At 41.0% G+C, this 60,948-nt stretch overlaps 4 protein-coding genes across 6 annotated transcripts; 2 read left to right on the forward strand and 2 right to left on the reverse strand.

Annotated features, from left to right (window-relative positions):
• Positions 1-8,927: 8,927 nt before the first annotated feature.
• Positions 8,928-12,310, reverse strand: LOC141009597 (histone H3.3A). Its single transcript, XM_073482272.1, has 4 exons — positions 12,195-12,310; positions 11,051-11,194; positions 10,633-10,786; positions 8,928-10,477 (listed from the first exon to the last, which is right to left on the reverse strand). Exons 2-4 carry the CDS (start codon positions 11,176-11,178, stop codon positions 10,349-10,351), a joined length of 411 nt encoding a protein of 136 aa, XP_073338373.1. The 5' UTR covers positions 11,179-11,194; positions 12,195-12,310; the 3' UTR covers positions 8,928-10,348.
• An 860-nt stretch (positions 12,311-13,170) lies between these two features.
• LOC141009604 (histone H3.3A) lies at positions 13,171-16,081 on the reverse strand. Of its 2 annotated transcripts, none has more exons than XM_073482290.1 (4): positions 16,007-16,081; positions 14,927-15,070; positions 14,247-14,400; positions 13,171-14,091 (listed from the first exon to the last, which is right to left on the reverse strand). In XM_073482290.1, the coding sequence occupies exons 2-4, from the start codon at positions 15,052-15,054 to the stop codon at positions 13,963-13,965; spliced, it is 411 nt and encodes a 136-aa protein (XP_073338391.1). In that variant the 5' UTR covers positions 15,055-15,070; positions 16,007-16,081; the 3' UTR covers positions 13,171-13,962. The 2 variants fall into 2 exon arrangements, with proteins under 2 accessions (XP_073338391.1, XP_073338383.1); XM_073482282.1 differs by having other exon boundaries at positions 15,993-16,079.
• Positions 16,082-16,680: 599 nt separating this feature from the next.
• Positions 16,681-24,025, forward strand: nop53 (NOP53 ribosome biogenesis factor). 2 transcript variants are annotated; one of them, XM_073488968.1, is made up of 12 exons: positions 16,681-16,902; positions 17,580-17,656; positions 17,885-17,990; positions 18,690-18,892; positions 19,457-19,512; positions 19,670-19,765; positions 19,959-20,060; positions 20,157-20,324; positions 21,619-21,794; positions 23,089-23,155; positions 23,570-23,646; positions 23,779-24,025. In XM_073488968.1, the coding sequence occupies exons 1-12, from the start codon at positions 16,697-16,699 to the stop codon at positions 23,837-23,839; spliced, it is 1,395 nt and encodes a 464-aa protein (XP_073345069.1). In that variant the 5' UTR covers positions 16,681-16,696; the 3' UTR covers positions 23,840-24,025. The 2 variants fall into 2 exon arrangements, with proteins under 2 accessions (XP_073345069.1, XP_073345078.1); XM_073488977.1 differs by having other exon boundaries at positions 17,888-17,990.
• Positions 24,026-30,407: 6,382 nt separating this feature from the next.
• On the forward strand, positions 30,408-55,297 carry gjd1b (gap junction protein delta 1b). Its single transcript, XM_073492433.1, has 2 exons — positions 30,408-30,478; positions 54,448-55,297. Exons 1-2 carry the CDS (start codon positions 30,408-30,410, stop codon positions 55,295-55,297), a joined length of 921 nt encoding a protein of 306 aa, XP_073348534.1.
• Positions 55,298-60,948: the final 5,651 nt, after the last annotated feature.

The raw sequence follows: 60,948 nt of genomic DNA on the forward strand, positions 1-60,948 counted from the left end.
GAAAAACATGCGCTGAATTGGTATTGTTTCAAATGTCATAAATTAGCTTCCATAAAATTTAAGTTAAAGAAAAATAAACAAAGAAAAAAAGTATGAATTCTCACTTGTTTCTAGTTTGGCTTACAACGCACAAAATGTCTTCCTTTCAGCTGGAACACACTCTGAGTTCTTGTATTAAGACCTCTGTCAGACATGAAAATATAATCACTGTAATATTTTAGTTTTTTAGTTTCACATGCCTCATCTTCTTCCATTACAGTACATTTATACAAATATTTGTCGTCAAGTAAACAATCTGGGGGAAATGGGAAAAGTACAAGCAGAACTGCAGAGCATGTGGAAATGTGTTTGTTGTTTTTGCTTGTACTGTGTCTCTTATGTAATGCTGTAACTGGTCATCAGGAGGAGCTGTAGAGAGACAACACAGCATAGTGACAGAGAGAGAGGGAGGGAGAGGGAGCATGTTTCCACAGGGACTGCTGTATGTTCTCCTCTCCCTCCCCTCTTGTTTCTGGTAGCAGTGTGACCAGAGGAGCACATGGCCTGCCAGACACAGGCCAGCACACACACACACACACACACACACATACACGCATAAAAGGATGCAAACACAGCAACACACTTCGCAGTCATGAACAGCAAGAGAAAAGCAACTTGGGAGCAACATGAAATTGATGAAATAGGTCTTAGAGCCACATTTAAAGTCCCTCTTTTCACATGTATCTGCTGGATAGAACTACATGGGTGTAAGGGATGATTTTGTGACATCAATAGGACTAGACTGGAAGCCAATCATGGTCCAATATGCAGCTTACACAATTGTGATGGTGATAGGACTGGGTATCTGCACACAATAACTTTAAGGTAAAAAAATAAATTAATAACCCAGGGCCGAGTAGTATCAAAACTACAAGTCACAACCAGTCAAACGATACACACATTCAATCCTTTTTGAAAAGAATGACTATTTGTATGGTTTTGCCTACAGCCAGTCACCTTCACTTCAAGTATCCTTCAATTCAGTGCGATGTGAAGAAGCTGCAGTGTGAGGTGGTGAAGTGAAATGCCAAGATGCCATGAAAATGTTCAAAGGTAAGTGTACACTGTATACCTGTGGTGTCTGATAAAAATGAAATTTATTTCAGGGAAAATGGGGAATAAAGTAACATGATAAAGAAACATGGAGAACATTTCAGGGTGGACTGCTGCAACGTGTTCGCAAGGTCAACTGCTTCTTTGACAACCTTGCTTTGGACAGGCTAGTAGGTAAAAAAGTACTCTATCTGTATCTGTCTCACCATATGGAATTAGGAAGCATCTTATGTCCAGCAGTTAAACTTTTTGAATCAACAATAATAAGTTTAGTTTTAGCAGGGTTATTAAACATATCACACACAAATTATTATTCCAGGCAGAGTTTTATATGTCTTAAAACATGTCTGGATGGGTTCTTCATTTTTTTTTATTTAAGAGAGGAAAAATAACTCATGTTCTGCCCCTATTTCATAACAGTTTGACAGTTTATTTAAATGATATTTGTAGAAGCATCTGTTGAGATTTTAAGACTTGTTCCCTTCAAGGTCCAGTGTGTAGGATTGAGTGGCATCTATCAAGGAAATACTCTCCCCTACGGTGGCTGCTAAAAATGCTAAAGGCCTTCTGTAGAGTCAGTGTTTGGTTTGTTCATTCTGGGCTGCTGTAGAAACATGGCGGTGCAACATGGCGTACTCAGAGGAAGAGGAGCCAAAGGTAACAAAAACACAACAATACTTATCTTCAGCTGATTATAGACTAATGAAACAATAGCTATGAATATTATGTTCCATTTCTGCCCATAGATCCTCTTAAATCCCCACAAATCTAACCTTTATGGTCCTGACACTGTTGAAATTCAGGAACACAGACCATGAGGGGGTCATACTTGCATTTTGGTGGTCAACTGGCCGTTAGCTGTAGTATTTGTGGTGTGTTCAGGTGGAACGGAAGGCTTGAGGAGACAGAATCTGATCAGCCAGCCTTTTGTTTCCATGGTTGGGTTTGGTGTTTCGGATTGACGAATGGGAGGCATGTCTCTATTTCTGTTCTGCCATTAATGTCTGAATAACAGAATAGTAGACATAGCACACTATAAAAGATCAACCAGTTATTTTAGTATGGCTAACATGTGTGTCAAGCTCAGTATTTGATGCAGCCACCAGTGCCAATTAACTAAAAATCCTCTTCTACTGAATGCAATGTCAATGTTTCCTGTTATCTGGTGTGGCTCCACTGACCCCTGCGGCATTGCTAGTTGACTAGCAGGTTGTGCTAATGGCTAAGCATGGTTAATCCCTGGGAGCAATTCCCGACTCCCTCCACACCCCCACCCACGGGTTCCCCAGCCCCCCCACTCACCATGCCTCTTTGTACACTAGTACACTACATTAATCTCAGTGGTGCACTCATCTAGTCTGAACCCACTCACCCCCTGCTCCTCCCACACTGACTACAACCCCGACCACACATACAATAAAAAAATACACCCATAGCTTTCCAATTTGCTACCAATCATCCCTCCTGGACTCCTCACTCCAGAGAAACAGGTGAGGGTAAACCCATCCTAATCTCAGTTTACTCAGTGCTGATGTTAACTACTGTTGTTAACTTACTTCCACACGTATTACCTTCATGATGTCCATGCTGACTCTTCCAGGTTTTACCTGTTGTGAACTCTGCCCATTAGATTCATTTGGCAGAACTTTGCAATACATTCATGACTGCAATGTTGAAGCCCACTCTCAAGTCTTGGATTTTCCCAACAGCACAATAACTCTCTGATTCTCTTTTAACTGCTTTCTTAATGTCATACTTAATATTACTACACTCATACTGCATTCAGTATATACTGCATGTCAGCAAAAGGCAGCCCAGAACCTTAAAGTGGCACTATGTAGTTTTGGAGAAGAAATTCAAACTCAGAAATATTTATTTTTTTCTATAAATGAATAAACAAGCTGTTCTCAGAGGAAAATAAGGTCCCCAGAACACTGTTTGAAGCTAGAAAGGTGGCAGGGTCCGCCACATATAAACAAAGGAAAAAACAATATGAAATTGTGTCGTCGATTGTGTTGTAGATCTTCAAGCACCGCCTCACACCACGTACATGTGTAGAACTGAGGGTGGCAATGGGGACAACTTTCTGGAAACCAAGAATCCAACAAACACACCTACTTTGTACAGTGACTGGCCAGGTGTGTGGAGGTGTGCCCGTCAGAGAGTTTGACCTTCTCTCTCGGCCTCAACAACACCATGAATGACTGAAAGGAGAGACTGTCTCTGTGCATGATTAATTGCCTCTATTACATCCAAACAAATCGCAAGTTTTAACCGAATTTTGAGAAAATCAGCAGAATAAAATGCAAATGAATGCTTGTTTCCATCCACTACAGTTATTATTAGAAGTTGATTCATGTAGATCTGGTTCTCCAGTTGGAGAACTGTCATTGCAGAAGAAGAGGCGCAACAAGATGATATAATTAAAGGAGTGCCAGCCGATCCTTGAAATGAACAATGAAAAACAATGCGGAAGCCACAATAGATATGTGACATTTCATGAGGAAGTGAGGTAGATTACATCAGCTCAGTGATGAGTGATGAGACTGTTTTCATCTGCAGAAACAGCTTCTTCTTTTTCCTTCTCTTCTTCTCTCAGAGCGTAAACAGCTGATCAGTCATGAGAGTTAAATCTTCTCTACATCAAAACTCATTTGGAAAAGGTGTTTCCATTTATAGCATTAATCACATTTGCAAAGGCCAAAACCACCTCAGGTGTAATTTTATTTTTATTTAAATTTTGCTGCCCAATCAACCTTCATAATGTGATCCTTCAAAAATCCTACACTGATGGAAACGTGGTTATGATGGCAGGCTTTTTGCACCACTTTTGAGTGTGGCTGCTTTTGACAAGTATGAAATCTTTTGCCTTCAGTTTGACACAAACTAGTTTCTTTCAAGCATACCACAGCCTTGAGATGAAGTCAATCATTTTTGTAACTTCAGAAACTGACAATCTGATACTCATGACCACTTAATGCTATAATCACCAAGTATGTGAAAGTGGTCGAATAATCAGGGTATTATTTTTACAGTCTTTACATAACTACTTCCCTCACTTGTTCGCAACACCATCAACACCTTCGAGGAGAGGCTGTCTGAAACTGTGTGCACCGTTATCCTAATTTGTGTGATTCAGCCTCCAACTCATCCCGTCTCTATGTACAACACCTTCGAGGGACCATCTGTTAGATGTGGTTGGATGACGTGCAGTAAGAAGTCCTTGTGCGTTAAAGGCACACTGAGGCCTTCATAACACAGTTGCCTGCTCCTGGAGAATATTCATGTTCACACTAAAGCTGTAGTGGAAGACTTCCAGAAAACTTACCAAGGGCTGAACAACTATGGAGTCAGTTTAAGGCCAATAGGATTTTGAACCTGTAAAATGATTTTCACCTTTTTTGTGCAAGTATAACAAATTTTCATGCACGTTTCTGAATGTGTGCATGTGTAAAAAGATTTTGTCACTGAAGAAATATTTTGTATATGTTTAAAATGTATGCAGAAATATTTGCAACAGTGAGGTTTCACCAAATCTGAGGTCTGAGTTACAAGCACGAATTTTGAATCACATGACTGCAAACAACGTGACAACTTTTTCACAGATGCACAAATATTTCTACAGCTACAAAACTTTTTTACACATGCACACATTAAGATTTGTGCAGTAGTTTTTTTTTATATGCACAAAAAAGGTGATATGCAACCTGCAGCTGTGAAATTATTTGTGAACGTCATTTCACAAGCTCAAAATGATATTAGCCTCCATGTTGACTCCAATTGACTCCACAAACAATAGTCAGTTGCAAGAGTGTGTGACAGGAGATATGGTCTTTAGGTCCTGGTCCCTCATGGCATTTACATGTTAAGGTCCATGTGGCCTTCAACTCTTTGAAACAGGCTTCATGGTCTACCTGCGTCTCTATCTATCTCTGTATCTCCAACCCAGCTGCACTCGTATATTGTTGTCTAGTTCCGAGTTTTGTGTTAACTATGACCCCCATCCATCCATCCACCATTTACTGTACATCTGTCCCTGTCCCTTCTAGACCTTCTGTCCCTCTACTCTATGTCTATAAAACCCCCTCCCTACCCATACACACACACACACACACACACACACACACACACACACACACACACACACACTCTGTACCAGTTGTGTACTAATCTGGGGTCGACCTCTCAACCTGCCCCTACCCACTCACCCCTCCACCCACCTTCCTCCAACATACACACACATACATACACACACCCCTGTATCTGTCTCTCTCTCTCTCCCTGTCTCGCTCTTCCTCAACATCCATCCACCTCTCTCTGCCACACACCCCATCTCTCCTCACCCATGCACCACCCGCTGCACCCCCGCCCCCCCTCTACCAATCCCAGCACTGTGTTAATCTGGTGCTGCTCTGACGGTCAGCACTTTGAGCGGCAGACAGACAGATTGGCTTTAATCCCCTGAGTGCCACAGATGGAGCGCCACTACGCAGACCTTGGGGAAGGCGAACACACAGTTGTGCACACACACACACACACACACACACACACACACACACACACACACACACACACACACACACACACACACACACACACACACACACGGACAAAGACATACAATCAGAAAAAAATAACTATGCACATACTGTCTTTAGATGTATGGACATGTAAAGTCCATTATATGCTCAGCAATTAGAGCAGGACACTGTTAATGATAGTCTTACATGATGTTTGTCCATTGTAAAAGCTCTCTGTGCTCAGATGAAGAAAGCAGCAATGTACATAAAAAAATCAAGAGGTGCTCGTGGTGCAATCACAAATGTAGTGACAAATAAAAAACGATGATTTGATCTCCGACAATTTACAATTTTCCACAGAGAAACCGTAGGCCTGTTTTGCTCTCTTTTAAGAACTCAGCAAAATGAAAACTATTTGAAAAAGATATTTACAGATTGTCCACAATAAGAAAATGACATTATCTTGATTTATAATTATTAAGGATTATTTAGAACAATAAAAGCCTCTCCTATTTCCACACAGCAGCTTTTCTCACACTGTTTCGGTCCAAATCGTGAAAGAAACGGTTCTTTGATATGCTGCCATGTAATCCTGCAGTTAGATTAGCTAAAAGTTAGCTTTGTAATCAAAAGAATGAAATTATTTCATGCATAATCATCTGGCGAACTGTGTGAACTTAGTTTTCACTTTAATCTGGGAAAATGTACGTCTCTGAATACAAATGGTTATATTCAGATATCGGTGTCCTGATGATGGTCTTTCTTGTTTGATTATGTTCTACTCTGTGCTGCAAAACCAATTGCCCTGCGGGGACAAAAACGTGGAACTTGAACTTAACTTAAATGAGAAAAAATGATAAGAAAAGTCATTAAAGATAAGACACAAAAAAAGGAGAGACAAGAAAAGGAAAGACAAAGAGAGAAGAGTGAAAACAAAAAAGAAAAGAAGAGAAGTGATCAGGCTCCCACCAGCACTGACTTAAAACAAGACAAATAAATAAAAATGATTAAGAATCAGTCAGAAGATCTATATGTACAACACTTTAAAAAAGATCCCAAGAATGAGAGATTTGTATGGTTTTAAGTAACTGTATTAAGTTGTATAAAATTACAGTGTGCTGTATTGTACTGTATAGGAATGGACTGCATGAATACTTCTGTGGCAACATGTTTTGTTCATGCCATAAAGCTAATTGAATTTAACTGAAGATTGAGAAGAGAAAAGACAGAAAGAGATGAGAAGAGGAGAGATGAGATTATATGAATTACAAAACCTTCTCTCATTGGTTTATAACATTTTCATAGCAGAGGTGAGGGTGTTAGCTGTGTTGAAAAGTGTTGAGGACATAAGGCCGTGGATTCAAAAAACATTCTTAAATGGTCTTCAGCAAATGCGAGTTTAGGCAGTGTATTGGGGTGATGGTATGAGGTCGGAGTAGATATTTTTGGTGGAAAACAAAATGAATGGTGTGAGGCTGATCTTTTATTGTAATATGTACAGTGACAGAAAAACAATAAATAGCCACAAACTGGCTGACTGCACAGACTGCCCTGATTCCTAAAACACTTACACAGCTTACCCTGAAGAAGTGATTGCTTGGTTGTGTGTTTGTACGTGTGTGTATGTGTGTCCATACCAGTATAGCTGTGGTGCCCATTCAAAACAATAGGATTAAAGACTGGTGTTTGATTAGATGTTTGTTTGTCTACGTGCGTTTCATTGTAATGAGTACAGCTGAGGCCACAGTGACAAGGGTGAATGTGTGTGTGTGTCTGTGTGTGTATTTGATTGTAATGAATATGGCTGAGGGCATGGCTTTATCCCTTTTAATCAAGGAAGTAGAAGGATGAAATGAAACACTGATGAGGGGAATGATGTCAACCCAGAAAAGGATATTAATTGTGATGCTTGAGTGTCACATCTGTGTGTATGTTTGTTTTTATGTGTGTCTGTGCCTGCGTCAGTGTGTGAAAGAGGGGCACATGACAAATTATCCAAAAAGAATGTAAACCGGGGTAAGGAAGTCACTTGAAGGAAGTATTGTGTCATCAAACAAAAATGTGTAAAGAGTGGAATTCCTGTTAGAATTTGACTTAAATTTAGTTTAAAGGTTAGACATGTTCCATTAGTAGGATAACAAAGGCAGGATGTGAAAAATACATGCAAGTTTGTGCATGTTTCAGAAGGAGGAAAGCGATGCCACACACATGAACATTCAAGGACAAACAGATTAATAGGACTAACTACAAAACTGCTTACATTAAATAACTCAAATTATTTTTAATGAATATGAATGTGCAGCTTTATCGTCTTCGTTCACGCCGAGCTACAGCACAATGTAACATCAGCAGGTCCGCTCCTCAGTATGAAGCAGTTTTGAGGGGCTGATATTAACACAAACATGGTGTTTTACTGCCATCTAGTGGTGCAACTGTCATCATTTGATCAGGACTCAGGAGTTTGATGTACAGTATGAAGGCTACAGGAGATGCATTGAGTATTAATGGAGGATTTATTGATCTAGGATTATAAGACACGTTAAGTAATAGCTAAGGACTACAAAAGCAATAATGTGTTTTCATTACATTGTATTTTCACAATCTGGGAGAGGTTATTCATGGAGTCTGTGAACAAGTACTGGCTTGTAACATTTTTTCCAAACCTCAAAGTATTCAAGACATGCTTAAATGTGCAGTCAGGATATCAAAATAATCCTCAAGCTGCTCTCATAAGAGCAAACAGGAGTTTTGTTGATTTGTCTACATTAATTTTGCAATTATGGCTCAATGTCAGGAATGCTTCACCTTTATTTTGTCATGGAACCATTCTCCATGTTCAACACAAGTCCAAATGTGACCTATTACTGATCATTTACCTCATCTTTAACACTGTCAGTGCCACCAAAACTGTTTTATGAGGATACAGGTAAATGAACAGTTATAAAATACCTCATATTTTCTGATAAAGATTAACTTTATTTAACAAGGAAGTCGCTTGAAATTAAAATATTTCTTTCTGAGGGAGACCTGGTCAAGCTCAACACCATTCAAGAGTTACAGATTTTATACAACAGAGCAAGTCAAAAAGATAAAATCCTTTAGCTGTAGTGTGTTCTAAAGGTTATTCCATGACCAGGGCGCAGAGTAAAAGAAGCTGCCCTACCAAGTTCTTGGGTATCCGATAAACAGCCATCAACCTATTGTAATTTTCCTTTTAACTGTAAATAAACATTATCATTGTAACAGTAAATTATTGGATGATTATAAGAGGGCACAATAAAAGCAGATAAAAGTGTGGATACACAGACACAGGGGTGTGTGTAACATCCATTTATTACCACCTTATATGACAAATCTGGAAATTACAAAGATTGTTTAATTGAAACATTATCCTCAACATTTCAAAAGAAAAAGAAAATCAAACTGAGCAAAAAAAAAAAAAAAAAAAAAAATTAAAATTAAGTTAAAAGGGTGACGAGTCAACCTGAGAAACGGTATACAGACGATCAACTGATCCGGAGAAAATAACAGAAGCAAAGGGGGGACGTATACAGAAAACATGACCAGTACTATTTGTCATGTAACACTGATTTACAATACATTTTCACATTTTAATCAGTTATTAGTTTTTAAAAAAATCATTTCACCCTTGGAGAGCTTTTGGTTTTGGAGAACATTACAAACCTAGATGAACCTTTGTTATTAAAAAGGTCCTTTGTTAAAAAATGAGCCACTGCTAAAAAAGTATCTCTGACACCATACTTGAGCTCTCAAGCTTTGGCTTTAAAGAATTAGATGAAACCAATTTGAACACCACAAAAACAGGTGAGGTTAAACTCTTCTGTCAGTTAGGAAAAGAGTGTCTACAAGAGGATCCAACTTTGGTGCCAAAACGAGTCAGTAGCTTCACATTTCAGTAGAAAAAATCAGTTCAAATCTGTTCTTTTTTTTGTTTTTGTTCACTGCAGGTTTTTAATCTGATTTATCCCCCCATCTCCATGTCTACCACAAATAGTTTGAAGTGAAAAAAATAAATCCTGTGCATGAGACTTATTAGGAAGGAAAAAAAAAACTAAAATGATGACTGACAGCGATGATCAATATGGTAAATCAACTTCTCCAAATATGCTGATGGATTGTATACAATTTGCTATGGTGATCAGAGCCAACACTCATGCAGACACATCCAGGGACAGAAAATCCAGCCTCGGCCTTCATGACAGGAGACAAACACCTTTGTCCCTGCACACTTTGGAGCGAGGCTGGCAGAGGATAGAAAGCAGGAGAAGAGGACCGGGTAAGTTCTTCTAGCACCCTGCTGCAGTAAAGAGACCAGAGTCCCCCAGCAGACAAATACCCATCCTCTCCTCCTGTCTGTCCCTCCCAAATTTACATTGTTCCAATCTTTTTTTTTTCTTACTCGATCCAAAAATCATCCTCATCCCCACAGAGTCAGATTAGAAGCAGTGCAAACAAGGAGACGTGTGCTTGAGGAGATCTCATCACCAAAGAGTCGGTACATGCACAAAAAGAGAGTACCCTAGAAGTCTGCTGCCGAGAGCACTAAGAAAAACACGACTATACACTTTATCCATAATATAATCAGTTTTCCTCTACATACTACTAACACCGGAAGGGAGAGAGGAAGGGAGCAGGTGAGGGGCAGAGGGACGGAGAGACAGACTGGTGAAGGAAGGGCAGGAAGAGGTGAAGAGGAGAAAGACCGAGGGGAGCGTTTAAGCACGCTCCCCACGGATACGACGTGCCAGCTGGATGTCTTTGGGCATGATGGTGACACGCTTGGCGTGGATGGCGCACAGGTTGGTGTCCTCAAACAGACCCACCAGGTAGGCCTCGCTGGCCTCCTGCAGAGAAGGAAAACAGGAAATGCAGCTGTCAGTGGAGCTAAATTCATGGATTGGTCCAGTAAAAAAATATATTTATGTACACTTGGGCTTCACTTATCAACACTAACTGGCTAACTTTGAGTTGATAGTGTGGATTTGATTGTAACACAGACCTGCAGAGCTCCGATGGCTGCACTCTGGAAACGCAGATCGGTCTTGAAGTCCTGGGCGATTTCTCTCACCAGGCGCTGGAAGGGCAGCTTGCGGATGAGCAGCTCAGTGGACTTCTGATAACGACGGATCTCACGCAGAGCCACAGTACCAGGCCTTCACATTGTGTGGAGGGCATGGAAGGAATATATATATTTTAATATTAACCACATTCAACTTAATCTAGACGAAGCCACATACCTACAGCTGGTTTAGGAGAGTTTACAATCTACAGTTTGAGAATATTTTGTTCTGCTTTTTTCAGGTTTTTTTCCACATAATTTTATCCCTAAATCTGGAAAGACATCAGGAACCAATGTTTAGGATTTCTGTATGTCCTAAAACAGAGTGAAAACACTTGTCTGGCTGTGTAGCTCTCACCTGTAACGATGGGGCTTCTTGACACCACCAGTAGAAGGGGCGCTCTTGCGAGCAGCCTTTGTGGCCAGCTGTTTACGTGGGGCTTTGCCTCCAGTGGACTTACGTGCAGTCTGCTTGGTACGGGCCATGGCTACTAAAGATCACCTGAGAAAGATGGGGGGAAAAAAGAGGCTTTGGTTTGGTACGCACAACACTCTCTGTGGTCAGGAGTTCTGCTTTAACTGCTTTTAAGATAACTTCTGGTTTCTTGTTCTGGCGCTACCATGTGTACTTAAAAAACTGCTTTGATGACACCAATAATGCAAACAAGGGAACAGACAGAAAGTAAAATATCGTATTTATTACTGTATTTTGTTGGTTTGATACTTTTACACTTGAGGTGATAGCACAGCTGTGGAAGGCACTTCTTACAAATTGATTATTAACCCTCTAAAAGGCAATTATGTTGTTCAATATAAAGATGCATATTATATGATGATTTTTAAAAACTGGGAACAGGAAACTTGAATTAAGTTAACTTTTTGGGTAAGTAAACATACAAGACATTCCCTATCACGATCAGCCCACCGAACATCAATCAAAGATAAACGAGGATACTATTGGCTGGTAGACCAATACGTAACTAAAAATACAACGTATAAACCAATCAGCATGCAGAGTCTTTAAAGTAGGCGGGCTCTACAACTGCCTTCCACTGTTGCTAGGTCCGCCCACCGCGCTCTGATGATGGCGGCGGTTTGATGCGCAAACGGGATAAAGACCCAGGGCAGAAGAGCAAAGGAGTAGCACATAAACAACTTCAATTTGACTAAAAATCGTTGTTCCAGCGTATCGACAAATAAGAGAACAACACAGGAGACATTTCAAAGAACTCATAGATAGGCACAGGAAAGCCGAACGGTCCCTAACGGGCGCGTAGAACCGAGCTGAACCGGCGCATAATTTGAAACAGAATTTCAGCTCATCTGAACGGCTGCAGTAAAGACTGCATTTCACTGTCGTTTCGAGCGCCGTGTTTGTTATTTTCCCACTCGACAAAAATAGAGGTTTTACACTGTTAAATGTGCCTACAAAATAAATAAAATACAACTTAAAAAATACAAAGTTAATTCACAGCGACAGTGACACATTTCGGGAGGCTTACCTGGGGGAAAAGTGAGTAGAAGTCGTGAGAAATGTTTCGCTTGTCTGTATTTTCTTCTTCGTATCCACAATGGGAAGCAGCGTCCAGCGGGAAAATGGCCGCCGCGTCAATCATCTGTCCCACAATGCAACAGTGTTCACACCATAGCTGTGGTTACTTTTATCAGTTTGACACATTCTGGACGACAAGAGGTGATCAGTGTGGCTGCGTGCTTTTGATATTTATCGAAGAAGTCGGCGCTTTAAATTTTGGCCCGTAGATGAGGAAATACAGATGTGGTGCTGCTGTTTGGACTGTTTCGTCTTTTCTACGTAGATTCACAACGAGTGTGACCACTCGAGTCAAACCGAAAGTTTGACATTTAGCACTGAAGTCGTACTGTTCAGTGGTTGTTTGAAAACGTATAATGGACAACAATTATGTGACAACTGCTGAAAGTATGTGTGGGGTCTATTTTTGCTCCTAAAAATAAATCAGAAAAACGCAGGGGAGCTTTTAACGTACCTATTTTTGTCAACAGAAAGGGTTTATTAAGAGAAAGTATGCTCCAAGATGTTATTTTTAATTTCAGGATCAGCCTTAATACTCAGTATTATTGTTATTGAAACTTTAAGTATGCAGAATTTATTCTTGAAAGTTGGTGTGAGAATAGAAATGTACTAATGTATGCATGAGATGGTGAATTAGGGCTATAACTTTCCATAATTCATTGTATTGATTAATCTACCAATTACTTTCTTGGTTGTCTGTTAAAATGTTGAAATATGTGAATTTGTTTGTTTTTTTGTTGTTTTTTCACAGCCGACAACCCCAACATTCAGTTCACAATCACAACAGACAAGGAAATCCTCACAGTTTAGCAGCTGGGATCAATAAATGATTTACACATTTGCTTGAAAATATTACTTTAGATGATCAAATTAATTTTCTCTCCCTATTTATCCTTTTAACATTTAAATTCACTCACACAGCTTACTTAACCACAAGAATCTGTTTATTATGTTTGTATGTGAATTCCGGAGTACAAATATTTTGCTTTTAAAAATGACTGAAAACATAAATCAAAAACACAGTAGAAAAAAAATTAGGTTATCATACCAACCTGAGAGAGGAACAAAAAGTCCAAACATTACCTGGACAAAATAATGTGGCTAAAAATCAAAATATGATCAACATAGGTCTGCTACATATATGCCGCTTGTCATCTGCCGAAAATGCAGTGTCATCATAGGACAATGACGTTTCTAATTGACAACCAGAATCAAACTTAGGAATTGTGATACATTAAACAGTAACAGTAGAAATACACCATTATTGTAAAAAAAAAGAAAGGAAAAATCACTACTTATACGACAAATTTCTATTTAAAAAAAAAGAAAATCAGAAGACCCATTATATCAATGTATATGTCCGTCTGAAGATGAAAATGTCTCAACCTTAATGCTATTTCCTATGCTCAGTTCAAATCGCACGCTATTCTTGGCTTGCAACAACACCTTATTCATAACAAGGCATTCCACTGAGCTAGCTAGTTAGAAGTGAGGAGTGTAACTGTGATTTAACATTTCAAACATACATGAAGATATCTCTAAGGAAACTCTGCTACTAGTAGCACCAAAGAAGACATGATCACACATTGTACGGTTATCACAATCATATGATATATATAGAACCTCAAACCAAACTACTAACTAAGTATAGAGGAAGGAAATGGATAGAAAGAGTGGTGGAGAGAGAGAGGACAGCATATAACAAAACAGAAAACATTTTAAGCACGCTCCCCGCGGATACGACGTGCCAGCTGGATGTCTTTGGGCATGATGGTGACACGCTTGGCGTGGATGGCGCACAGGTTGGTGTCCTCAAACAGACCCACCAGGTAGGCCTCGCTGGCCTCCTGCAGAGAAGGGAAACAGGAAATGCAGCTGTCAGTGGAGCTAAATTCATGGATTGGTCCAGTAAAAAAATATATTTATGTACACTTGGGATTCATTAATCAACACTAACTGGCTAACTTTGAGTTGATAATGTGGATTTGATTGTAACACAGACCTGCAGAGCTCCGATGGCTGCACTCTGGAAACGCAGATCGGTCTTGAAGTCCTGGGCGATTTCTCTCACCAGGCGCTGGAAGGGCAGCTTGCGGATGAGCAGCTCAGTGGACTTCTGATAACGACGGATCTCACGCAGAGCCACAGTACCAGGCCTAGAGAGGAGACACAAAATATTAACTTTACAAAATTTAAGGTGGGAGTACTGATAATGCCAGCTTTTACACAAATTTATGTTATGCTTCTTGGATTATTTTTGGATATTCTTCATCTTCTGCACCTATTTTCATCTTGACCTCACAGCCCTGCATACTGGGAAACTGAATGTCTGAGCACCAGTCTCAGTCTTTTTCTACTCCTAGGAGCCTGAGAGACAGAATATCAGCTCCACGCACACGTTTTCCATAATGTTCTCCACGTAACAGTGCAAAGGAACAAAATACAGTTCCTACTCTGTTTTGTGACAAAGTTTGCCAATAGAGTAAACTGCATTAATAAGATAACTAAGATACCTACATGAGGTCCCTGAGATGTTTTGGTTTCTGGAGGAAAGTACTGAGTAAATCTGCAGTCAGATGAGTTTTAATTAACATCCAAATATGCATTAAAGATTACAAAACTATAGCGTCTCCTTTGTTGTTAATTTCTCAACACAAACAGATGATCCATGTGACCTCTCACCTGTAACGATGGGGCTTCTTGACACCACCAGTAGAAGGGGCGCTCTTGCGAGCAGCCTTTGTGGCCAGCTGTTTTCGTGGGGCTTTGCCTCCAGTGGACTTACGGGCAGTCTGCTTGGTACGGGCCATGGCTACTAAAGATCACCTGAGGGCACATGACAAAGTTAGCTTTGGTAAATTAATTACAAAAGAGGCATGTCTAACAGAATGGCATGACGGTACATAATATTAAGGATAACATTTTCCCTTCTGACTTTTATTATATGTTTGTCTTAACATCATCATGACAGACTCTACTTTCCAGTCGGAGAGGGTTATGAAAAAAATCTTTTCATTTTTTTTTAACTTATATCCAAGGCAGCTTATGCAACGACTGTTTTAAAAACGACAGCAAAGGCATCGAATCATAGCAAAGCTCTTTATCATGTTAACCAATCATATTCTGTGTGAGAGCATTAGGGGCGGGATGTTGTGAACCTTTAGACCAATCATATCACGATGATAGCCAGCCAGACACCGCCTCTTGCGCATTGAACGTGGGTTCGTTCGATTCTTCACAGCGTGCTGCCCGGTTGCGCACAAGCCTTGATTTTTTATTCAGAATAAGCTATTTTGATGTAAACCAGGCGACCCCGCCCGCGCCAGCTGTCCGGTGTACGCAAACTAGCACACTTAAAGATGATGGCTGGCTGCTGGCTAGAAGAATGTAAACGGGAAGGAAAAATCGTTGTAGCAAACGATGAGGGTTGACGATAAAAACGACGGAAGAATATAAAAACTGCGGCACGAAAGTGGAATATGCTTTTTGTAAACGACACTAGACATGTCAGGGATCAATTGATGAACAATATTTTGTCAGATGACCCCTCACTTTAGGCGCATTTCCGAGTCAAATTCGACCAGATCACAAATGCCTTTTAGGTCCCCGACTCCCCGAGCAGGCAGATAATAGCTCGACTGCTCTGCGTTTTCTTTTTCAACGAAAATAAACGAAAAAACACGTCAATCCAAGAACTAACGTAACATTAAATGATAGATTGGAGTTTTATTGAAATGGTGATACTTACCTCTGAAAACTTACTGAGAGATTGCAGCTCAAAAATGGGAATTTATTCTTGAGTCTCTTAAGCGTTGTTCTCGCAATAAAACGAAGGGAGGAAAAAAAGGAAAAAGAACATAGGAAAGCAACAGGAGACACGTTTCCCATGATGCATTTGGGACATGTTACATACATGCAGCAACATGATAAACAAACAATCACAAGATCACACTCACTTGTAATGTCGTGCAACAAGTTTTTCTCAATCCTGATTATTGACAGTTTTATTAGTTTAGTTTATTATTAGTTTTTTTTTCAATTAAATGTATTTTACATAGAAAGAAAAAAGACAACTAAAGCAGTGTACGTATCTGAGAGAGAATATAAAGAGTGACAACCAGTCTTTCTGACTTTTTAAATAATTATCATAATATTAATTTGATTTATTATGTTTTATTTATAGAAATGATCATTTTAAACCCCCAAAATACTTTTAGTTCTGTGTATCACACAAAACTATGTAAATATACGCACTCTATTTTAAATAAAACTAACTATCATACCCTTATAAAATATAATAGTGTAAAAAAAACAAAAAAAAAACAAGTTTGAACTTTTATTCACATGTAGCCAGCTTTTATAGCATTTACACTGTCAGCCCTGCAGGTGGCGCCACCACCGTCACCTCAACACAAAAGAAGAAGAAACGTGTTTTCTCTTCAGTCCTCCAACATGGCGTCGGCCAGGAGGTTGAAACGCGTGGCGGCTTCACAACCAGGTTTTCTCAATTTAAAGTCCACTTCCAATCCAGCAGACTTGGCCAGTGGTCGGAGAAAACGTGTGAACAAGAACAAGAAGAAGAGCTGGAACAAACACAGCGACATTAATGATGTAGAGGACTTTTTACAAGACGTCAGACACCAGGAGAGGACCACAGGGTACGTTTAGTTAACCGTATGTGGGGAGGACTGAATGTGTGATACCAATGTTGTTCACATTTAACTAAAAACATGTTCCTCCGACGCAGGGCACTCGGTTGATGTTTTATTGTTCATGTTTTGTTGTCTGTCGTCGCCACTTCCACGCGGACTTCTCTTCGAGGGGGTTTAAAACCCGTTATCTGTTACCCTGTAACAGTTATGTCCGTCCTGTTTGTTAAGACATATTGCTATTATTCTCAAAACACATCTTTCTCGTTCATTAGCACAGTGTCACAGTTAACTAGCGTTAAAGCTGAGGGACAGCAGTGTCTCGTGGGCGTTTTGCTTGCCTGTTAAAGACTGACTAGGCTGTACACTTCTTGTGATGTTTTACATGAACTAAAAAAAAAATGGTGTCATCCTTCTCTCAGGTATTTTTTTTTAAGGAAATGAAGAGGGTATCAGTGCTCTAATGATTATTCAACGATATATCAAATTTAAAGGACAACAATTTTTTAAAATCTTTTATCAAGCAAAAATGAAATAATTTGCTGGTTCCAGCCCGAAATATGAGGATTTCTTTGAGGAGTACTTGAAAATAGTCATTCAATTAATTATGTAAAATATGGGGGGAAAGCTGTTTCTTCAACTGCAGAGTCTAAAATGTGACATAATGGCATCTTTTTGTATTTCAGGGGTCTGCTGTCTGAGAAGTCAGATGACAGCTTGTTCTTTTTGGATGTTGGACAACCAAAGAAACCTGAACAGAAGGGTAAATATGTAACTTCACAACTGAGTTCAAATTTCTTCACGTTGGAAAAGAATAGTTGGCTGTGAAAACATTCGTAGTCCTGCACTTCCCAGAGTTTCCTTTCATGTAAATTAGAAACATGTGAAAAACTGTCCAGTTTGCTTGTTGTTTTCTATCCTTATATAAATACATACTTATAAAAATGTGTGCATGATACTGGATCAAACTAATTTGTATTCCTCTGTGAAGAAGTAGAAGTACCTATCGTGGGGAAGAACAGGAAAGGGAAAGCGTCGCGTCCTCTGCGGATAGACCTGATCCTGCAGCACGACTCCCTCGTTCCACCACCTAAAGAGTCAGTATCCATCACAGCCCTTTGTGCTTTACTCTTAAATGTTATTTTTAGGGTTGGATTCAGTTCTTAAAGTAGGCTACAATATTTGAATCAGGTAACTCTGAGGTTAAGTATGATGGAATCATGGTATTACGTAAGTAATCTAACTCTTCATCTGCATTGGACAAGCTGTATAGAAGTGATTGATAACTGTGAAATCCTTACTTACAAAAACAGTGGGCGTTATGCTTGCCATGATTTGTGCAAATATGTTTGACTGCTTATGGTATTTGTGGTGTTGTCATTAAACACATTTTATCATGGTAAACAATCATTTGATTCCAACACAACCCTACATTATGTAAGTATTCTGTTTCATTTGAAGATAAAGGTATGCTGAATACTTAGAAATAGCAATTTATTAAAAATAAGTTGAAAGATCAGCCTCGCTTTTGTTTGTATTTATGTTTGAGTGTGTCCAGTGATGATCTCATCCTTGCGCTCCCAGTATTTCCTTCACGGGAATGTGAAGACAACACATAGGAGCTCAGGAGACTGTTGTGTAAATGGTGTCCTGGGATCTGAGGATATGCAAACATTTATCATGAAGCAGACAGTGTCAAGTCAAATCAAATAGGCCTAAACATCTAATATGCTAGATGCTGGTTTTGCTTCAACTCCTCTCCATCTTATCTCACCTCTTCTGCCTTTCCCCCCCAGTGTGCTGGCCTATCAGCAACCTAATGCCAAGAAGCTCCGTCGCAGTGCCCAGAGGGCCGAGCAGCTGGCAGCCAAAGGCGTCGTGCCACGGAGGCGGAAACAGCTGCTGAACAGACGGCCGGTCGACAGGACAGCCAAGAAGGCAGTGGCAGAGGCCAACAACAACCCAGACAGAGACTACTACGACATATGGGGACAAGAGTGTGAGTGCCATGTGTCTGTATGTGTCTGTCCAGTGATGATCCCATCCTTGCGCTCCCAGTATTTCCTTCATGGGAATGTGAAGACAACACAGAGGAGTTCAGACGACTGCTGTGTGAACAGTCATCTGGGAACTGAGGATACTCAGAACTGAAAGTACAGATTCAAAATGTCAAAATAGGAATGTTAGCTATAAATGGTTAATGATCCATAACAGTTTGATAAGAATACATTAACCTACAATGTTCATTTCCCTTAGCTAAACCTTAGCTGCATTTGGGATCCAGTATATTTCATGAGCAAACATGGTCAGAGCCTTTCATGTGGGCATGGTGCACGTGGATGCATTTTTAAAGATTTCTTCAGCTAAACTAAACCTGTTGTGTCTGCCAACTGCTGGTGATCAGGGGAATCTAAATGAGGAAACCATCAGGGCTTTATTTTCTAAATTGCTAAATGCTGGCCTATTTGTCCGTAGTAGTAGCTCTAGTGTTTGCTGTCAGGTTCTGATCAGCTGTCTAGCATATATGAATGCTCATGTATTTCAAACCTTTTTTTTAATATAGCTAAAAGTACAGCTGACCCCTGGTACCTTCAACAGACACGCAAGAAGCTCGTCAAGGTGAGAATAATTGTCTGTTTTTGTGTGAGGTTAAAAAGTCTAGTTAAACACTTCTACAGTTTGTATTGAATCTAATGAGCTGTCAGCAGCAGACTTTGATTTTTTTATGTATGTGTGGGGGTTTGAGTGTAATATGGCCGTGTCACTGTTTTGTCAGCGACCAGAGAGGCTGAATGAGAAGCCGTCTGTGCTTCCTGCTGTGGAAGTGATCGCTCCTGGAGGATCCTACAACCCAGACTTCTTTTCCCATCAAGTAAGTCCCAACTTAACAGACTTACATTATGAGCCAGTGCTGCTAAAGCTTGTCTAGTACACATGCAGTTAATTTATGATAAGTGATTTGTGTTTTGAAGATTTCGAAAGAATAACATGAGGTTAGTATGGAATCTTGTTGTAATGACATGGGCCAACTGACTCTCTTCTCCTCCCTCTCTCTATGAACCAAGGCCTTGTTGCAAGAGGCCCACGAGGTGGAGGTCAAGAAGCAAAAGGAGGAAGACAAAATAGAGAGACAGCTGGCTGTCAACAGAGAAGACACAGCAACAGAGGTGCAGTTGCTATCTTAGCTCATCCATCATGTTCGGTGTGTTCTTAACGTTGTGGAAGTTTGAAACTGTTATTTTATCGAACGCATGTTTCTGCAGGAGACGACCTTACGAGAGCAGGTGGAAGGCCTGGTAGAGGAAGAAGAAAATGAAGAAGAAGCTGCGGCTCCAAAGGGTGACGAGGAGGATGCGGTAGTGGGAGCCATCACACTGGCAGCGAAGAAGACTGAGAGGCAGAGGAAGAGAGAGAGAGCAATCAAAATTAAGGTACAAACACACTTCATACACAACTCACTTTGAAGACTTTTACTAAATAAACGTTTTAGTTCAGTGTTATTTACAACATAAGTAATTACACACATTCACGGGAAGGTTGGACTGTTTCAATGCTAATGTTAGATCAAACCAAACAACATCTTCTTCTATTCATAGAAGTCGATCCACTCATCTAGAAAGTCTAATATTTCTAAGAATGTAATGAAGCATTGTGATAGTCACCCTTTAAACTGAACATTGCAAGATTTATCGATCAGGTTAATTAACACATTGTGTAATTGCTCCTGTGTGAAAAAAGTCAAACGACAGCTATCCAGCTATTTACACCCGGCCCGACACTCCCGCCACCTGGATACACAAAACCCCATGTTGCATGCATGGTTGTATGTCAGCTATATTCCCCTGCTGGGAGAAAGAACATTCATACAGGAGACTAGGGTTCTTCTCCCACCTTAAGCCAACGCAATGTTGACTTATTATTTTTAGATTTGGTGTACCTTCATTAATTTCGGATTTTATGTCAGGGGTGCAAGATGTTGTGTTAAGGGTTCCTTAAGCTGAAATTTGGAACTTGAAAAGTAGCCCTGAATGGATTGGATGATTAGTTGACCAAAAGAAAATATATCCATAACTATTTCACTAATGTGGCAGGATAGAAAAATATCCTTGTGGTTTTGGGCTGTTGTATGGACAAACCAAGACATTTAAAATCAAAGTCAAAGTGTTTACTGTCATATGCACAGTTAAAAAAAGAATTCCTGAATTATACAATTCTTCCTTTGCTTTCCACTCTGAATGCTGTTTAACAATGAAACAAGAGGTGCAAAGTTAAAAATAGATGTATAGAAAATTATAAGAATATAAGAGACGGTAATAATCATAATAATAAAGAATATCCAGAAGATGTACAATGTATAATAATCAAATATACACTTATCAATACTAATGTACAGTATGTACAGTATAATACCGTAGAAAAATATAAATATAGAGTATCTTTAGAGTCATCATGACAGTAAATCAAGAAACTAATCAATAGATTCATAATGAAGTTCATTCATAAAATATCATTCTAAAACAGTAAATGTTCTATAAACTCTCAACAGGGAGCTTTTTATTTTCAGATTGATTCCACAGCGAGTAAACTGTTCAAAATGAAACAATGCTGCAGCTTGTGAAAGTCAATTGTACTGGCATGAGCTCTCAGATAGTTGTCATATTGTTGTTGCTCCACTTACCATCTGACAATCCCACCTCACTGTTTCGCTTCCTCTTCCCATCCCAGGAGCAGCGACGGCTGGCTAACAGACAACAGACTGACCGGCAGCAGCAGCTCTTCCAGCTTCGCTCCATAAAGGCCTCCATCAAACAGCAGGACCAGAAAACCAAGACCAGACAGCAACAACGCAAGGACAACCAGGAGGCCCAGAAAGCTCAACCCAGACGCCTCGGCAAACTCAAGTACATGCCAACATCCTCCTCCTACGTGCTTCCACATGTTAAAGGGCTACTCCAGTAGTTTAGAGTTGCACTTTCATAAAGTTGGGGGACTAGAGACAGTCCAAAAATGATCATAATTGATAAGGCAGTGGCTGGGACCTGACTCAAATGATTAGTCAAGCTCCTAAAACCCCAGATCCTACACTCATTTAATGCAACTCAGTAGCCTGCTTTGTAAAGATTCTCCATGCCTGATGAATGCTCACTTCTTTTAGACTCCACATCTTCAGTTTGTAACGCAGGATTTCTTTTTTAACATTTTGAAGTTTTAAGACTAATCAGAGATAAGCCTGATGAACATTTCTCAGAAACAGGTGGATATCCCCATTAGTGCTGCAAACAGTGCATGCGACATGCAAGGTTTTTATTCCCAAGATTATTTTTGATCAAAAGCTTAGCTGCAGTTTAAGGTTTAGGACAGGTTTAAACCTGTGTTGTCTGGAATAAAAATCCCTTTTTAAACCTGTTGCAGTATCTACAGAAGCTGATGTTTAAACTGCTCCTGCGGTTAAGTTTAAATCTAGTTGCAGTGTCTTGTAGAAATCTCTGAATCACCACTAGATGTCACTGAGGCTTAACCTAAACATACTGAGGAAGTGGTTTAAGAGGGGAAGGTCAACATTACTCTGTTGTTCTCAAAGTCCAACATTAACTGCATCCAAAATGTGTCTAGCCTGCAAAAAGTGAAGCAATTTTGACTACAATTTTGGCTATTTTAGGCTAGCATTTGTTGTCAGTCCTGAGATCAGAAAGTATAACAGAGTCAAACCATGGAAGTAATGTAAAAAAATGAAATGAGGCCTAATAGAGTCCTGACCTTTACAAAAACCAGGTCCAGTTTAGCACACAGACGTGTTTTGGACAGCAAAGCTGCTGAGCTGCTCAGTGAGAAAGCAACAGCCCCCATAAGTTCTAAAATTATGGTCATTGGCAGTCGTGATATTCTTAATGAGTCCAAAAATGATGAGACAGTTTACAAGTTTTACAGGTTTTCGTTTGGCTTTTGTCATCTTTTTGTTTCTATGGCCGAAACTTGACTCATTGAAATAGCCACAGATGTTCCTCAATTTATTATGGACGTTGACATACATGCTTATTGCAGATAAGCCCCTCATTTTCTGTTTTGTTACCTTTTGTCACCTTAAGTAATGGAGACAAATGTGTTAATGTTTATCTTCAGCTGGGGTCACTGCAGCAGCTGGCAGTGTATATTCTCTCTGGAAATGGTTGTAAACATGTTGATCCTTGTTTGCAGGTTTCAGGCTCAGGACATGGAGGTCCAGTTGAGCGACGAGCTGGCCGGCTCCCTGCGACGACTCAAGGTACTTCACTGTTATGTTTACTTGCTCATCCATTTTGACCTTTGCCAGTGAGGACACATAGTCTTTATCTGTAATGAGTTTTGGTTCATTAAGTCGCTGTATTGTCTTGAGCACTCTGTATTGTCTTATTCTAAGCCTTATCCTATTCTCTAATACTGCTGCGACCCACTTTACCCCACAGGGATCATTTCCGTTTCATATGATCTAATTGCCAGAGTAAAATTCCAGCTCTTCTCTCTTATCTCCTGCCATTATGTCTTGGAATAATACTTAAATCAGCCTTTGTGGTGTGAATGGGGATGTTTTAATATGGGTGGGAATTGCACAGTCAGTCGTAGCAGAGTGACAATGGTCTCACATGTATTTGTCTGGGCTTGTCTCCCTCTCACCTCCTGTAATGCCGCGCCTCTGCAGCCAGAGGGCAGCGTCCTCAAGGACCGCTTCAAGAGTCTGCAGAAGAGGAACCTGATTGAGCCAAGAGAAAGAGCCAAGTAAGGACCTCTGCCTTGCTCTTATGTAACATCTCCTCAAAGGCTCACAGTGATAGACACATTCATATGGTGTATATTGATTTTAAAATGTGCTTCTCTTCCTCTCTGTTACCACCCTCTCCTGTCTCTCAGGTTCAAGAGGAGACACAAGCTGAAGTATGTGGAGAAGAGGGCTTTTAGAGAGATCACTTAGTGATGACCCACAGACCACAGAAGCTGAACACAAGAAGCTGGGCAGCATTTAAAGCCACAAACGCAACATAATGGAACCGTGTATATACAACTAAATGACTGTTGAAGGCCTCTTTGACCCTTTCAGACGATAACAACTGCTAACAAATTCATGTCGTATCAATTATATAAACTGAAATGAAAAGTGTGGTGTATTTTCTGTACTGGTATGTGTGTGCCTTACATGTTTAATATCACTTTTCACACTTAAGAGTCAGATGATGACACGTTGGTCTGTGTTATGTAATATGATGCCTATCAGGAAATTTCTAAGGCTTTATTGTATACCGCTGGGTCTGCTGAGGCCAAGTGTCAGTGTGTCACTACTCTGCTTATACATAAGTAAAGACCTACAGCTTAGGTTAATAACAGGGTCAGCTGCAATAAGTGTTGGTATCTGCTGTAGGGATATCTGCCAGGTTTATGTCAGCTATCAGTACATCTGATATTTCTCAAGGCTTTCTCGTGGCTCAACGTCAAACGTGTAATGTATCCTTCATTTCTTGCATTTGCATCAAAATATCACATCAGTAGGTAATGTTTCATAAAACAGTCCGACATTCATCAGTATGATGAGAATTATCCTTGAGATTGCTTCAGGTGAAGAACTACAAGAGCTTAAACCTTCACTCATTCAGCTTTCCTCATATCTGTTGAGCTTCTGTGTATCTGCTTTAGATGTCATGACACGCAGATTAACGCAGAACAAAAAGTATTGTATGTTAATTAAAAAGTTGAGCAGAAACTTAAAAGTATATGCATTTATTAATCCCCATAATTAGATAACTTAAGTGGAGTTAATTGAAGTAGATTCATCACTTCTTTTGTCTTAGGTGGGGAAAAAAAAGCCGCAGCCAGATGGGTTTGAGGAAGTTGGCATGTGATAATTGATTCCAACCCGCTGGCTTAAAACCGTAATTGCCTTCGGTGTCCTGCTGGTGTGAACAAGGACACACATACACACTCTGCCCCATGGTCCCTTGAGCTACGCCAAAGCTCCTTATCCGTTAATCAGTGTGAAAATGTAATCTTTTACTGTCAGAGTCCTCAGAAGCCCCCCACCCACCTAGCTGCCTAAATCAGTTGCTCCCTCTCTCCTTTTAAGGCAAAGTGTGTAGTGGACCTTGGACCTGCTCCCATCTCAGCGGCTTATCAACGTTTTCATGCCAACTACCTGCTGATGAATTAACCCACAGACTCATAAAGCCACAGTCTGTCCCCAGGGAACCTTATCCATTAATTTTCTACTTATAGGATTTTATACGAACCACACTATAATACACGGCTGTCTATGCTGAAGGTAAAGCTAATTTGAGTCCTTTACAAAGGCCACTGTGCTTTTCTAGATGTTGATGAAGGTTCTCAGTCATCCAGGTCATGGTAATTCTAAGTGCTTTATCGTAGGCAAACTATTTGTAATGCTGATTCAAAGGCAAGTCCCCCAGCCCTAGCAATATACCCTGTTACACTACCAATATGCAATGCCTTTAATTTGTGTTTTTCTGATAAAACTGACTTGGGGATCTGCCTTTCTACTTTCTAATCCGTGCACACAGTCTTGAGCTTTGTATAAAAAAAAAATAAGCTTAAGATTTTAAAGTGCGATAAGATAAAAATAAAGCCACAGCCATGCAGGCAGTTCCCTGTGGCGGTACTTGCTAATGTCAGCATGGTCACATACAATGACAACGCTAATGCACTGATGTTTAGCAGGTATAATGTTCAGCATTTTAGGTTAGCCTGTTAGCTTGCAAACGTTTGTTGATTAACACTAAAAGCACCAAAGCTGAAGGCAGATATTTGATCCTAAACCCAGTTTTGATGGACAAATTGACCTGCTAGTGGCACCAAATCAAGTGAGGGGATCACAAAAGTATTTTTGAAGGTCAACCGGGAAGTTAAATAAACTACACAAGTCACATGATTTCAGCTTCACCACTAAGCTTCCAGCTACACTATACACACTATTAGAAATTGATAAAAATCTACAAATTGGAAAGTTTGAGTTAGAATAGTTTGCGAGTGAGAAGTCGAGTTCTGTGTTCAGTGAGATGACGTTTAATGTCCCTTATAATTTCTGTTGTCCCATTTAGCCACTTGGTAACAACCTTTTTCCAAAGATGTAAAATTGTTGAGTGAGGTATTTACTCACATATTTTATGTCATAGAACAAAAACGTAAAAATCTCTTAAGCTTGTGTTAACCACAGCCCATATTTTAGGCATCTAACCAAAAACCCATTAAAAAAACCCTAATGTATTTGAAATGAGGGAACTAGAAGTGCAAAAATACAAACTTTTTCATTCACATTCCATCAAATAGCTGCAAAAACATTACCCATTACCATAAATAACAACATGAAAGGCGCACGAGAGGACATGGTAGGGGATAACCAAAGTCAGAAGGATTCATCCTCTGGGGACCATGAATGTCTGTTCAAAATTTCCTTATAATACATCCAATCATCGTTGACCAAAGTAACCCTAACTACCATCCCTATGGACCAATAGCATGACTAAAAATGTAAAGTCTGTAAGAACATTTAGGAATAATACAGACATGATATGTTGAGGGTGCTCAATAGATGCAAATCGGGTTTTTTAGCCAAATAGCAGAGCTAAAAGTCACCTTACAAGAATAGTAGGAGCTTAGAGAAATATATTTGTGTTATCTTGTTTGGTCAATCATGCCAGACGGAGGCAGATTGCATCTGAGTCGTTTGTGTTTTCTTTTTCCTTTTTTTCCCTCCCTTTTGCCTTACTCCGTTCACGTGTGAGACACGGTGCTGCCAGATTGTCTTGGCATGGGGTAGGGCGGATTACGTGTGTGTGCAGTCACTCATTACCTCTTTTAGAATAGATTACTACTCCGCTGGTCTGGGGAGCCAGAGAGTGACAGAGGAAGCCACTGAAACACCCAGCTGCACTGCATGGAGATGCTGCTGAGTGTATATCAGTGTGTGAGTTTGTATTGTCATGTGATCCCAAGCTTGTTTGCTGCAAAGTGACAGGCGTTTTTGCTTCAGCTCAGTGTCCCCCTGCCTGTCTCACCTCTTTAACGAGAAGATACTGTAATTGGGCACACGTGGACACACAAACATCCCTGCAAGCTCCACCGTAAAGGAATGTATACATGAAATTAGTGCTGAAATGATTAGCACTGATTTCATATTCTGATTTTTAGCCACTCAAACCACACTTATTTTGTGTAGAGCGTCACATTGGATTTACAAACACACCCATATGCACATTCAGCAGTTTCCATTAATTAGGAGCATTATTTAATATAATGCTACGTTCAATTCATTGTTGAAGTGGAAGAAGTTTGTTACACGCACATCATGAAGGTGCCTGCACACCTCCTCAATGCCACAAAAGTTTAATAACGATGTCTCCGTCCCGCTTGAGTCTTCATCACAGTTTGACCTGATGAAGATCCAAGTGGGATCGAAACATTGTCTTTATTAAACATGGAGTCAGTGTGCGGGCGATTCCTTCTGTGCATTCATACGATTCATCGTTTAAACCCTTATTATGAGCAGCTGAGTGGGAAACATCCGTTCATGTGTACCACCAACTTATAATTCTGAGTTGAGCTAACTTTGTAGAGTGCTAAGCAGGTATAGTGTGCAGTCATTTTATCACTGAAAACAGCTGCCGGCTGTGGCCAGAAACAATGTTATGAGAGCAGTGAGAGTGAACCAGAGAAGAACTTCAGAGGTCGACTGATTATAATCCATTGATGATAATCAAAAACTGATTATAGCTGCTTCATGTTAGTTATCAAGCAAACATGTCAAACATTTTATTTGTAAGATCATTGTAAACATTATATCATTAGCATTTAAACTGTTGTTCGTCAAAACATCCTAACTGAAGACAACGTTGTCCCCGTGTACTCTTCTCCAGGTTGTTTTAAACCCCCAAATTTCTTTAAAAAATACTGACATATGACTTCAGTGGTAGCTTACGACCCTGCCAACATGGGCTCTGAGGGGCATTTTTTCACTATTGTGTTACATATTATACACCTTTAATTAAAGCTGCTGTAAGCAGTCATGTCAGTCACTCCGCTCCTTCCTCTCTACATCAGCTACACTTGCGACCCTGTTCCGTGACAGAAATCACCCTCGTCTCAAAGTCAGCAGGCTTTTTGAATGGGTTTTCAGTTAAATGCCTGAAATAAGGTCTGTGGTTACCACGTTACACGTTTTGTTCTACGACATAAAATACATCACTAAATGTGCCACAATTTAATAATTAAGCGTTTACTTAAAAACAGCTAGTTAGTTACACACTATTCTAACTCTAAACTTAGATTGATCAATTATGGAAAACGCATATAGTAATTGTGCAGTAAGGCTATTAGTGGTGGTGACGTTATGCGACAGCAGTGTAGTCTGTTTATAGCCTAACATTAGCTTTTTACTTATAGCGATTTAATTTACGCTTCAAAAAAATCACAAAAGCGGAGTTCATCTGTGGAGATTATCTTGCCGAACAAAACACAAGTATTATGAACTTGAGTTTATTTTCGGCGATTATTCAAAATCCAATTCAAAAACTGGCCCACAAAAAAACGTCATCCCTACACCGCTCTATAGCCGGTGAAGGCACCAGTCCAGAACAGGAGGATCCTGCTATCTGTGTGTTCCTTGAGCAGACAGGACCGCCTCTTCATGGAGTTCTCCGTCCTGATCGGATAAAGTGTGCAGGGATACCAGAAAATGTATTTTCTCTTTGTACTGCATAAGCAGGGGGAAGACAGACATGGGTTACTGACCAAAGACGACTCTATAACAGTGATGTTAGTGGGAATATAGAGATATTTGACATTTATCTTAATAAGAAAATAATGCTTACAGCAGCTTTAATTAGATAACTGAAAAACAGATTGATTGATGATGAGATAATTGTGCCATCAGTGATACCGTGTAAAGTCTTTTTCTTAAAAAAAACAAAAACTTTCATGACTACACACTGTGTGTCTGTGTGTGTGTGAGAGAGAGAGAGAGAGCGCATCCTCTGAACAAATTACTCTAAATCTTGATGACTGTCGCTAATTCCATTTCCATCTCTCTCTCTAACACAAACACACACACAAACACACAGCCTCTCATGTCTGTCTATGTGTGTGTGTGTAAACAGCAAAGATCATGGTTGTTACAGTTGGTTTCAGTGCACACACATGAAGGGACAGAAGATGAAGAAAAACACTGACGGAGAACAAAATCATGAGCAATGTGCTGTGAGAAAGAGGAGTGGAGAAGGGTTTGTGTGGTGTTGGTGGTGCAGCAGTAGGAGATGAAGAGGAGGAGGAGGGGGGGGATAAACACAGTGATGGAGAGTGAGTGAGAGGGAGCGAGAGGGGGGAGGAGCAGAGAGATGATTCCTCTCTCTAATCCTCTAGACACACGCTCGGTCTGGCTGCCTACTGGCTCAGAGAGAGAGACGGAGGCAGGTGGAGGGTGCAAGCAGAGAGAGAGAGAAACCAAGTAGGGAGGAAAAAACAAGATGAAGGGAAGAGAAGAAAGGAGAGCTGCCTCTCGTAAACCACGCTGACAGAAACGCAGAGAGAGAGAGAGGCAGTGAGGACAAGGAGGACTGAAGAAACCAGCGACTCTCGCACGGTTTTCGAGCAGAGGGGAGGAGGAGGAGGAGAGCGATGCTTCAGTCCAGCGCTGCTTAAACCAAACCAGGAGAGAAGGAGAGGAGCAACAGAGAGGAGGAGGAGAAGGAATCCATCGAAAAATAGCAGGAAAGAGAGGGCAGAGGAAGAGGAGACAGAAGGAAGGAAAGAGGAAGACACAAAGAGGATGGAGGAGCGGAGAACGAGCAGAGACACAGATCCCTGGTTACTCAGGCTCACATGAGTGTATGGACCTGAGCCTGCTCAGAGTTACTACAGGATGCTGTCAAAGAACCAGTGTGTGAGGGCGCAGTGTTAGTGTGCGAGTGATGGATGTCTGTTTGCACAAACTACGGCTGCTCCTCGAAGCTCAGTAGAAGTAGATGAGCGCTGGTGGCACTGTGTGCTGGACCAGGTGTGAGTGTGTGTGTGTCAGTGAGAGAACATATGAGAGACCAGCTGTTTAGGAGGTAAACAGGGTCAGGTGCACCCAGAGAGAGAGAAGTGGCAAGACAAGCTCACCTGAGCAGGTGCATGGACAGAGAATCACACACACAGACACACGAGAGGGTGGGCGTGTGCGCGGCTAGCACATAAACAAGCTTCAGTTCAACCAACTCAGGTGCAGATAAGGCCGTGTGTGTGTTTGTGTTTTCGGACGGCACCTTAAAAAAGATCACAGCGGCAACAATGAGGCGCCACTGAGCTTTATTAGGGTTGCTTTTTACTCCTCTTATACACAGGACGAGCCACCCAAAGCCACTCCCTACCTCATCGACACCCAACAAGTGGACTTGAAGTTTCAGAAAAAAGGGACTTAAACACTAGCATTGGGTCCCTGCTGACTGAGAAGCCCTGCCACCTGATTTCCTGTGCCCAGTGGATGCCTCCTAACTCCAGCCATGGGAGAATGGACCATCCTAGAGCGCCTCCTGGAGGCTGCCGTGCAGCAGCACTCTACTATGATTGGGAGGTGAGTTCGTGTCGGAGTGCAGCATGTGACTGTGGTGAAGTTTGAATTGAATTGGAGACTAAAGAAGAACCTGTTCTTGCTTCTCTCATGTGTGCATTTCTTTATCAATGCATGTCTCCACTGTATGTCTGTGTGTACACACTGTGTGGTATTGAAATGACCAATTGAAACATGCAGTATATGAATCCTTCCCTGTCAGAGATTCCGGGTCTAACGTGGCTGATGGCAGGGAAAGAGAGGCTTTAGCTTCTTTAATCCCTCAGAGTGACATGATGGGCTGGGGTGGGGGGGTTTAGGCAACCAGGAGGGACACTATTAGCCCGCACAGAGGATTTGGACATCAGAGGATCCAGAGCAGTGTCAGGACATCACACCTATATCGCCACAATGCCTTCATTCACAGTTCTCTACTGTACCTCTCAGTGCTGATGCCCTCGCTTTCCCTCCCACTTTTATGTCAAGTTTGCTTCAGAGGCCATCATGTTACACAAGCGTGCCTCTTTTTAGCTTTTCTACAATTTCCTCTCCCCTCTCCTCTTCCTCTTTCTGTCAAGTATGAAGTCATTTCACAACCTAAAAAAACTAGTCACTAGTGCAAGGTCACGGCAGTTATGATTTATGCATCGTTTTACATGCTGCCATGTCTTGTATTTTAGTTTGAATAACTCATCCTCTCCGGCCGCAGAATGAGCAATTATTAATGAGTGTTTTAGCCACAGAGGCACACCAGCTCTGTAGATGGTATTAAACATGATTTCACATCTAGTAAAGGACATATTCCTGAGTTTGGGGTTTTCTCGGGACCTCTTTGAAAACCACAGGTTCAGCATAGGTTCATTTGAGACTGTCCGAATGATCAGTTTAAACCAATCCCCAGAAGCTACTGACTCACCAGGGCTTGTAATACTCTTGAATTATAGAGTGAATAAATGTCAGCCAGTTTATGAAGTAAATGATGTGGAGAAATATATATATATTTTTTTTGGCAGAACATGAATCGTCTTCTGCTGAGTGTGAATTTTGTCGTGTCGAGTTTTGAAACCAAAGCGTTTTCCAGTCTTGTCCTGAGAGCAGTCTGCTGGTTGAATGGTTAGTTAGAGTTGTTCCCTTTGGTGGAAGGATGAATGATTGGTCAGCATTTGCGTCCCCTCATTCATGAGACACTGGGAGTGCAGAGTCGCTTATCAACCGGACTAGTCATCCTGACTGCAGGGTCTCAGCGAGAGCGAGAAAGAAAAGACACAGAGAGAGGGTTGTTAAGGAGGATAAGCACGAAAGAGAAAATGAAATCCATAAAGGCAATCAAAAACAGCTAAAGAGTTTGGTTGCAAAGTACAGAGGAGACGAGTGGAATCGACAGAGTGCGAGATGTGAGAGACAGGAAGCAGCTGACGGAGAAAGAGTAAAAAGACCGAGTGAAGGCGAAGGCAGCGAGGAGCAGTTATTCACAGACAAGCGAGCAGACACATGGCCTCAGTCTGCGGGGCGTTGGTAGGAAGCCAAGAGGACTGTCTCGTCACGAGATGGTGCTGCATGTCACGACCTAAGCAGGGCAACCAGGACACCCGGCAGCAAAAAGCCTCAGATCATCTTTACGCAGATTATATCTGTTGTCCAGACAGCTGAAATGTTCAGATGACGAGAGGATCTAGCTAAAAAACTTTTTCAAAAATATCAAAATGTATATGCAGGACTTCCAGCAACCATATAGAGCTTCACTTGCACTTGTTTAGCCTCAATATGTTGGTTTCCATTTCCAGAACCACTTGCAATGCAGCCATACATCAGATTTTATAATGTACATGCCGTTTCTGTAAACCAGAATTACAGAATCACAGGTTTGGAAATACTTCTAAAGGTCTTTCAAAATTGTATGCATGTTTTTACATGTTTTTATGTGTGCAGGACGTTCAGAGATTTGAAGTACACCAATGTGTCTCTTCAGCTAATAGGAAGCTATTCAGTGCTTTGCTCAATGATACTTCAGCATGGATACTCACTGTTGAGCGGCTTGGGCTCTACTTGACGTGTTGAAGAGTGAAGCTATTGCATGAGCCGCATGAGCGGCTGATGCAGGGTATATGCAGGAATCCTGAAGTTAAATTTAATACCTTTTAAGACCCTGTATACACACTGTGATGTTCCATTTTAATGGTATTTCCAGCCTCGCCAGTGTCACGGCTCTACCTCGGCATGGCAGTGTTGGTTGGTTGGTATTTTGGCACAGACAGTCATGATCCCAGGAGGATGAAGCCTGCTGACTTTAGTCATCCCGACCTTTCCTCCAGTATCACCATGAGGTTGTCAGATGTGGTTTTACGTGAAATATCTCAAAAACTATTGGATGGATTGTCATGAAATGTGAAGCAGACATTCCTGTCCCCCTCAGGATGAATTGTAATAACTTACCATCTGATTCTTTCAATACTTTGGTTTTATGACCAAATACCTGCACAAATAATGGCCCCAAGTCTTAACTATTTTGTGATTAGTGCTAATTAGCAAATGTTAACAAGCTTAACTACAATTGTGATCCATTAGCATTCAGCTTACACCAGCACTTGCTTATCAAATGCACAACAATAATATAACAATGGTTTAAAAAGTGTTATCACAGTTAGTAGATAACCTGCAAGTGGAACTCTTTTGGTGTTCAATCTCAATTCCACAGCTGTAAATGAGTAGGCTGACTTATTGACTAAGAGTCCAGTCGGCCAACTAATTGACTATAGACTGTCTTTCCCCTGTGAATGTCTCACTTACTCTACTAAGAGAATTGTTTTGTGGTGTTATTAGTGATTTACTGGATGTTTGTTAGCTTCACAACACATCCCCTGGTATACACTGGTGTGTTAATTAATTAAAATTAAATTAAATGTACAGATCACTCTAGGCAGACTGATGCTTTTCAGGGTAAACAAACAAAATGACCTCAATCCCATAATATTATTATTATGCTCATGAATTTAGTTAGATATATACAGTATTTAAACTAATCTACGTATACATGTATTTCAGTATTCATACACAATTGGTTAGTCGTGTAAAAAAAAAGTATAGCTAACATTGTGTTTATTTAAAAATGTATAAATAAATGTATAAACGTTCAAGGTCCAATTTGTAAGAATGTTGATTTTTGAGTCTCATTCCCAACTTGTCAAACACTGATGCTGTGGGATTGTAGGTCGGGTCCGCCACCATCCCACAGCGTCAGTATCTGACGAGTTTAAGTTTTACAGCAGAGATTCTTTTAGATTTTTCATATTTTTCAAAACATTTTAAAATGTATGATACACATTATTTAATGTAGGCAGTTCATTTCTTCTCTTTCTGGGCCCCGTGTGGCAATAAGGCCCGAGGCATGTGTCTAAAATGCCTATGCCTAGATGCTGCCCAGCCTACATATGACATTTTACAAACTGTTCCAGTTCGAAAAAATGGATCAATGAAAATGTCATTCATGGTATTTATTTATCTCTTAAGTTTTGTTGATCAGTAGCACTCTGAATCACCACTTAGTGCTATTGCTGCTAATATGAACAGAGCCAGTCAACCGTTTCTAGCTCTCATTTCTGTGACAGCCTCTGTGTTCCCATAGTAAAGTGCCTTCCCTGTATCTGGCTTTTCTACAGCTCAAAACCATCTAATCTGGGACATCACTGCTGACATGACTACTTTATAAACGCACGCTAATACTCCCTCAATCCTAAAATCTATTGGTCCCCCCTCTGTGGTTTCATGCTTCCCATTGGTCAGTGCAGGTGCCATCCAGTCGGAGAAAGCGTTGGACAGGTTGCTGTCCCTGAGGCGATGCCAGCGTGCGTTCTCATGAGCACACCATGACAACAGCCTGCAGAACTGAGTCGATTCGTCATACATGAGTCACACACACATTCGGGGGAATATAACACTCGTTGCTTGTGTAAGATTACAAGCAGCTACAGAGATTCCCTTCTACTGTCAGGGTGTGTGTGTGTGTGTGTGTGTGTGTGTGTGTGTGTGCGTGTGTGTGCATAAATTCTCAGACCGTGTGTAAAACGTGAGCTTCAGTGTACTTTGTGAGCATATCACATGTGCTTGGCTGGCTTTCAGTCCTGTCCGTGTGTTTGTGTATTCATCTGCTACCTGTGATTAATTCCTGCCATTACGGGCAGTGGGGCAGATGTAAATGGGCTTCCCCAAGACCATCTGATGGACTGTGGGACCCCAGCTCCTGTTGGTACACACTGCCACTAAGGAGAAACCGTGATGAAGCACTCTCTACCCAACTACTGTCAACACATCACTCATGCTGTCTCTGTGGTCCTGCTCCCATAGGCTAAAGTCCCACTTGTGAGTGGCCATTGGTCCGAGTGGGACTGCTTAACATGCAATTCCATCTTCCCACCACCGTGATATTGATCTCCAATAATGGAATAGGAAGTGGAGCTTGATAGAAGACAGTGCACTTAATGAAACAGTCTTTAGGCCTGTCCATTTGCAATACAAATGGACTCATGAGTTGCAGCGACTGGAATGTTAAGTGAGTAATTAAAGCTGTAAGTACCTCATTGACTTTTTTTTGCCCGTTAAAATAAACCAGGATGGTAATTAGCAGACCAAATGTACCTTTCTTGACAAGGGAGCCATTGGTAAACACCAAGAGGACAGGTAAAAGTGAAGGTGACTCGTCACAATAAGTCTTTCTAGGTAGTGAGTGAAAACCATAAACTGGTTAACTCTCATTCCACATGCCTCGTTAAATGAGGTATGGGCCCAGATATACCCAACAACTGTCAACAAAAGCATACAATCAGGGTCATCTTCCCTGATCCTTTTCCAAAACCGACGTTTTGAAGATACAGAACACTTTCAGACTAGTCCTTTTGGAAATGTTACACCACGATACTATTTGTCCGAGGATAAGACAGTCCTCATTCTTAAAACCCATTTGCTTCTTAAAGGGAGACATTACAAGCAGAACATGAATCCTGCATTTGCGCTGCCTGTAAGTCTCACACACTCTCTGGTCATGCTCCTGTTTTTGTCTTTTTTGACATCTTGTGACACCAGTGGTTTTCTGCTTCTTTAGATACTTTTATCCCTGGTCTGTTTCTGTAGAAAAGACTTTTTTGACTCGTTTTCACTCATCGCAGATTTATTAAATCCGTGGCAGAAAAACAGACTCTAAGAAACTCGTTAGCTTAGCAGCATTAAGGTTGAGTGTGTGATATACTGTTATAATGTTATGATGGAACTATCTCTCCATTCAAAAAGAGTATCAAATACGACACGCCCATCTATTTCCAAACATATTTTCCAGAAAAGAATATTCTCATATTTTAGCCCATCAGATACTATAAGGACCTCAGCGTGCTTCAATGAACTAGGTGACCAATGGCCACATTTGAAATTGGGGTCAATTTCTCTGTAATAATTCCAAATTGTATATATACGTTTTTAATCTCGCTGCTTAGTTTTAGAAAAAAGGCACACTTTCGAATATTCAAAAGCATTTATCGTGTTACACGAAAAGTGATTAAAGCTGTATGGAGTCAAGCTCACAGCTGGCCAGTCACTACATAAAGTGGGTGCGTCGTGTGATTCTCTGTCTGCACACCTCTCCGAATCCACTTTTGGAAAGGTGGTTACGGACACTGTTACGTGATCCAAGAAGCACTTTGTTGGAAACATACTGGGGCCTTAAAAGTGCTTTGGAGCACAAGATGTGCATTTTGAAACACACTCCTTGAGGCTGTAGTTCATTTGGAGCACGAGGTAGAATCACTGAAGAAGAAGAGATGTATCCCAGCATGCCTCTGCACATGTACACGTTACGGGAGGTGATTAAGAGTATGTGTGGGTGTGTTCCTATAAGCTCTACACCTCATTCTTGACATAGGCCAATTCGCTCAGCAGGACTCCTCGGCATGGCTCCCCTGAGTCAAATGAGTATTGTCACTCAGGAGCCTTCAGCTCATCCGTCTAGGAAAGAATGTGTGTCTGTGTGTGTGTGTGCCACGTGCTCACTTTCAGCACAGCACTGTGCATACACCAAGCCAAAACCAATATTTATGAGTGAGCAGCACGTACATGCGCCTCAGCGTGCTTGTGTTTGTTGACAGGTTACAGCTCTGTCGTCACATGACCTTTAGATCATCGTGCTTTTATTTAGCAAATCCCCGTGGAGCGCTCACAGCCCCCACGGAGGTGATGGATGATTTTGTTTGCACAGAGTGAGTCTTATGAAGGCAAATGTGTGCTATATTGCAGAAAAGAAGAAAGCGATAAGGGGGATGAGATATCGCCTCGCTTGCGGCAGATTCCCCTGAGATATTTTTAAAAAGAGACACTTAGAGAAGGCAGAGCGAGACCTCCGACATTCATTCACACCGTCCCTCCCGTCTCTGCTTTCACACATCCTCCATCCATATGTAATGACCCCCGGGATGCCATCGGCTCTAATGTCAACGCCTTCTCCCTGCTGCCATAAGAAACTGGTTATTAAAATGACCTCACATGTTCCATAGGGAGATTATTAATTCCTGCTGGGAGGTGGGTGTGATTCCTGTCGCATTTCAGGCTTTTAGAACAAATATACAGCATCCACCTGCACACAAAAGCTCAATTTATTTGGTGAAATAATCATAATGCCAAAGAGAGGTTCATTACTGGAGATGCGCGATGAGTATGCATTAGCGCCCATATCAGTACTGATGGTGGGATTGATCTGCTCCAGCTCTGCTACTAGAGATGCAAGCATCGTGGAAATGAGCCCCAAGAGCGGGAGAAAGCTGTTCTTTCATGACTGGAGTGCTACAACCAGCCTCCATAGGGACTGTTGGAGATGCACAGTTGTAGCTGGGGGAGAAAGAGGAGAGCAACTGCACATAATTATGCAGCTAGTGTTCCCATTTCTTTCTGCTTACACTTCATATCCACTCCCCTCCATCCTCTCTCTGGTTCTTAGCTGCTTATTGTCCCTCTCTTGATCCACACAGTCCACATATGCTAAGGTCAGGGTTGACGTGGCGTCTTCATGCTGATGGATTAACCAATGTCTCCTATTCCAAGTGTGTGTTTTTGTTTGTGTGTTAGATGATAAACCTCAATCTTCATCATTGCGCAGTGTTTTAACAACAATTTTACATCAGTTTTATCATCTATGTAATGCTAAGGTGTATCATGGTACACATTAGTCTTGTGCTGACTGGTGATTGTGTCGAATGATCAACAATTGTTTTTTCCTACACTGATATTAAAGCCATTTTAACTTACTATCAGAACTCAGATGTTATTAAAAAAATAATCTCTGGAATCTGCACCCTACTGTGCATTTAGAGATGTTTTTGGTAGAGTGGCAAGTCCACCCGCTGAGCCCAATCAGTCAGGACGAGTGAATGTTAAATCTTTAATTACAAACCAGTTTTCCGTCTCTTTATCATGGATCTCCAGCTGGATCTTCGTTCTCCATATGCCTGCTCACCAAGACTTTGCTCTGTGCCCCATGAGAGTAGCTCAAGTAATGGATATGATTTGGATTGTGATATTAAAGATAATTTAATGATGTTGAACGGAACGTGATGCTGTGATATTGTCGCGCCATACACAAGAACACAGACTTTTTAAAGGGAGCTGTTGTTTTAACACAGGAGACATTGTGATTTAACTGATTTTTTTTTTATGTTCAGGTATCATAACTTTTGGCATCTGGGTATACCATATTATCCCCAAATACAAGATGTTGCCTTTTTTCTTTGAAACTTAAGACGTTTTTGCATATGAACTCCTGAAAATCAGGTCTGGACATTATCCAGAGTTGCCCTTTCACACATGTAGCACACAACAGCAGATTGTCTGTGTCAGCCGAAGGTTAGCACCTGGGTAGAGCAGACAGGAAGAAGAGTAGGACTCATCAGTAATGATGACACACAATATCAATTTAACAGCCGAATAAAAGATATACAGGCAAGCAGAAGGGAGTGTAAAGCACCTACACATCGTGCAATGTCATCAACATTATCATCATCAGCAGGCCTTCTCGCTCGTGGTGAATTCTCCAGACAATGACCTGCTCTAATTCATACTAACTGGACATTACACAGACTTTGTACTTGAAGGCCGGCACCATAAAGTCTGTTTGATGTCTGCGCCAACTGATTCGGACATTTGCGTTCACACATAAAGCTCCTCCAGGTAATAATTTCAGGGTAGCAGTGCACGTGTGAAAGGGGCCTGAGACTAAGTAGTCTACGCTGGCATTTCACTCGCGTGCTGTGACGTAACAGCCCCCCCACCCCCCCTTCTACTCCCGCCGCCCCCCCTGGCAATCGAATCGAAAACCACGAATGGGCAGTATGAAAATAGAAGGAATCGCCCAACCCTAGTTTACACCGAGGGAAACACTGGCAGATGAAGAAACTCAGGCGAGACCTTACCAGAATACAATAACAAGGATGAGATAGAGAGGAGAGAGGGAGGGACAGAGAAAGAGGGAGAGAGGGGGATGAATGGATAAAGATAGAGAGATTAGAGCAGGCGAAGGGGTCAGAGTTGAGACAGATTTCACCTTGCAGGGCCTTGGGGAGAAACTGTCTCTGGCAGGGTGACTCAGTAAGGCTTATAGGTTTAGTGTTAGCACCTCGCTGGAGGACAGAGCAGGTCAGTGTTAAAATGATACTGGGGGTTGGTTTCACCCGGACATCACCTCACACACATAAACACAAACACAGGAGAGCAACCGTGCAAAAATAGCCCCATTTAGTCATTTAGTCGTATGTTAATTTAATATGGTTTTGATTTTAAAGAATCCTATAAGACATGAACATTAACTTAGAAACCTTTGGATGATTGTTCTCAAAAAAAAAACAACTTTAAGATGATAGCTGTGGACCTTTATTTGAATTATTTTAGGTATAGAGCAGTGAAAATCATCTTGACCTACTACACTACACAATCTTTAAAGGATTGATTGATGCTGAAAGTTATAGATCAACAATCCATCACTGTCATCAGTCTTTTGGCTTTAACTTTTAGTGAAAGATTCATTTCTGTGAAGTGCAAATGGAGTTGAAAGCTGGATCCAGTCTGAGAACGCTTCCCTGCTGGTGCACCTAAGGACCTGTGGTAAGATCTGACATCCAAGGACTGAGAATCACCCCCTAAGATCTACAGTATATTGTCAGAAAATCAATACTTAAACACGGGAAGATGAAAAGCAGTGCCTGTTCTAACCTGCATTACCACATGATGATTTGATGAATTATTTATCCCAGGCGAGTTGCACATCTCTGCAAGGTGATTTTCTTACCTTTTTTGACATGAGCTCTATGCTCCTGGATGTATAAGGTAGGCAAACAAGTCAGAGTAAATTTGTTGTTATCTTACACCAGTGCATATATGGATATATTCATGAAGTTTGGGTTGTAATAAATATTAATAAATATAAAGATACCAGCTATAATAGAATGCAAAGGCATGTAATTTACTATTAAGTTGTGTTAACATGAATTCTTAATGAGGTGTAGTCACTCTGTGCCGTGGGTGACAGTTTCTCTTTGGATAAATCTTCTTTAATCAACATCGACGTGACAGGGGCAGTAAAATACCCAACTTCACTCTTGGTTTGACTCTTGAGTTGTTATCCCCATTACTGTTATAGTCACAACTATAACCTTAAACAACGGCAGGTGGGAAATAAATTACTTTGTGAGAAGAGGACCCTACATTTCCCATAATGCAACTTGGTAGTTTCTTTCATAGAGAGGCAAAGTACCTCCCCTCTTGGTGGACCACCATGGCACCTTATTTCAGAAGTTTCAGTAATTAGAAAGAACACACATCCAACGGTCACATAATTGATGTTGTCTCATTTCAAACTTACCGAAACCCACAACTTAAATCTTGTAGAGCCGGTCCCATTTATTAGCTAGCTCGCAGCTGTCAATATGGCCAGACTTCATGATATTTTTACCTCTTTACATTCTTTCTCCATACCTTTTTAATATATACGTCACCAAGACCAACATGGCTGCCACCATGTTGGTCTTGGTGACGTATATTGTTTGAGACGATCTAGTTCACTGGGCCGTTTCACACAGGACAAATTGGTATTTTACTATTTTACAACAAACTGCGACTTTCTTGACTTGACTTTTAAATTGAAAAATGTGTGTAACGGCACAATTTCCCATAAGGAAAACCAGAAGGGCCTTGACTTTGCTTCTCTATTAGACACTGATTCATCTGAACAAAAACTCTTGTAGTCCTACAGCAGAAGCTCATTACAAAGAGTGAACTACATGCTGATAATGTTAATCAAACCCACAGTGAGACTGTGGTTTAACGGTAATGAAATGTCATAAGACTCGCGCTAAACTGGCCGTGCTCACTGCTATAAATATCTGACTCTTTCATCCAGTTAGATAAACCAAACCACCTAAAATATGAGGGATAAAATTAAAACAAAAAGGCAACTTTGATCTGTGGTACAAAGCCGAAGCGTTTGAAGTTTTCTCAGTTGGCTCTATTTGTGTGAGCTCGTGACTGTAAGATCACTGTCTTATTTATAAAATCTGCTTTTTATTACTCGTGACTTACAGCATTTTTATGTAGGGATCATGAAGCTGACATTCTCGTTTTGTTTGATTGATCATCGTGTTTGCCGGCTGATGTTCTGATAAAACCTCTCCTCTCGACGTCTCCGTGAATCTCTCACTCGTTCCTTTTCGTTCTGCCTCCTCACTTTATCTCACTCAATCTCGCTTTCTGAAGATCAAAAGGACGCTCTTCTGCCACTGATTTATTCTCCTCATCCCCACCCCATCACTGGCTGCATCTTCACACTTTAACGGAGGTCTTTAATGAACAAGCTGAGAGTGAAAGAGTCACTTAGACCGCAGTACATTCACCTCTTTGAGCATGTGTGTTTGTAACAACTGTTCCTCAGAGGCAGCTTCAGCTTCTTGCAGTGACTGACTCAACATGAATAAAAAAATCACGATTTCACACAAACACCTGACACCTTGCTAAAACACACACCATACCTGCCAGGATACTATAAGGAGACCTCTGATTCACTGCACCCCTCATATGTGAGCACACACACACACACACACACACACACACACACACACACACACACACACACACCAGATGGTAATCCAAATATACAAACATGTACGTAAGCAAGCGTGCACTGTGGTTATTATATCTACTCATTACTCGGGGGTGGAGACAGACACACTTTCTCACACATACACACACATGCTGCCAGAACTGTCACAGTCGACGTCTTTGCATATGAACAACCAGATAGAGTGTGACAATGCATTCACACCTCACCACGCACACACACACATGATCCCATTCGCACATTCTTCAATTAAGCAGTGAAGTCAAGCTGCAGGGAGTGCATTTGCCTTTCGGCAGTATGCTACATTCACACTGCTCTTTTGGCCAATTATAGAAAAGCTTCTTGGTAGACAGCATTGTAATGTGAAAAGAAAAGATCAATTTGGCCTTCACAACCTGTAGAAATGACAGCAGCGGGACTTGTACTGTTACTGGCGAGAGCTGCATCTCCCTGCAGACATTATGATGCTGCATGTTTCCCTCTTTGTGCTAAGCTACGTAAGCTAAGCATCTCCAGGCTTTCAGGTGGTAAATACAGTGACTGCTTTTATTAATGTGTCCACATCTTGGCTTCACGTGGAGTTCAACTTTGGTGAACTTTGACCTGCGAAATCGAAACCACAACCAATAGCAATGACGTGTGTGTGGTTGACCCCTCAAACGGAATACAAACCATCAAACTGAGTTCTGTGTGCCTCACGTCCTGCACTGCCCCCATTCAGCACCAGCAGGCGATTTTCAGTCACGTGTGACTGCGACCTTATTCTACCATTTCTTGTGGCCACAGTGGCCACCCTTCAAAAGTTACGCACATAGGCTTGCATTAAAGGTATACAATGCTGGATTTGTCGTTTGTTGTTTGTAAACGGGCCATTTAAAGGTGCAATAGTTGACTGTTTAGTCCCATTTAGTCATACTCTTCTTATTGCCAGGTCATTTGACAACTTGGGAAAGAGACTCAACAGTCAACTGTCTTTCTTCAGAATCGCTGATGCCCAAAGATGTTTAAACACAGCAGAAATAGTCCAAAAATACAGGCCGAGGGCAGAGTCTCTCTCAGGGGTCACCACCACCACACACCCTCGTGGGTCAGAAGTGATGATTAAGAGGGATTTATTTTTGTGAGTCCATACATTGTTTTATTAGGAAAAATCTGCCTTGTATACCATCAAAGTGCTCGGAAAAGTGGTTATTTGACGCTTACAGTTCAATTCCATGACAACTGGGCAACTCATCTGCTGAGGAAGATCGCGTCACATCTCTAGAAAAAGTTAACTCAAAGCAAAAAATGAACTCAAATGTATCGCTTCCTGAAAAAAAGTGATAATAAGCAAATGTTAAATGAATTGTACACTTATTCCCATATGTGCTGAATGATGCATTAGATGTTGACTGATTTTAAAAAAACTACTGTACCGTCAGTGGTGGTTGAATTCATGGGTTGGGACACTGCTTGCGACCTCACTGTAATCCTATTTCATCATACATGTATCTAATTATGTCTGTAAACCACCCCCGAACATACAATCATCCACCACCGACATCACCACTTCCAGTGGAACCACCGTGGTAGATCAGAAACACAGTATAAAATTAGTATTTGTTGCCGATTGAGCGTGTTTGGGATGTTGCCTGCGGCGCCATGTGCTGTCTGCTTGTGTGTCATGGAGGCTCCCTGCATGTGCCAGAGCGGCTGATTTGGGCTTGAGCTTGGCACGGGACATGGGTGGGGAGTTGGCACGGACGCGGCGGCCCTAACTCGGGATTGTCCAAAACCCCACCGTTTTAATCCGGATTACGGCCATCATTTCTCTCTCGCTCACTCTCTTTCTCGCTTTCTGTATTTCCCTCCATTGACCCCTCTCCCTCCCTCCTTCACTCCTTTCCTCCCTCCCTCCTTTCCCGCCCACGCTTTTGCTCTCTTCCTCTCTCCTGCTGCTCTTTCTCCTGCTCATGCCTCACCCCTCCATCACAACCTTTACAGTCTACCCAAAAAACGACACTCCACAGTGATTGGTCTATTGCCATGGTGAGCACTCGTGCCACTTCTTTTCAGTCCTGCCATTGATCTACTCTGAACGATCAGTCAGATTTTAGAAAGTCTATTTTTAATGTGTGCTGCTATTTATGTCTTACTTGATCATGTTGCCAAGGTAACTGCCACAGTTATTATCATCACAAAGAGCCTTGCTTACTGCAGCGGTAGGAAAATGGGATACACTTCATGTTTCTCGTGATCAAGCTGTTTGTTATTGGTATTTATAGACTACAAACCAAAAAATATCCTTACAGTCATGAGTCGGCATGATGAAAAAATACTAATAAGTACTCAATATTTCATTTTACTGATTAGTATAACTGCACAACTGAACGGTTGCTCGTGTGTGAGAGACACTGTGTTAAATTTGGATTATTGTCTGCCTCACTAGGGCTCTGATCTTCATCAATTTATCTCCAGAGCCAGACCTCGTCAGTTCACATTCATCAACACACTTAAATACCTTTATGTGTGGGTGTGTCTGTGTGTGTGCGCACAAGAGAGAAAGAGAAAGGGGGAGAGGGAACCAGAGATGGGTGGATAAGTGAACAGTATTAGAAAATGCTATTATTAGATTTCCATTTCAGCAGCTTACAGACCCAGGATTACACAGAGAGACCATACCATAATAAATCACCATCCACCTTATCGTTGTAACAAAATATACAGTACTTACAGTGTAATGCACTGCAAGGAGAAGGTGAATAGATGGCTGAATAGCTGTGCTTGTGGGTACTTATATTCAGCTTTGTAGTGAAACATCTTTGTAAAATAATAAACATCATAATGATTAAAGATAATTACACACTTACACACAACAACTTATGTACAGTATACAAACTACTCCTTAGATGGTTACTAAGTGGTGGAAGAAGCATGCAGATCATTTACTTGAGTAAAAGTATTAATATGAAGATGTCAAAATACTCCATTACAAGTTAAAGTCCTACAGGTGAAATCTTTACCGAAGTAAAAGTACAGTGATATTATCAGCTATCAGCTTACTTAAGGAATTTAAATTAAAAGTACTTGTCTCTTTAGAAATTTGACAGTTTTTTTTGTCTTCATTTTTTTCTTTCTGTCAGAGTGTTGTAAAGGTTTTTGTGCATGCAAAAGTTATAAAAGCCCTGCAGCACTAGACAGTGAGAGAAAACCGATGTGTCTTTTGAGCATTAACGCATGTAAATCTATTCTAGTAGTAACCCAAAATAAAATTATGAACATGAAAATGAGCATAATATGTCTCTTTTAATAATATCGCATCAGTGCACAGGCAGCATGTTAATGTTGTAGCTGGTCGATGTGGAGCTAGCTGTAACTGCTTTACAATCCAGCAGAAGTTCAACCGCAGGGTCAGGCCCCTTCCAAAAGGTCATGAGATAAATCTATGGGGTTGTGACATGATTAAGGGGCGAAACAACTCATCTGAAACGTTACAAGTTGCCTCAACCACACACTTTGATATATCTACACTTATCATACTGTATGTTCTTTAAGTTAAAGAAAGTATCTGAAATAAATGCAGTGACGAAAGCTATTAAATACATTTTTTGTATTGTTTATTTATATCGTATTGTGTAAACAGTACAGAATTTTCCAGCGGAGTTGTGGAGTAGAAGTATAAAGTAGTGTAAAATGGAAGTACTTGAGTAAAGCAGAAGTACCTTAAGTACAGAACTGAAGTAAATTGATACAACATTGCATATAGCACACTGTATATATGTACAACTAATCCTCCTGGGGCCATTTATTTTTAGATGCTTTGCAAATACTGCTCTTTGATTTTTCATCCAAATAAATCAGAGTGGTGCATACTGCCGATGATCAGGCTGAATGGAACCAAACTAAACCTGACAGACTCTGAAGCCACCAGCTTGGAGAGGCTAGACGATGGTAAAGCCATCATCACTGGATGGTATGATAGAAATTCATCTTCATCTTCCTCTGAGAGGATGGAACTAACACCCGGCAATGTCAGACACAATCGGCTTTGTGACGCCCTGCAACAGCTGGAAGAGCGTGTGTGTTTGTGTTTGTGTGGCTCTGATTAAAATGTGTGTGTGCACATGTGCATGGAGAGGTGTCCCTAGATAATTCATTGTCTGTTTCTGTGTACGCAAGACAAGCACACACTATATATTTTTGTCTTAGTATGAGAGTGTGATCTAGAGTGTCCGTGTGTGAATGTGTGTGTCAGTGTGTGTACATGTCAGAAGGTGGGTGGCTATGCAGGATAAAGGTCTGTCAGCAGGGGAGAGTGCAGCCCCCTCACTCCTTCTGTCACTGGCCTGAAGCACCGGAACGTCCCTTCTGGTTGTATGTGTGTGCATGTGTGTGTGTCTCTCTGAGGGCTCCTGTGTGTGATGGATTCAGCCTGGTGCCAGGTGACCCGCCGTGAACTACGAGCTATTGATAAACCTTGGCAAAGGAACACACAGAGTGAGAGAGCGAGAGAGCATGACAAGTGTGTGTCCACATTTGATGTGACAGGATTAGATTTGTCAGAGCTGCTGGTATGTTGTATTTGGGTTACCACCTGGCACCCTTAAGACACACGAGACAGAACGTCAAAACATTACGAGGGATAGAAATAAGCAGAAGAACGACAGGATAAAGGCTGGAGTAAACACAGAGATGGATGGACTGAGGAAAAAAATAATATCACTATCTATTTAATCACAATCTTTGATCTAAATTGCAATCTGTTATACCAATTTTGAAATGCCCTGTAGACTTTAGCCAGACTTGAAATAACCTTCTTTTTTCTCCTATATGGACCTGGTATTTCATAAGTACTTTTCCTCTACCAACAAATAGGTCTATTTGTCTTTGCTATCCAACATTACGAATATGAGTGTTTTCTAATCTGGCCCCTGTATCAGCAGACTGACGTTGTTTGTCAGTCACTTCTAATGTATGATGGCAGTGATATGCTCATGTATGACTGTGGCTGTGTCCGAAATCACTAACAACTCGCTATATAGTGAGTTCCCCATTTTATAGTGCTGTCTGAATATAAACTGAGATTCATTACTTTTTGGTTTAATTCAGTTTAGCTGAGTAAAACTACACTACAATTGCAGTTTTAGTCTAAAGTTAGGGAACATCCTGTGTAAAATGATCCACCTGAACCTCCTAAAGCTGGAAATATGCTTTTCTGAGGATACACATAAGTGTCTCTGCAACCCAGAGACGGGGTATTATGGGTAACCGTAGCTGGCATGCCCACCTGCCAAATCTCAACGGTGGTGATGGTCACTAAAGTCCTGAAGTGTGATGTGAAAGTCCGTTTGACAGACAGATAATTCAGCCTGAAAGTCAATGTGGCCATCTTGCTTAATGACATAACAGTAGCTTACACTGAAATTTACAGCAACTTCTTACATAGCATGTCTGGCTCACACAGCCACCACAATCCCATCAGGCTGCGCTCGCTTGGTTAGATGTGCTGACCTCTGAAAGGAGGGACTGCTCACTTCATGAAATTGCATTTGGTGTGTAACCACAGTGCCTGGTTCCAGACCTCTGACTTAAAGTGACCCAATGTATTAGTTGCGATACAGCCTGATGACCAGACTGCATTGCAGGAAATCACAGTACAGACCAGAGGTTGTGAAACAGAAGACACAAAATGGGAAGCTGATTGTGAATATATCAGAGCTGGTGGTTAAAATAGGTAAGAGGTATACAGGTTACTGGTGTTATTAACAGTGTAAACAGAACTGCAGCCGCAGGTCTTGAAGCAGAGGATCGGGGCAAGGCAGCAGTGGAGAAAAAAAGCAGAGCTAAACGGTGAGGGAACAGGTATTGATGGGGGCTAAAGGTGAGGCTCTGAAAAGGATTATCAGGTCAACCATATCACTGGACTTGTTTACATCAGAGAGCAGCTGACGGACTCCTAACCCTGCAGAGACAGAGCTAAGAGCTGCTCTTATTGCTGATCATCCTTCAAAAATCCGTCCTAAAATTCAACATTTCAAAACCAGAAAATTGAGCTATTTTGAGACTATGTATCCATTTTTAAAATGGTTTCTGTGTCCTACTTTGACAAGAACCTATTTTCAACATCTTTTCTTCTTGTCAGCTTATGAACAACAGGAGAAGCTAAGTGTCTTTTCTCTGAAAGGGGGCCAATATGTTCTGGTTTTCCTCACTGAATTATTGTCTAAGCAACTCCTACACTGTAGCAGGATTTAGTTTGCCCTGCTGGCATAATTTATTGTTTCAGCAAACTCCTCTTCAGGCTTTTTGCATAAAGTAAACAAGCATCAAGCATCTTAGAGGCACCTAAGCCACGCTCTAACTGGTGCAACAAATCTGCTCCGCTCCTCACAGAAACATGCTGTTTTCTCTTTAGTTGACTTAGCTTCTAGTCGGCACACTTCTCCCTCTCTCTCTCCTCATCTCCCTTCGTTTTCTGCCCCTTGCCTGTTGCCGTGGTAACTAGCAGAGGGAAGTTGAGTGGAGGGGAGATTGAAGTGAGAGAGGGAGGAGAGACGAGGGGAAAGCGGAAGGGGGGGTTGTTTCGGGTTTCTGGGTAAAGGAACCACAGCCGCTCTTCCTCCTTCTTTTTTTTATCTCCGCGCCACATCTTCCAAAACCTTGCGCTCCTTATCGATCCCTGACCAATTATATCCTGTCCTTTGCTTCTTATTCCTCATTATCCTCACACAGCTTTGCCTTATCCTGTTTTATTTTCTTCTGTTATCTCCTTCGTTCACAATTCCTGAATTTTGTGCTATGCTACTTTTATCGACATCTTCACCTTTGGTCCCGTTTCTCAGTGGCGAACAACATTTTGTGTATTTTTTTCAGTGGACATGATAATCTACCTCACAACAACACAAATGAGTATGTTTTTCATATGTGTTTGCCACCCTCAACCCTAAAACTCAACTATAGCTCTTCTTCCTGAGCTACACACAACTCCAACCTCACGCCCTGCTTCTATTTTTATCGAGCTCATCCTCTCCAACTAAGATGTAAACAGCGTTGAAGATTTCATTAAAACAGACTGACATTAAACATTAAGGGAGATCCTCAATAATATCAAAGGAGCTGCACTGTGAATGGCATTTCAATTTCTCTGGAAGTTGAATAATGCAGTGTGCCGGTGCAGCAACAGCTTTTTGTGTGAGTGTCAGGGGAGGGGAGGGGGCAGATGGAACTAAGATGCAGAAACTATGATTATTTTTCACATTACTACACATTTCATTGCTGACAATTAACTGCACGTCCATAATGAGAGCTTTGAATGAGACAAACGCCCCTCAGTGCAAGCTATCCGCCGTCAGATAATCAAGAAGAGAAAGAGAGAAAGACAGCAGTTCAGCGACAGACAATTGCTGGAGGAGAGGAGGCGTTTGGAGTTGTGTTGGCATAATGTTTTGCATAAACACCACCGCCTGTGTGGTAACACAAGCAACTTATTAGTCAAAGGGAACAGTAAATATTGTCTGCTGGGAATAGAGGCTGTGAGTGTGTAAAGATATGTGCCTATAGGTCTGCCATGTGCTTGAAGCATATGGTATAAGACGTGGATCCAAACCAATGATTGTTTTCATTGGTTCATTTCTATTTTTTATAAATTAATTTAAAACATTTAGACTATTTTTATTTTTTGCTTTAACTTATCATTGTAAAGTAAATACTGACTGCTCAGTGTAATCACGTATAAACTGGTTCCCTAGAAAACCTCTCTTTCACTATGATATTTAGTCTTCCACTGAGTTGGATTTGTCCCAGAAAAATAAAAGTTGGCTCAAGGCACAAGCTGAAAAGTTTTACAACTGAAAAGTTGTCTATTTCAGCATTAATCTATAAGAGTATGAGAAAATAGTAAAAAATAAATGTCAGACCCTGAGCAAACATCTTGAAGTTGCTTTTTTTGTGTAACCAACAGTCCAAAACGGCAAAGTATTCAAGTAAAAATGACAATAAAGACATATTTGAAAGGCTGCAACCAGCAGCTTTTTAGCATGTTTGCTTGACTTCAATGAAAACGCAACACTGTCATCAAGATATTACTTAACTCATCAATTCACCAACACAAATGGAGCATAAATGGTTCTCCACAATTTGGTTTTGTGCAGAAACAATTAGAGAGTGCATTAGAAGGACTTTGTTTTCAGTTTTAATGGGAAACCACATGCATTTTCACGTCCCCTCTGAGTGTTCACAGAGAAAGGAGGCTCTTCGTAGAAACCTACAGACACAATCTGGAGATTATTCCTGTCAGAGAGGGAGGGGGGTCACAGAGAGAGACAGGGCCAGAGCAGGGACACCAGGAGCACAAATGAAAGAATAAAAAAAAAGAAAAAAGATTCTCTGGAGAGGAGAGAAAAAACAGGTGGGGGTTGCTGTGTGGCGTACGATAATCTAAAGCTATTCGATGGCATTAACAAAAAAAAAAACCTAATGCAAGAATCCTCCCTTGGCCCAGCCACAGATTACAGCAGTGGGTTTGCGTGTGGAAGCTATTATATAATTCATTCTCTATGATGAGATTTTCCTCCATTGCTGGTTTTTCCTTACTACCCCCCTCTATCTCTCGCACTCTGTCCCAGCACTGGCAGGTTTCTCTTTTAATTTAAGGAGAAGATGTCCGAGCCACACTTGGTTTTTTGGTGACTTTATAATCTTTTTATCCCTGTCTGGAACTCATTCATCTTCAACAGCAATTTGACGTCTTCTTTCAGTACTCAGCTAGTCTAAAACAGCCTCCATTTCACTGTTTGCTTGGTGTTTTGTTGCACAGATATCCGTGCGCGTGTGCATGTGTGTATATGTGCCCATATAGAATACATGTGTGTGTTTGTGTGCACACGTGAGCACAGTTGGTGCAATGCTCCCTCACTCTGGTATTGTGAATTCTCTGCTCACTAAGCTCCTTAATGGAGTCACTACGAGGGCAAAAGCATTTTCATTTTTTTTTCGGGTTATTTTTCTCTTTCTCCCTCCTCCGATCCCTCTCCACATGCCAGCTGATCACAGGTGGGCGGATTGGCAATAAGTATTTTATTTTTCATTCTGGAGGTCATCAGTGATGAGAGGTACATGTGATCGGCACGCCGTCAGACTTTGGAAAGGATTAACTCTGCCCTTCGACTCCACATCTGTGCCACACAAGACTGGTAAAGCCACTGTGCGATTGGTAGATTCACACAGCCAAATGCCATCTAATGATTATCTGGCAACGTGTAAGGTGCAGTGGCATGGGCGTCCCCCGGATCCACTGCGCAGTCACAATAGCGTCCAGATGAACAGAGTTTGATTTGATAAATCTACACTGATTGTACACAAATAGCACTCTCTCTATGAAATGCAGTGGATTGCCCCGAGGTAAATTCAAGTGACAGCAACTGCCTCGGGTTGATTGTATCTTATAAATCCAGACTTATCTTGAGAGAGAGAGCTGCAGGTGAAATAGAGGAAAGAGGTTAAGGTGGGACTTTAAATGGAAAGCTGCCTACTGAGGCTGCTGTCAGAGGAGAAAGCATCCCTGTATAACTGTTCAATCTCACAAGAGGAGTGAGGGATATCCTCTACTGAGAAGAATAAAAATACATAATCCAACTACAAAATAAGCAAATGCTGAAGTTCTCAATGCTTTACAATGATTTCACTGCCAAAGGGATAGTATTTGATAACATACGTGAGTGTAAATGTATATATAAGCACCCTCAGGATTCAGTGATGTATCTGCCCAGCAACCATATTCCCTTTCAGACATGGAATCTGTAACACCCTTTTTACATTCGACAAAAAAAAACATAAGGAAAAACAAAATAGGAAACCAACCTCTTGGCTCTCTCTCCTGGCAATGTGAAAAAGTCAAACACATATTTTTTAGCAGATTTTTACTGCATAAAAAAATCTGCATATACGTACATGCTAATTTTGGTGTAAAAGTGCTGTGACAGTGTTTGACTTACAACCCTACATGACTGGACCATTATGGCTCCAGCTGCAATGCTCTTGTGATATTTGACATCTGGTGCGTGACATGGATGATAAAATATAGGAAGTGATGTATAATGAACTTTCTGTGTTTACTGCTGAGGCCAAGTCCACACGTCTGTGGATGTAAAAGGGTTGTAAAACAACTCATATCTCATCACCGTTCATTTACACTGTGCATGCATGTGCCGGTATAAACAGGAAGCAGATATTCTATCTACTCTGTGGTTGGTTACAGAAAATGTTTTTCACTTTTACTAACTATTTAATGTTAACTACTTACTAACTTTAACTTTTCTAGTTTTTGTTATATATGTCACAGGTAGCAGGCCAGATATCAAGGGATTTTGTCCTGAAAACAGCATAAAAATGATGAGGCGGTGAAATGTAACTGCTTTTCACAAAACTGGTGGGCAGTCACTATTAAAGTCCAAAAAGCGCTTACAGTATGTTTGTTGTGAAGCTTCATCTCTTTAAATTTAAATGCTCTGTGTTATGCACATTGACATTTTCTCAGGACTAAATTGCTCTTCCTGCAGCATCCCACTGCCCATCAGCACTGCCTCAAAAGCCATTTTTATATGTCACCATCTATTGACTTGTATGCACAAAAACCCATAAATCCATGATAAATGTAATGAGGTCAGGTTTTGATGGTTCTGCTTTAATCTTGTGTACTCTGGGTTCATATGAAGTAATGACAGCGATTTATCATACCATTATTTATGAGATTATCATTAATATAAATGGTGGTGATTAGTAAGAGTTGATCTTATGGTATGCAGGAACTCCTGCATATCTGTGGGACTGAATTACAAGGCAGCAATCAATCAACAGATTAACAGCAACATCCAGGCCTCTCTGTGGTCTGCAGCCTTGTTCCAGACTTTGTTTAGTCACAGATTACATCGTGAGACATCCAACAGGCTTGCACCCACTGCAAAAAGCCTGCTATCTAAAGTGCTTGCCTGGTCTCAGATCTGAAAAATAAATGAGGGATGAATAAAGTAAGAAAAGAACAAAGAGAGAGATGTCAGCAAGAGAAGAAACAGATCAGGGCTGTGTGTATGTCTAGCATCATGAAGCATGCAGACACAATAAGTGTATGCACATGACAAGTCAGCACATCTAAGCATACACTTAGAAAGACACACATTAATATGCACACTGAATTGAGTGAATCGCAGTAATCCCAATTTCAGATTCAATAATCTCTCAGAGAATACCTGTATTTGTTTTTTCATAGCACAGTCAACAACTGAGAGATTCCTCTGCATGATTGTGTGTGTTTTTGGATGTGTGTCAAAACTAATCACAGCCCTGATTTAAGATAGTCTAATCTGAGGTTGCCACGGCAACTGGGCCTAATGATGCAGAAGATACCAAAATTACATGAGATGTGTCATCTCACGTCTTCTTACCTGTAAACGCCCTCACAAAACACACACTTAGAAATTGCGTCTTGAATCGGAGATAACGGGGCTGTGAGTTACGAGCACTGACGACACGTCGAGGCTCCGCTCATAACTGTTCTTCTTCTCGAGTGTTTACTCCGGGTGATGAATGAGATTTGGAGCACTATTCTTCTCTGGTTCTTATCAGGAGGAACAGCGACTCAACAGTGACACAAAGTCCCTCTCCATCACTAGTACAGATTTTTTTCTCTCCTCTCTGCCCCGATGTCTGCTCTCTCACCTCTCTTTACTGATTAAGGAGTTCAAGGTCCTTCTTCCCTGCTGTGAATCCAATTTCATATCACTCTTTCTCGACCTTGATTCTTCGTTTTCTTTCATTCAGAATTTGTGTCCTATAATAGATTCCTCCTCTTACTTTATCTTGCCCTTTTGTGTAGTTTTTAAAGCAAGTGGTAATGTGCAATTTCCTCTTCTTTTTTACTCTTGCTACAGTTCCTCCATACAGTCTCAGTAGTTCTCTTATAGTTAGTCATAAAAATAGTTGATTGATCAAAAAATAACTTGGACAATGATACATATATTTATAATCCTGCATATACATGTATTATTAAGGCCTGCTCACATCAGTGGTAAGTGGTACAGTGAAATTCATCGGTGCGTCTTCACAAAGTAACAAACTGCTAACACACTAGCAAGCCGGACCTTGCTAGCACTAGTCAATAATAGTTTACTGAGCTACTCTCCATTTTCTCTGTACTGCGACTTATACTTACCACTGGGTTCATTTTTTTTTTGTTACTAATGGGACACCAATTCATTCAAAAGATGTGTTTGTACGAACGACTTATGTCTCATGAATGTCTGTAAAGTATTGTTAGAACTGGAACAGTTCTCCAACAGAGGAGACTGAATAAAAGGGAATGATGCAACACAGCTAAAAAGCTACCATAGCCTGCTCTATTTTGGATTCTGGCTCTGATCAAAGTTGAATATGTGTGAAAAATGATTTCCTGCAAGCAAAGCCACAGATCTCTGCAATTACATTACAATGAATTCATCTCACTGAACACTTTTAATGTTTTAAATGATTGCTTTTAAAAACTTCATAGTTTTGTTAATTGATCCTAATAATAGTAGATTACTCTTGCACACGGACATTTCTAACTCAGCATAATATTTCATTGTCCATTTTTACACTATTCAAAGCTGATTATATACAATTCTAGATTGAAATCTTTATTCTGTACATTCACATTCATCCTTTACCAGCTCTCTTATCTCTGTTAGTCGTCTTCCCTGCTTTCCCGCACTGTCCTCTCATACTCAGCACATCTGTAGAACCTCTGCTGGGAAGGATATCTCAGGACATCTCATTCCTCCTGACACAGTTAATCGCTGTACGTCTCTGACTATTAACCCCATTTATCTCTCTCTTTCTCCTCCAGGATCCTGCTAACAGTAGTGGTGATCTTCCGTATCCTGATCGTTGCAATTGTTGGAGAGACCGTGTACGAGGACGAGCAGACCATGTTCATCTGCAACACTCTTCAGCCAGGCTGCAACCAGGCCTGCTACGACAAGGCCTTCCCCATTTCCCACATTCGCTACTGGGTCTTCCAGATCATATTGGTGTGCACGCCCAGCCTCTGCTTCATCACCTACTCCGTCCACCAGTCGGCCAAGCAGAAAGACCGGCGCTATTCCTTCCTGTATCCCATAATGGAAAGGGACTACGGCGGAAGGGACGGAGCGCGAAAGCTCCGCAACATTAATGGAATTCTAGTTCAACATGGCGGTGATGGCGGAGGAGGGAAGGAAGAACCCGACTGTCTGGAGGTGAAGGAGATCCCCAATGCCCCTCGAGGCCTAACCCACGGGAAGAGCTCCAAGGTTCGTCGGCAAGAAGGGATCTCCCGCTTTTACATCATTCAGGTGGTGTTCAGAAACGCGCTGGAGATTGGCTTCTTGGCAGGCCAATACTTCCTTTACGGCTTTAGTGTGCCTGGGATTTTCGAGTGTGACCGCTACCCGTGTCTGAAGGAGGTGGAGTGCTACGTGTCTCGCCCCACGGAAAAAACGGTTTTCCTGGTGTTCATGTTTGCTGTAAGCGGCATCTGTGTTGTGCTCAACCTGGCCGAGCTCAACCACCTGGGCTGGCGCAAGATCAAGGCGGCCATCAGGGGTGTCCAGGCCCGCAGGAAGTCTATCTGCGAGATCAGAAAGAAGGACATGGCGCATCTGTCCCAGCCCCCAAATCTTGGACGCACACAGTCCAGTGAGTCAGCCTACGTCTGATGATGAAGAGAGGGAAAAGAGGAGGAGTGGGATGAATGTGCAAGAGAGAGAGTGAATTAATTATGATTTTAATTTAACAAAGATGGTGGGGAGGTCAAGAAGATGACCCCTTCTCTGTGATGATGGAATGAAACAGAATGTAAAAAGACCAAACCTCTGGCTCTATGACTTAAACTCAAAGTCATTAAAGAGCAGAGGAAGAAGACAATTAAAAAAAGAGAATAAAAGATTTGTTCTGCGCATGAACATGATGCACACATTTTGGTCTCATGGGGGGATATTCCAACTGCCATTTTATACTTTTTGTCCTTTTTTTAAACTAATTACCTTCTCCTCTGCTCCTCATTTCTTTTAAAGTGAGGAATTAAATCCTCAAGAGGCTGAAGAGGCAAAGACTAGAGATGAGAGGAAGAGGGGAAGGGAGCTGGGAACAGTTGAGAGGCTGTTTTGTATTCTTTGGGGATATTGGAAGATGACAGCGGTGTTTGATGCATCCCATGGTGCTTTACTTCTGGACTGTGTCAGCCTCAATGAAAACGGGAGGACAGGATAGTGGATGGGACGAGGAGGATGAGCAGCAACATCATTAAAAGAGGAACGGAAGAACTGTCAGAGCCATGACGGACTATTGAGAACGAAGGTGAGTGCGTGAGAGCGAGAGAGAAGGTGGGAGACATCACGCTCTGGAAAAAAACATACGACATACCAGAGGAGGGACAGAGGGAGCGTTTGTCTTTCCTGCATCAGAGACTTGAGTTAGACCAAAGCCAAGAGCGAAAAAGCTGCCTCTGAGCAGTGTCACCCTCGCCTCTGCTGGAACATCGTCACGAGCCAAAACCAAGAGAAAAAGACTGACGATGTTTATGTTTTGTCTCTTGGCAAAAGATGATTTTAACACAAACACGGCGAGTACCATAAACACTTTTTTTCTTTCCTCTCCCCAATCTCTCGCTCCCTCCACTCAACGGTTGGCAGCTATATAGACCCCAGGGGCTTCGGATGACAGTAATGACCCTTGCTGCAGTCCTTCTGCATAAACTTAGGAGAGGAACTAATGAACAAATGGACAAACAGTGTGTAAATGTCAGTCTCTCCTAAAGCACAAACCAAACTTCCCTCCTTTCAGCATTCCAGTGTGCTGAGAGAAGATGGAGAGACAGAAAGAGAGGAGAGGAGAGGAGAGGAGAGGATGGGAACGGGAGCTTGTAGAGGAGAGGAACAGATCACTTTATTACAAATTTTATAAAAATATATCACCATGAGTTATAATTTTTTTTGAGAAAGCGATGGTGCCATCCTTGAGATATTTAATTATTGTTGGAAAGTTATATAGAGTATATCATGGTAATATTATTTATCCATTTAGAATATATCCAAATAGATTTATTTATCTTTGCGAGCGGGTTGGTTGGGATATCATATTGCTGTTTTTTTTAAATGTATAAACTGTCTGTCTTTTTTCATTTTTGTTTAGTTTAAAGCATTTTTCACTGATGGAACTGATTAATGACATGTAGGGGGTGGGAAGGGACAAGTTTGTGAGCTTTGTTTTAAAACGCATTGAAGCTGTGCAGCTGCCCAGGAAACCTTAATCGCAATTGTTACTTAATTGCATTCAAAATGTAGAACAATGCAGCCGTTAAAAACACATCACCTTTGCGTGTTTTCTACAGAGAGCCTTGGTTTTTCTTCACAATCAGCTGCACAGCTTCAGGCGATTTTTGGCCTGTAAGCCATTTTGAAAAAAGGCATGTTTACATGACGCGATGTTTCTTGAATGATCAAGCTATGTAACCGGTGAGTAGTAACTCTCTAGGGACAGTTGTGTTTTTGAATCTCAGTGGTTTTCATTTAGCATTTCTTTCCTGACTGGATTTCAACATGCATGCCTTGTAAGAGAAAAGAATGACATGAAAGAAAAAGATGAAGATGACAGAGAGTGTTGCACCTTGATTAATGCAGACGAGTGGGAGAGTGGCAGACTGAAGGAAGCTATTTTGGGATGAAGGCTGTGTCAGTGGACACACACAGACACAGACACAGACATACACACACACATACACACACAAGAGCATTATTTATAACAAGGAGCTATCACACTGTGAGCCTGTGAAACCAGACATAGAGACAATTCAGTGGACTACATGTGGTATCTTTTAAAGGAAAATGTCATGAACACCCACAAACAGAAATACATTGGACCAGCATAGTGTTGTCCATGGTGACACAAGCCCTAACTCCAATTTTGTATGTTTAAATTTGTTCATGCTCATTGATCATGTTACAGAGACCAAAATATCAGCTAACTGAGGAAAAAAATCCATAAATGCGTCTTTAGCTCAACATGCTGTAGCACATCAGTGGTCGGTGCTTTAGCCCTGGCCTGTAGATGTGTCAACTGAGAACCTTTTCTACTACTGCAATCTAAATGGCCTTATGTAGCTCAACACTGCATTAGCTCAACACTGCCACATTTGGGTGTTTGATTCTTACAGGGGCCACTCATGCACTACTAGATACCAGATTCCAGCTACTGTATATTTTTGGCTTCGTCTGCCATTAGATTGCAGCATTATCTGCTGTAAATGTGAAGAAATGTGTAAAAACTTTTGTAATTTAACTTTTTGTTGTTTCCACTTTCCTTCGACTTGCCTTATCTGCTTGTAGTGATTTCCTACATTTCCCACAATGCCTTTGGACAAACTCCTAGGTCATAAAAGGAAAATTTGTTAACACTATTGAAAGCCTCAAATGTGCCCACATAGGAATCTGTAGTTAAGTAGAACCTTACATTTAAGAAAAATTAAGAAAAATTCAATTCACCTGATTGCAAATACACTGATCATCAGCCAGAGCTACAGCAGGTCTGGGAGCAGCAGCAACTGCTGGTGCAGAAGAAGAAATCCCCGTAACTCTCTGTTCCTCCATTCACTCCCACTGTCATAATCTCTATGACTCTTACAGGTGATTATCCCCAGATTTAGACTCCTCTGAGGATTTCTATGGGGCTCAATGGGATCGGTGCAGACTACTGTACACACTAAGAAGGACAAGTACTTTGACAGGGCACGCCAGAATGCCTAATAATAGAGGTTGAGTGATGGTTTCCCTCACTTACTGGAACCTTGTGCTTCTAGCAAAGGCTTAAAACATTGACCTTGAGCTTAAAGGCCAAACCAATGTCCTGTACTATACGCAGCTCCTGCTGGTCAGACCCTGCACAGTACAGCGCTCCTGTAATCTCCACAGAGCACAGGTCAATGCTGGTGTGAGGCCTATTTTGGTGGTTGGTCGATGCAAACATGTTAAACAGACATTCATTCAAGGAAAACAAGCTAGTCTGACTTTTAGAACAGCAGTTTGATTTCGGTTTCCTCCTCTTGGATTCTGTTCTTATGTCTGGTTTCATTCAGATCAGAAACACACACACACACACACACACACACACACACACACACACATACACACACAGTTTGAGGATGTAGAGGGCCATAAATGTGTCCTGGTTTTCTTTGGTTTACATTTATCCAGCATTCATTAGTGACTCATGACTCCAGAAGTTACACAGTCAGTGGGTACACCATTTTCCAAAGTAAAAGCCGGCCCCAGTTCTTCCAACAGTCCACTACTCTCCACAGTCTCCACAGTCTACATTTATATTTGTCAATGTGAAATGAATTATGCAACTTTTTTTTTCTCATTTGCTTATCTTTTTGACTTGTGGATTCATTTTGTTGTCTGTTGCTCTTTTTGTGCAGTGACATATCAAAAAAGAAAGATGTTTTTTCTATGTAAAGGAACAAAAAAACTTTTTTTTTCAATGTGTAAAATCAAGGGTAGAATGTTGAAATATAAGACTAGCAGAAAAAATATATTTCCTCCCTTGCCAAAGTGATATGCAAAATTTCATTAATTTTCAAAGATTTTTTAAACTGCATGTGTAATGGCTAGAATAAGCATGTTTCTATGTTTTCTTCAACAGAATCTTAAAAGAAAGACTTTTTTTTAGTCCAAACTGTGGAGCGAAGCTATTATGTCTTGATGCCAAGTGTGTATATTAATTACCCAGTTCCTCAGACGGTACAGAGCCAGGAAGACAATACCAACTCAGTGATGTTAAAACTTCCTATTACAGGTTATCAGTCTCAAATTTACCTCCCAAAAGATTCTGAAAACACTACGTACAGTAAATCTTCTACTTTAAGAAATTTGCACATGAATATATACCTTTACAATCTGTCGTGGAGGATGTTTTGATTTATAAGCCAGTACAACACAGGGTAAACAGGAATATAAGCATACAGGTTAAAAACTGGCACCATAAGATGTCAGACGCCACAACATTCCAGGGTTTAGTCCCCAGCACAATGTGTAATTAACCTGCAATTTACAGCCTCTTAATGTGTTAAATATGGTTAAATCCTCAGTGAAGCTCCTTATGGACAACTTATTGGGGTACAGTACACTGACAGCAGACTCAGGAAAGAAAACAATGCTGATCTTTTACACCAATCTTTTCTAGTAAAAAATGCTGTTACTACATTAACACACACAAACGCTTTTATAGAAATGATATTAAACATGTCAGCATACTCTCGAACCCAGTCGCCAGAATAAATGTTGGCAGTGTACGTTACGTCTGCAAGGTTAAATGTGCTTATGGTCTGGTTAGGTTAAAGCACACAAACCACTTCATTCAGGTTAGAAGAAGCTAATATTGGTTTTGTTGTTGGAAATGTGCCGACGTCTCCTTAAAAATATCCAGTTGTTTCACACTTACAAATGTTGAAACGCAGGCTTGAACAGCAGTCACTGGCTTGGCGTGTGACTGCTGACGTGTACAAATTTGAACATATCCATAGTTCACAGAAATGTAAACTGCCAACATTTTTTTCTGGCGTCTGGCCCGAACTTTCCATTTACCATCTTATCTTGTACTGTAAAGGCCACCCAAAAAATTGTCTTGAAGTCTGATTATTTACCTCTTGGTGCTATTGAGGTTGGACTTGTTACCAAAAACGTTAATTAAGATACATTCCCTTGTCTTCAGCACACTACTGCCCCACATACCACACATCATGTAGCAATGCAGGTCTCCTTAAACAAACTAGCTGTTACTCCTGACTGTTACTAACAAATGGGCAACAAAAGCCCACAGCAGGTAATGATATCATTTTTCATGAAACTCTCCACATTGTACTGCAGAACAGTAGCAAACAATCTGATTCCTCAGGAAAGCAGCATGTAAATGAGCTGTTTCATTCATTAACACAGAGCTCACTGAACTACTACATTACTTTCTGAATCGCTGCCGACAGGACCTCAGATTGATTTAGTAATCACATTATGTAGCCAATGCTAAGGGCTGGTTGGTCGCCCTTGAGCAAGTTGCCCTGTATCTCGTATACATTCAAGGGCTTCTTACTTATTACAATCTAAAAAGCCATAGATTTAAAAAAAAGAAAAAGGTTAAACTTGACTTGGTGCATTACTTTGACAGAATACAACGTGCACTCATGGGCCAAGGTTAATCACATCCATATGTAGTTAATTAGGCGATCATTTTTGCATTTAAATTGAAAATTAGACATCTTGTTTCCAATAAAAAAAAAGGTTTTTACTGTGTTTAATTGAATGAGAAAAATGAAAGT

Source organism: Pagrus major, chromosome 2 (assembly GCF_040436345.1).
Source record: "Pagrus major chromosome 2, Pma_NU_1.0".
Taxonomy (NCBI): domain Eukaryota; kingdom Metazoa; phylum Chordata; class Actinopteri; order Spariformes; family Sparidae; genus Pagrus; species Pagrus major.

Coding starts and splice junctions, on each gene's coding strand:
- LOC141009597 (XM_073482272.1), bottom strand. CDS start 11,178: ATGGCCCGTACCAAGCAGACTGCACGTAAGTCCACTGGAGGCAAAGCC. Junction 10,787..11,050: donor AAGAAGCCCCATCGTTACAG/GTGAGAGCTACA, acceptor CACAATGTGAAG/GCCTGGTACTGTGGCTCTGC. Junction 10,478..10,632: donor CAGCCATCGGAGCTCTGCAG/GTCTGTGTTACA, acceptor CCTTCTCTGCAG/GAGGCCAGCGAGGCCTACCT.
- LOC141009604 (XM_073482290.1), bottom strand. CDS start 15,054: ATGGCCCGTACCAAGCAGACTGCCCGTAAGTCCACTGGAGGCAAAGCC. Junction 14,401..14,926: donor AAGAAGCCCCATCGTTACAG/GTGAGAGGTCAC, acceptor TCTCCTCTCTAG/GCCTGGTACTGTGGCTCTGC. Junction 14,092..14,246: donor CAGCCATCGGAGCTCTGCAG/GTCTGTGTTACA, acceptor CCTTCTCTGCAG/GAGGCCAGCGAGGCCTACCT.
- nop53 (XM_073488968.1), top strand. CDS start 16,697: ATGGCGTCGGCCAGGAGGTTGAAACGCGTGGCGGCTTCACAACCAGGT. Junction 17,991..18,689: donor CTCGTTCCACCACCTAAAGA/GTCAGTATCCAT, acceptor TTTCCCCCCCAG/TGTGCTGGCCTATCAGCAAC. Junction 23,156..23,569: donor GCTCCCTGCGACGACTCAAG/GTACTTCACTGT, acceptor GCGCCTCTGCAG/CCAGAGGGCAGCGTCCTCAA.
- gjd1b (XM_073492433.1), top strand. CDS start 30,408: ATGGGAGAATGGACCATCCTAGAGCGCCTCCTGGAGGCTGCCGTGCAG. Junction 30,479..54,447: donor CACTCTACTATGATTGGGAG/GTGAGTTCGTGT, acceptor TTTCTCCTCCAG/GATCCTGCTAACAGTAGTGG.